The following is a 72089-nucleotide window of genomic DNA, read 5'->3' on the forward strand; positions in this document are numbered from 1 at the left end:
GAATGGGTCTACATATATCCCCTTGAATCCTTTGCAAGAATGATAGGGATTCACCTCCAATTTTGGAAGGGGATGGTCTTATTACTAATTTGCCTTGAGAACAGGCGATGCAGAATTGTTCATTGGATAATAAAATTTTATGATTTTGTAATGTATGTTCATGTGAATTTTCAATAATCCTACGCATTATTGTAGATCCTGGGTGGCCTAAACGATCATGCCAAAGCATAAATGCTTTTGGATCAACGAACTTTTGGTTCGATACTGCATAGGTTTCAATTACTTTTATGATTGTATAATACAATTCATATGATAAAACAGGTAATTTCTCTAGTATAAGCCTTCTTCCAAAGGCATTACTAGTTATACAAATGAATTTTACACTATTTTCACTCATGGTTTCAATATGATAACCATTATTTCTTATATCTTTAAAACTGAGTAGATTTCTTCTAGATCTACTTGAATATAATGCATCATTGATACTTAATTTGGTCTCATTGTTTAACATCATTGTAGCTCTTCCGGAGGCTTCAATCAGATTGATTGATCTTGATACATTATTTACTTTAGCCTCTATTGGTGATAAAGTTAAGAAAAATTTCTTTTCTTTTAATATAGTGTGGGTGGTTGCACTATTTACCAAAAATAGGTTTCCATCACCGGCTTTTGAAGTTAACGCTTCAAGTTTGGAGTCCATTTCCTTTCATTTTAAAATTTACATTAGTTATTACAAAATTTGAAAGGAAGAAACATATTGTAATAATTACACTATAATATACATAATTTCCTAATCTTGAAGAAATTCTGAAAGATCAAAGTTTGCCAGATCGACAGGGTCTGGATTTCAACACAATTTGATTCGATCTTCTGGTCTGCATTTTTAATAGATGCTTGGTATAAATCTACCATATGTCTTGGCATACGACAAGTACGCGACTAATGCCCTTTTGAACCACATTTATAACATTTACTTTCATGATTCTGTGGTTTACTCTGTATCATTTTTCTTTTATCCTGTTTTGCGTCATCTCTGGTTCTTTGAAGGTGGAAAGATTTTCTATTATGACCACCTCTAGATCGAAACTTATTTCGTCTAGGATCTCGTCTACACCCACGATAACTACTACTAGTAGTTGCGTTCACTTCAGGGAATGATGTAGTACCAGTGGTGATGTATATGTGGCTCCATTGTCATTTTTAGGTTCCAAGTCATCCTTAAGTCTCCATGCAACCTTTGAAGCCAAGAAGGATGAAGTTCCAGCAAATCCCAAGCCAAAGGAAGCATTGCACCTTCAATTTTGGCCCGAAACCACTTTTGGATATAGTCTTATTACATCCACCCAAGGTCCAAATGAATAGCTTGCTCCAATTGATCCAAAAGTGTAACATTTGAAGTCCATCAATGGTCCAAACGTCCAAGCATCATTTTGAGAAGCCCAAGTGAAGTTACAATCATCCATCACTCTATTTTGAAGCCTAAAAAAGTGTTCAAAGCTCATTTAGTTAGATTGCAACTAAAAAGGAAGCAAATAACTTTAGTTGGTGGACATAGTTCCACCTTTTAGGGAAAAGTTGTTCCCTTTTGTTGTTTTCTTTAATTAATATAGTATGACCTTAGTATTGAATGAATGGTTAAGCTTAAATGAAGGGAAAAGCTTTCATGTCAAATTAATGCCCAATTTTTGCCACCATGTGCTTTTGTATATGAAAGTGGATTTTCACTTGTAAAATGTTAGACTTCTTTGATAATGAAATATTCAAGTAAAGCTTTGTAGCTTTTCTTTAGTTGTTTTTTTCTTTATCCAATTCATCTTGGAGGAAGAATTGGTGGTGGAAGACTCCAAGGTTGGTGGAAATTTCCTTTATGCTTTGGTTAACTTTCTTGTTACCCTTGAAATCCAAAGTGTGAATGTGTGTTGTATGCCCGGATACTGTTCACAGTGTGTGATTTGGCCATTTTCAAATTTTGTCATCTAACTTTGAAACAAGTTTTGAATGCCTTGTTGGTTGAGTTGTGATTGCTATAATATACCATTAGAAAGCTCTTTGAATACCCTTTCCAATGATCTATACTTTGTATGTTTTGGAGGTCATTGGTTGGTTAAATTGGAAGACAAAGTGCTGTTGTGCCATATGAACATTAATTTCCAGATTTGAGTTTGTGAATTGTTGCATTGCCTTGATGGATATGCACCAAGTGGGGCGATCGATAACTACTACTAGTAGTTGCGTTCACTTCAGGAAACGGGTTGTACGTCTTGAGAAAATGAAATTGCTAGATACAAAGCCAGACTTGTAGCCCAAGGCGTTTCTCAAAGGCCCGGTATAGACTTTGATGAAACATATGCACCTGTGATGGATATAATCACATTCAGATATTTAATCAGTTTAACAGTCTCTAAAAGACTGGATATATATCTAATGGACGTTGTTACTGCTTATTTGTATAGAAATTTAGACACTGAAATTTATATGAAACTCCCCGAAGGATACAAATTGCCTGAAGCAAAAAGTATCAATTCAAGAGACATGTACTCAATTAAGTTACAACGATCATTGTACAAATTAAAACAATCCGAACTTATATGGTATAATCGCCTCAGTGAATATTTGAAAAAAGAAGGTTATGTGAATGAGTCTATATACCCATGTATTTTTATCAGAAGGTTAGAATCAGAATTTGCTATTATAGCAGCTTATATTGATGACATGAATTTAATTGGGACTCCTGAAGAGCTTTAAAAAACTGCTGAATATTTGAAAAAGAAATTTGAAATGAAGGATTTGGGGAAAACAAAATATTATCTCGGCCTACAAATCGAGCACAATTCAAATGGAATACTTATCCATCAATCAGCGTATATTGAAAAACTATTAAAACGCTTTAATATAGATAAAGCTTATCCTTTGAGCACCTCGATGGTTGTTCGGTCTCTTGATCTAAAAAAAAGACCAATTTCGTCGTAAAGAAGAAGATGAAAAGATGCTTGGTCCTGAAGTACCATATCTTAATGTTATTGGAGCCTTATTATATTTAGCTCCAGTAGAGTAAAAAAATTGATATCAAGTAAATAAGATCCAGTAAGAATCTTACAAATTTGTTCACTAAGACACTACCAACATCAACATTTGAGAAGTTAGTATATAACATCGGTATGCGGCGGCTCAACAAGCAACCAAGTTAATCCTACTACAAAGAGGGGGAGCATTCATCAGGGAAATTTTGGAGTTTATCAAAATTGGACAAAAGGTGCACTGTACTCTTTTTCCCTTCACTAGGTTTTGTCCCACTGGGTTTTCCTAGTAAGGTTTTTAATGAGGTAGTTTAAGCACATCCAACACCAACTTACAAGACATTTAATAATTATGTTTCTTTGCTTTGGTTTTTATCCCACTGGGTTTTTTCTTAGCAAAATTAATATAATTATCTGTAAGTGGTGGAAATCCAAGGGGGAGTGTTATGCATCTAGGTGGTTTTCCACCTCATCAAGTCAAAATAATGTCATGGGAAAGCATTTATGGAAGGGTGGTTTCATGATAATGGAATTGGAAAATTGAAGGAAGGCATTAAATGCCTTTCATATGAGCAAGCCGAATTTGTCAAGGGGAGTTGGTGAAAAATTTGTGTATAAATACCTCTCTTCTCTCTCTCAATTTATGCATATATTTTCTTCTCTTTTCTTCATCCGGACATCAAAGTTTCATAGCTTTGCTTTCTTCTCCTTTGCTATCTTCTCTTGTCTTCTTAATTCTTCCTTTAATTTCTTTATCTTCTATATTTGCTTAATTAATTATATAACACGTTATCAGCATGATTTGCGATGGGGGGGAGGGGGGTTTGTTGTGACCTGAAGTCCCACATCGCTCCCATGTAGTCCACTGAGCGTGTATATAGGCAGGGGCCAGAAGCCCTTGACTCAATAGACGCGCCTTAGTGGACAAATCCATGAGAGCTAATAGGCCCAAAGCGGACAATATCCTGTAGGCGGGCCTGAAGTCCCTTTACCTACACTAACACGTTTTAGGAACAAAATCGTGTGAGCCAGAAGCCCAAAACAGACAATATCTGTTAGGCTGTTTATAACAAGTATAATATTGTATGGTTTTTTTTTTCTGTAAATTTGTATAAAAAAGAAATATACAAATGCCTAAATCACTCATGCCCTACCTCAAGGCATGCCAAGGGTAAGGGTCCAAAAAATAATGACATCTAAGTTGATGCAACTCTATGTCATCCCTAACTCCTCTTGTTTGACTATCTATGAAGCATCTAATGAAGATAGGAAGCAAGAGAAGCAAACGTCACCTAGTACCAAAACAAATGCATAATTCATAAATAACAAGGAGATAGACTCTACGTATATGATGGTTGTCAAATACAACAAAAATTAATTACTTTATTTTAACTTCTTAGGAGATAATAGTTAAGGCAAATAGAGGCCGATCTCATAGAGAAGTGTAGTCAATTTTAATCCTGTTATTAACTTCTAAATTGACTAAAAACAGAGCCTTAAAATAAGGGGACTTGAATTTTAAATTGATCTAATAAAAACTTTGAACATTAAAGTTAAATCAAAACGAAATCAATATATTAAAATTTAGCTCTTAGTTTAATCTTGTCCTCACAACTCATGGATTAAATCAATAGCAACATTATTTTACCTTTTTCAGAAATTGTCAATCCTAGGCAATAACAAGCTCTATTATCCTAAAATTCCCCTTAATTCCTTTTCTAATGAACAAACTCTCATTAGAATCTAACCATTGGACAACTTAAAATAAGATATTTAGATTTAATAAACTGGTAGCAATAACAACTAGAGAATTGGATTGATTTAAGTAACAATCTCGGAAGTCCGGATGTTTAACCTAAATCATATTATTCATAGCAATAAAAAGAAAGTTTGCCCACAATCTTGTATCACTATTTGCCACCTAATGATTAAGAAAAAAAAAAAACCAATTACATAACCCCTTTCCTAATTCTAGGAATTGATGTTGATATAATTGATTCAACAAGCCTTATTCAAATCAAACAAACCAAATATCAAATATTATTAAAAAAAAATAACATGAATTACTTTTTTAAGAAGATTGAAGAAATAATGTTACTGAATTGATTGCATCATCAACTTGTGTTTTGGGTTTGAAATGCCTTTGAACTGAAGAGAAAAACTTAGCTAGACATGCTAGCCCTAAAAAAAAAAAACTAATTCTTTTTCTTATCCCTCCTCTCAATTTTTCAGAACATGAAAGCCTTAAAAAAAGCCTCTCTCTCGTGCACAACTCAACTCCCTAATTTGTAGGCATTCGAATCTCTTCTTTTTTTAGGGTGACAGATTTTCTGCTAAATTTTATGAGCAAATTTTGGATCTGATAGAACTGAATTTGAGTTTGGGTGCTTCACGAAAGTAGTAACCTTAGATGTGAAATTTTCAATGCATTTTGATCATCCCAATCAAACTTTTACAACTCACGTTATGACTTGATTACTGAACCATGTCACCTAAACAATGATGGGATTGGATCTTCTAACTCAGATCCAAAGTTTGACAACCCAAGTGAACTTGGATTTGAACATGTAAGACCAATTCAGAAAGCTCAAGAGATCTACTTCAAATGCTAAGGAGGCGTTTTGCTTATGCTAGAACTCAAAGGAGATCAAAACCTTTATTGAACCTCCAAAAGTAGAATTTGCTAAAGTCTGAAAATTGCACATTGTGTTCCACTTTCAATTTGATGCCCCCAATCCACTCCTAATTCACAAAATAAATTAATAAGCTCATTTAATCACAAAATATACCACAAAACTAAATATGGAGGAATAAAAAATATTAAATATTTAGTACCTATCATTATACATCTTGTCTAGGCGATATGACGAATCCAAAAAGAATACCCAAAAGAGTCCACCATGGGTAATCAAATTTCGAATCACCTTGAGATCCATCATCACATGTTTACCTTCAATCATCCAAGCAAGAAAAAAAATGCCCTAGGTTTAATGCAATCTTATCTAATTAGGCAGAAAATGCTTATGCCTTTGAGCGGATGTTAAGGAAAGTGCACTCCATGATCCATACGCTTATATTTATCTTTAACCATACAAGCATAGAATTGAAAACCAAGTATATGATGTAGGAACTCAGCTTTAAATACCAAGAGAAACACTCCACTGATTTCAAATAACATGCCCTAATTTGAATCAATGAACTTATGAAAAAGAAAAACCATTAGAAATAGTTGTCCCTCCACACTTCGTAGCCACTCCTTTCTAAACAACTCGCCAAACCTATACCCTAAGTCATCCATCTACCAAGTCATCCGTCAAACCAAAACCACTTATTCCTTGAAAATAAAAACAGTAAATTGTTACAGAGTGAATTTATTTAGCATGAAGTTCAGTTGTGTAGCTAGGAAGAAGCAATGCAGCAAATTTAAATTTTTTTCTCCTTTGTGTCTGGTTAATTCTACATTTTCTTTGTAATTTCTTGACGGGTTGCATAATTGGTATCAAAGCTCGACCTAGCAATGGCTGATGCAACGCGTATGCAAGAGATGCAACCATAGCAATGGCTCACATATGGTATCAAAATCTAAGAAACAACAATGAGAATTTGTAGAGCACTTGATCAATGAGATTCAAAAAATAATCGGAGGATTATGTTTCCAACAAACTAAGTTATGTCACAGTCGCAATCAGTTAATCGAAAGGACGAAAACAATAGTTCGAAAAGACTTCTAGAAGTGAGATTGTCATGGGAGAAGGTGATGTGACTCAAATTTTGGCAATTTAATAGTTATCATTTCAATAGCTGGATAACAAAGGTTGAATATTATTTTGATGTCAGTAGAACTCTAAATGAAGACAAAGTGAAGGTGGTCGCTCTACACTTAGAGAATCGTGCAAAGTGGCACCAAGGGTTTATGAAGTCCAGAAATGATGCCATAGAGACTTGGGAGGAATATATGATGATGATGCGTACAAGGTTTGACAACTATATGTATGATCAGTTCACTCTGTAACAAAAACCCCTAAATATTGGGTAACCTCTTATTTACTTGTGGATTCATTAACCTTAGTTAACTTCATATGATGTCAAGCAAATGTTGGATAGGTTGTGATCTTGTTCACTAAGAAGTAAGGATGTTGATATCATTCAACAAGATGAAGAGATAATAGGAATTAAATCCTAACTTTTGAAGCGATTCTTGAAGATACTTCAATTGTAATTTTTATTGATAATCAATTGAATTGAATAACATTAACTAAGACACATAAAGAAAACTATTAAAGAAAACTAACTCTACTATAATTAGAAAATTCTAATTTGACTAGGATTGAATCTCTAGGATACTTGTCTTTAAGGAAACTAACTTTAACACAACTTTCAAAACTCATTAGAACTCGTAAACATTTTCCCAACCAAATCAAAATCTTTAAATACATTAGGATTCTATGACAAAGTAGAAAAGTAACTCTATTAGGATTTTGACTTTGATTAAACTTAATTTTTTGGAATAAAATCATCTTTTAATTTTGACAAGGAATGTGAGAACTACTTTTTGAAAAAACTAAAATTATTCAAAACTTAATTTTAAAAGAAAACTAATCCTAATAAAAAAAAAATCCTAACAAAATATGAATATATTATTTGTCTTAATGAATGTCACCATCCATAATAATTTCTTACCAATATGACAACTTGGGTGTGCAAACTACGTAATGATTGATATATAGACATTCATTTGTCATGCACGACTATACTTCAGGCCAAAATAAAAAATTCAATTTCAGTTCTATTCTTATTCAATTTGGTTTTGAAAACAAGTTTAGTAAAATGACCATAATGCCCTTAAAGTGTATTGAAGGTGTTACAAGCGGGTTATTCAAAAGAGATATGAAGATGTTGCCCACTGAAATCCACCTTTTATGGATATACCCTTACCATTAATTATATACATAGCATTTTAAGTAATTGTATATGATATATGGATTTAATTAGATTAAGTATTCATCTTTATTAGAAATAAAATGCTAACTAGATAAAATTTTATATGGATGTAGTTATGGATATATGAAACCCTAGGTAATCTAAGAAAATTTATAGATTGTTTGAGATTCGATATGGTCCCCTTGCATGTTAAAATAGAGGATCGCTAACATTTCCAGCTTGGAAGATGAAAATGTCATTTTTGGGGCTTCATTGATATGTAATGAACAAATTATTTCATTTAATTTATATTAAATTTTGTGTTGTTTATAGTTATTGGAATATTTATAAATTTGTTAGGATGTTCTTACTCCAGTTTTGCTTCCCATGAATAAAAAGGGGGAAACTTTTTGGGGGCAAAGGACTATTTCCCACCTAATTTTTAGTTCAATCTAAAAAATATATCCATGATAGATGAAAATTTTAAACACCCACATATTTCTAAACTGTCATAAAATTTTCTGTTAAATACAAGAGTAAAACTATCATTTAATAATAATATTAAAAAATATATAATTTTATCTCATTTTTCTCTAGCATTTAACCTCCATACTTGAGCTTTAAAAAGTGACTTTCATACCCATGACAGATGAAAAATTCAAACATCCACCCATTTCTAAACTACTATAAATTTTTCTATTAAATACAAGGGTAAAACTGTTATTTAATAATAATATTAAAAAATATATATAATTTATCTCATTTTCCCCCAACATTTAACCTCTATACCTGAGCTTTAAAAAGTGACTTCCCTTTCCACCCCCCTCCCCAAATCCCTAATTTTTTCTTCACCCTAAACCTCTTTCGTCTAGTCAACAGTGACTGATATGGCTAGAGGTTAAACAAAGAGCATCATCTATTTTGGATGACCCTCGTTGTCCAAATTTAGACGACAATTGTCATCTAGAGGACGACCTCTAGATGAAGACTCCTTCACCATTGGTCGATTGTCACAAGAGAAAGTGGTTGGATTGTAGGGGGAAAAGTAAATTTTTTAAAACTTAATTCAGTAGTTTTTCAAATTAAGGGGAAAAATAAGATAAAATTTTAATTATTTTAATATTACTGTTAAAATGATGAATTTGCCTCTTAACCCTAACAGAAAACCTGTGGGTGTGTCTTAATAAAGTAAACTTTGAGTGGATATTTGAGTTTTTAATCTGCTATAAGTATATATTTGTCATTTCAACAAAACTTAGGTGGGAAATTGTCCTTTTCCCACTTTTTGGTTTATAGAAGTGTTGGAGTATATAGGATATAGAAATGCACTAAAGCCCTTTCCTCATTCTATTACCTCCCCTCAACTTGTCATGTGTTAGAGTAGTGGTTGTTGGGTTTTCGAGATCATCAAATACAAACAACGTAGTTGTATAAATGACAAAAGTCAGAGAAAAACCCAAAAACCCATTGAGGATCACCTTTTAGGATTATAATTTCATGAACATGACAAATACAATCAAAGGGTGTTTAGAAATCAATACCTATATACGACTCCTCCTCCAAATTTTTACATGGCTATTAGAACTTTTATCCAACCTACAGTAAGGTGGCGCCTTGGTTTTCATATGGAGCATGAACTTGAAGACGCTAAAAATAATCACTAGAGGTTGCTAGGCCTTTATGAATAAAGTATTTGTGTATAAGGAATTGCACTTGACAGTTAAGGTTTGTGAAGAACGCTGATTGAATTCTAAAATCACTCTCATATAAATAGTAAATGCCATGAAGGGTTGTTCATTAATCACATGAACAGTCATTCACCTTACTTATCATGAACGAGTGTTCATGATCCATGATTGATCGTTCATCTCATCCCATATACACTAAATTATTACTAAATAATCTTATGCCTCAAAGTCCGAATCAACTCTTATATGCTTATAACCTATAAGCTTTCTATCGAAATAGTAATGTCTGGATTGGGTCGAATTTGAACATAGACTAAGATTGACTTCTAGAAAGATATCATGGCCACTCAACTAATGAGTCTGAGCGAACTACTTTCAACTTTGTCAATTACATGGTTACATACAATTCAATCGTTTCATCAATCGTTATCTCTTGAGGTTGAGACAATCCCACTGTAGCCACATATTTTAATGATAATGATATTTTTAGTTTTCTCATGTGAGATATCACCTTCTATGTTCAATGAGTGGCAAATCATCTATTGATCCACCTTAGCCTTTATACAGATCTTGATATGGTTAGTCATTACCTTTATGAATCTTTCTACGAGACAGTCTAGTGACATCAAGTCTAAGAATCATGTGTACTTGTGAGTTAGACGATTATATGCTAAAATCGGGTCATTCTAATAAACACATCTACAATATGCACTCATATGTTACACTAATGTCAACTAATTGTTTCGACATATGAAAATTATCGTCACTTTTCGATGGAGTCACTCAATATTATGATAATATTATCTTATTTCTCGTGCCCTAGTCATAGTAATATTGAAATTACAGATGTTTCTAAAATGACTATCTAATGCATCTATAGGGTTATCATGATCAATTGTCTAATCCCTTTGTCATGATTCTACCATTCTAAAGACATATTATTTGTTCAAATATATGATGTTTAAAATTTAAAATGCATGAATAATAAAATACCCTTTATTAATAAATAAATAAATAAATAACATAGTTACACATGTACAAATTGATAGACTATAGGACATTACTTTAACAATCTTCTGCTTGCACAATAACCAATCTCTTATATGTTTAATATCATATACAGTTACATGTTTATCATGTTTCTATTGTAACAAAGGTTAGGCTAACAGGCCTGTCGAATTATCATTTGTATCCATGTTGAACAATCTCTCTAACAAGATGATATCATCTCAGTATATGTTTGGACTTTTGGTGAGACCTTCGTTCCTTTGTTTGGGAAATAACTCTATCATTGTCACAATATATCTTGATTGGCTTGACAATACTAGAAACCACTCAAAGTTCAATGATAAACTTTTTTATCCATACAACTTCCTTCGTCGTTTCGAAAAGGCAATATACTTGGACTCTATTGTAGAATCAACAACTATACTTTGCTTAAAGCTTTTCTAGCTAATTGCATCATTATTCAAATAAAACACAAATCCCTAACTGAGATTTAAAACCATCTCAACTAGTCTGAAAACTAGCACACTACATCCTCGTACAATAAGCTTAATCTCTCCTCTATAAACCAAAACAATTACCTTAGTCCTTTCCAAGTACTTGAGGATGTTCTTGACAACTATCCATTGTTTTTCACCTGGATTAGATTTATAGCTACTGCAAACACTTAAAGCGTATAAGACATCAATCCTCATACATAGCATGACGTATATGATAGATCTTATAACGAATACGTATGAGATCCAACTCATATTTTCCTTTTAGATTGTGTTTGAGGACATGTCTTTTGAAAGATAAACACCATGGGTCATGGATATGAATCATTTCATGGACTCTTCCATGTTAAATCTTGTTAGCATATTGTTTATCTACATGTTTTGATTTAACCCAAGCAACCTGTGGGATTTATCATGGTAGATCTTAATGTTAAGGATATAGGCTGTTTCTTTTAAATCTTTCATTAAGAAGCGTTTGGATAATCAACTCTTTATCAATTGCAAGTTCAGTACATCATTTCTAATAATCAATATGTCATTAACTTACAATATAATGCAATGATACTCCGATTGACATTCTTGTATACATATAGTTCATCTTCATTTTTTATGAAGTCAAACTAGCGTACAACTTGATCAAAACAAATGTTCTAATTTCTTAAAGTCTGTTTTAGTCCATAAATGAACTTTTACAGCTTATATACCTAGCCAGCCTATCCAACAAGAGTGTAACCATTAGGTTGTGTCATATATACATCCTCTACAAGGTTACTATTCAAGATGACAATCTTGGTATCTATCTATCAAATTTCATAGTCGTGACATGTAGTTATAGTAAGCATAATCTTGCTAGAATCAAGCATAACAACCGACAAAAAGGTTTTATTATAGTCAATGCCATGCTTTTGGGTGAAACCTTTAACTACTAGTCATGCTTTATAAGTATGTATGTTACCTTTTATATCGGTTTTCCTTTTGAAAATCTATTCTCATCATAAAGGTTTTACACTTTTAGGTGTATCCACCAAAGTCCATACTTTGTTCTAGTACATAGAATTTGTTTTAAATTTCATAGCTTTAAGCCATCTTTCGGAGTTTAGACTTGAAACATCACAAATAACCAATACGTTACCATACTAAGTCATGAGAAAATTGATTCTCTTTGGCTTGTGACATACTCGACTACACTTATGTAGTTTTTGTATATGTTACATTAGATCACTCGATTCCACCTAAGGTTGAATGACCTCTTTACTATGTTTAACTATTTATGATGGCACATCGTCCCATCTATCATTTGTGGTATCTTGTAGCTTTAGAACTTTATTAAATTCTACTTTCCCTTTGCTACTTCCTTTGAGAATAAATTATTTCTCAAGGAAAACACTAGTTTGAGCAACAAATATCTTTTGCTCTTCTGGGAAGTAAAAGTAGTATCTTTTAATTTCCTTCAGATACTCTACGAAGATACATTTTTCAGATTTCATAAACCCAAATCTTTAGGTAATCTAGATTAGGCTTTCGTCCAATCTATAACTCATAAAGAGTTTTGTCCACAAATTTATATGCGACATGGTTAAGTGTATGAATTGTTGTTTCTAAGGTATAACCCTAGAATGACAAGATAAATCTGTGAAACTCATCATAGACATGATCATTTCCCTCAATGTCCTATTCTTTTATTCACACATATGATTATTTTGTGGCGTATTAAGAAGAGTATGTTGATCGTATCTCTATCACATATTTCCATCAAGTTCTTTGTTTCATTTACTTATTCAAATTCGAGAATTATGTAAACTAAGCATATGAATAGATCACACATTTAAAAATTGCATCAAGATCAATAATCCAAGCAGAAAAATAATTTCCCACTTACTTGGATGCCAATCAATAAGGATTGCTCCTGGTTCTTTCTCAAACACTTGTTTTCTCCCTATTTCTATAAATGGGGTAAAATTAGGGTTTATTTGTGATAGGTGTGATCTTTATATATCACTCAAAACTTCTCCTCTCTAAAATAGGTCCTTTAATAGGATTTGTATAATAACATGATGTACAACTGTACATCTTCCCACTTTTTGCCAATGTAAACTGTTTGCATGGCAGTCAATGTACAAGCGTATATTCATTATGCATGGTGGTATATCAAGTCAAAATAAAAATTCTAATTTTAATTTCAACTTTACTCATTTTGGATTCGAAACAAAATCTAGAAAAATGACAAAAAAAACTCGTGAAACGCACCTGAGGGTGTTAAATAACATCCCTTGAGTTGTCATGTTCACTAGTCTCTAAAGAAATGGCCACCTTTATCACATTAGAAGTTTTCTTTAAGGTACCTGCCTCCTTTATTTCACCACCCTTGCTCATAGTTATTAGTATCCTACAATACAATCAATATAGGTGAAAAGAAATACTATCATGAAGTATACTGAATTAATACAATATAATAAATGTATTATACAATACGATACGTATCCTGTGATATGATATATATTACTAATATAGATCGGTACACTTTTTATAGAAAATGATAATATAATAGAGGTGTATATAAATTTTTGAAGATGTTTGTGATATTTTTGAAAATTATTACCTATCTATTTTATTTTTTTATTTTTTATTATTATTTTACTATTTTATTTTTTAAAAATTGTCATATTCCTAATAACTTATCTAATTACAACGTATTAACTGCTAATGCACCTTTCTTTTATCAAATCTCAGGGACATGGTCTAATCATGAGGGTAGTATTTTATCATATCATACAATACGATACGGTATAAAACTTAATATATAATACGAAAAATTAAGTTTTTGATACATGATACAATACGCGATTTGACTACCATGTCGTTAGTCCTCTTTTCAATATCCTTGCCAAAATTAGGCTCTACCTTTAATCCTAAGCTATCAAACTTTTGTTCTTCTAAAGAATCCCCTGAAATTGTGGAAAGAAGAATTGAACCTCTATCAACCTTATCCTTAAAAATACAAAATGCTATTCATGTTCTCCCTCAAAGATAAGGTTTGCACCGCCTTTTTTCCTCCTTTGATGCCTTTTGCATACTAAACCTCCTACCTTTCTCTTTAGTCACCTCTTACCACCTATCTTCAACACTTATAAATCTAGGTTATTCGACAGGGATACTCACTGTACAAAGGTTTTTTCCTTCAACAAGGGATGATAGGCAATTCATTCTCTTATGACTACAAGCTTTACACCAATAGCACATAATAGGCTTTAAATGATATTCCACCTTCACCATTATAGTCTCAACATTTGGCCAAATCAAAGTCATTCAAGAAACCATTCTTTGCATCAAATTCAATAAACACTTTAATGAAACCAATTCTACTCCCTTCTTACGTAATTTTATCCATATAAAGAGGTTTAACAAAAGCATTAGCAACATGGCTAAGACCCAAGGCCCATAATTTTGGTGGCACACCATAAAGTTTAACCCATAATAGGACTTTAAAAAGCGAACATTGAGTCAAGTTGAGAAAAGCACAAAACAATCGTTCCACTTGGCCACCCACCTATCTAGAAAATCACCCACCTAGAAAACTACCAAGGATAAACACGGCAAAACTTAAGAGAGAAAGCAACCACAAAGAAAGATAACCACCGGTCTTAAGCAAAAGTATACTAACCATAAAATAGAGGAGAAAGCCCAAAGGAAGCTAGAATAGGGGAGGAAGAGATAGGACATTGCATGCATACAATACTCCTAAAATAAAAGCCACCTGAAATTACTAAAAGTCCACTGAAGGAATATGACTTTGCCACGACGCCAAGAATAACTAGTGGAGAAACTGGCAAGTCGCTTAAAAGCAAAGAAATACAACACCATGCCATGTCACCCCACTTCCTTAAAACACAACACAAAAACCTTGCCATGACACCCAATTCAAAGCTAGAGGGAAACTTTTACTAGTCGAACAAGAAAACTCACACATAGGAACCAACAAAAGCCAAACAATAGGTAACACAATAAGCTTTAAGGCCACCCACCGCTCCTCACATACCACAACCAAGATAGCCCACAGAGAACCAACACAAACAACACCATCACTCAAATAGAAGAAGACAATTGACAACTTGCACCATTAGCCACAAGTACCACTTAGTTAAGACTTTTAAATCAAAATATATCTAACACATAATTTATTATATATATAATAAATAACAATTGATATTAAGATATTTTGGCCTTGTCTCCGTAAAAAATAAATTTGACATCATCCTCCCAAGATGTCTTTCATCTACCACCTCAACATTTGTAAACATATCGAGAATGACATGTGGTCCACCTTACTCGGCAAGGTGTTGAGTGTCTCGTATATAAACAACTATAATATAAATTTAAATGTGTTATTTACAAATTAATAATTAACATGAATTACTAGTTAATAAGATTATACAATATACTTATCAAGAAAGCTAAGAGGAACCCTATAGTACTATATTGTTGCATAGAGGATCTTTTTCATAATCATAATCAGTCTTTTTCATAGCCAACCAATGCAGTTGTATTGATCAGTACATCATCTATCATACACATACTCGTCATAAGTATACATTGAATCTATCCACGTGATCTGCTAAATAGAGGACCTCATTGAGGATCACTTTCTATTATCGACCCCCAATAAACTGAAATGAAGATGGTAAAGTAGCGTTGACTTCCCTACATCAGAGTTGTCATTCGCCCATAACTTCTAGTTGAAGACTCACAAGATATCAGCATATATTATCAATGTCTTGCGAACAAAGTATGTCTCTTGTATCCTATAGTTGATCACAATTGAAAGATACTGATGCATATCAAATCACCTGCTCAATTGTGAGCCTATCACCATGGCAAACTTATATAGGATGAATCAAATGTCAAACTTTATTAATCCTAAACCCAAACTCCTCACATGAGTTTGCCCTTACCACGTCTTGTAGAATAAAGTGTACCAATACTCCGTTGAATTGAATATCCTATAACTAGAAAAAAATGTCCAAAAGATGTTATCTTGAAAATTTCTTTCTATTGATTTGTCAAGGCTGACTAGATATTCACCATATTGTCTTGATGGCCTCATGGCATCATTTACACCTTAAAGTGGCACTTATTATTAAATTTAAGATGACTAAATGCTCGAATATCTACACTATAAACTTTTATACATAATGAGGAATTGCTTACTAACATTTTTATATCATTTTCATAGTTGGAAAATGAGTGAAATAGCCGAATCTTTGTTTCGATAAACAATGATGCATGGTGAGTGCGAATACATGGGGTGACAAAACGTGATTTCAAAGTTGAAAAAAAAAAAACAAATTAGAACTTGTTTATATATGTGCATTTTCATCAAAGTGTCATGACTTGATCATATATGTCTAACACTAAAAAAATTAGTTAATCACATTTAGATTAAGTCAATTGTGGTCAGTCCAACTGTCCTTTATTTTTTTAATATGAGATGAGTTGACTTAAATATTCATAGGTTATTTTAATAGTGTGTATTTGAAAAATCACAACCTGAAACCTAACATAAGTAGAGCGACGGCTAAAACAAAGATGGAATTTCAATTGATGAAAACCAATTAGACAAATAATACGAAATCACCAGCAATAGCTAGCCATGAAGGTGTATAACTACAACTGTTAGTAAACATACAAACCTTGACAGGATGCAAAAACATAAAACTTTAATTTACAGTATCTGGTGATATTTCACTGTACAACTACACTGTAGCACTAATTAAGATGAATGCTTATTGATTGACAGTTGAGGGTTCTCCTTCAGCAACAAAGATCTACACTGTAGCACTTATTAAGATGAATGCTTATTGATTCACAGTTGAGGGTTCTCCTTCAGTAACAAAGATCACTTGCCTTGTGTCATAATCGTTCAAAATCCTTCCCTTCTATGCAGATTTCCAGCTTATTAAAGCCCAAATCTTTGAGTCTGACCTGTACAAAGGTGGGTTGAACTTTCCGCCTGCCTTGTTCCTGTTCAGTTGTCCTACGCTGATTGCAATGTTACCTCCCCAGTCGCTGTTCTCTCATACTCAGCACAAGCCTCCGGTGTGTCTTCTTCACTAGGTGGAACCAACTGCCAGAACAGTGGGAGGTATGTGTCCCACTCCTTAAGAATTGTCTGACCTTTACCGCTGCCAGTTTTTTCCTTCACCAGAAGAGTATTAAGAGTAAGAAGAAATTGTTAAAAAGCTGTGATATTATGTCCATGCATGCATACTTACAACATGGGCTTCAATAAGGCTCTTTAACTGCATCTGTCCAACTGGAGCAGTCACTCTTTGAATCTTCACTATCTCCTTGTTGACCTGCTCAATGATTTACACGTTATACTTTGAAGTTCCTGAGTGAGAACAGATACATTAATTTAAAAGAAAAGAAAGCATAACATCAACAGGAAGTGATTTATTTTGATGAAAATTTTTTACAATGCACAAACAATCATAAATCTTTGTCGCATCAGTGAGAATACTCTCCATGCTATCAGGAACTAAGAGTACAACACAGGAAATTCAGATTTTGTCAGGTTTAATTTTGAATCAAGGCGTAGGTAACAGCTTGCTTACAACTCTGGCCAAAAGATGACAGCTAAATTGTTTAATACTGGAAAGCACACAAGTATACAATGTGCTTGAATTATGTATACATGTCAAGAATGCACAGTTCACTAGTAGTTATTTCCACTGCATAAACTTTATTAAAATAAGTAATGAAAAGAGAGGTATGGTGCAACAGAAATAACCTTGGGAATGAGAGTGTCGTCCTCATCAATAATGTATGCCAAACCTCCAGTCATTCCAGCAGCGACGTTTCTACCCACTCTGTTAAAATCAGCAGTGAAGTTACCCAAACATTAATTTCCTCTAAGTAAGATTTATGAAAAATATAAGTAACAGGCTTGTACTCACTTTCCAAGGACAACCACACATCCACCAGTCATGTATTCACAACAATGATCTCCAGTGCCTTCGACAACAGCTTCAGCAAGTGAGTTTCTCACAGCAAATCGCTCTCCAGCTTTCCCTCTTACAAAGATTTGACCACCTGTTGCTCCATACAGACATGTATTCCCTACTATAGTTGCATCCTCTGGGCAAAACCCAGTGCTCTCAACAGGAGTCACAACCAACTCACCTCCAGCCATACCCTTGTCAAATTTATATCACTCATTTCACATTTTACCAAGCATAAACAAATGTAAAAGTCATACCAATTCAATTAAAAAATTCAACATAAAGTTGAGAAATATTCTCCCATATTAATATGACTTAGAATGAAATAAGTTATTGATATTGCACAAGTTAACAATCTGAAAGCTCAAGAGAGTCATGCTCCACTAATACGCTGACAATTTTTTAAAACCTGTCAAGTCTAATTTTTGAACAATATAAACATCTACAAATTTTACTAGAATACCTTTCCCACATAATCATTAGCCTCTCCAATTAGCCGAATGTTCATCCCAGGAGTTAAAAAGCAAGCAAATGACTGGCCGGCACTCCCAGTAAAACTGTCAGGAAGAAAAGTATTTAGCCTCAATAGATTAAATAGATATCAAGATATGCATCTTTTAAACTGCATTATTAACATGCCCAGCACATCTTACGTTATATTTAGTTGCCCAGCAAAACCAGTGTCACCATATTTCTTTGCAACCACACCTGCTATTCGCCCACAAACGGCACGATCCACATTGTATATCTTAATTGTTTTCCGGACCACTTTCTCATTCTCTATTGCATCAAATATCTGGAATTATATTGTCCGTACAAGAGTTGCCATCAGGAACAATGCTTGACAGATCTTTGAAAAATTAGTACCATAAACTGATTATGATTTTGTAACATTTTTCACAATACCATCAAATTCAACAAATAATGCTTCACTAAAAAAATTTTCATTTTAAATTCTCAAAGGTAAAAGGTCCCTTTAAGGTATTGTAGCAAGTAAGGTCAGTTTTAGAATCTATGTTTCCTATCTTAACCACAGAGGAAGATGGATTGATAGATGATTCAGCCTATAAGATTTTCGTTTTTCTAATCTATTCAAGGCCCTGTTGGATTCCATAGTTTTTTATGAAGCTGATCACTCTTGTGCTCCCCTCAGAAAAGGTATTATCCTTCTTACTGCCAACACAAGTGGGAACACCAGAAATAAAAATACCATGTGCCTAAAATTATCGCAGCTAGTCACTGTTGCCCTAAGCACATGCTATTTGTATACTCAACTGAACAAAGATGTAATAAAAGACAGGACTTTGGGAACTTCTCATCTAGAACCTGATAAACTATGTTCAAATATCCTAGCCAAAGAACAAAATGTTCATTGGCATAGCCACATATAAGTTGAAATCATAACAGCTGGCAGAGCAATCCAAGCAAAACATGTATAAAGGAAGGAAGCAAAACACATAGCAGTGGATCAACATTATAAAATTCACGCAAACAACTTCAATGCAGACAAACACAAGCCAAGGGGCATTATAAATCAGTTATTTGTTACCTCTGGATCTGCAAGCAAAACGTCATCCAGAACAGCACCATTTGTATGAACATCCTGATTCCTGATTTCTGTACTGCTCCATTTTGGTAAACCAGCATTCTGAAAGAAGTAGGAATGATGTTACATGTAAGCAAATTAAATAGGTATGTCCACAATAGAATTACAGAGGATAGGAAAATAAGTGTAGTTTGTACATACTGAGAGAAAAAAACTGAGATCAAGATGCTGAGTTTTCACTAGTGAGATATCTCGTGGTCTCAATAAATCTGTTCTTCCAATTATATCATCTAGCTTCTCGTAACCCATCTGTGCCAACATACCTCTAACCTAGGCAAACATAATAGAGAAAGGCATTTGAGAAAATAGCAAACATGAACTACAGTGGTGCCTCAAATCATTAAGGTAATAGGACAGGAGCAAATGCACAGAAATTGAAAAGGAAAAGTTGGCCGCAAACATGGATACTAAAGTTGACATAAAAACTTAGGGAGAGAACATGAATGCAAAATCCCCAAAATCTTCTCGGAGATAGAATTACCTCCTCAGCTACATATAGAAAAAAGTTCACAAGATCCCCAGGAACACCAGGAAACCGCGCTCGCAGTTCTTCTCTCTGTAGAAAAATGAATTGGGAATCATTTAGAAGGTTCAAGAAAATGTGAATATTAAATAACAATGTGGTTTCGTTTCATACTTGACTGGCAACACCAACAGGACAATTGTTAGTGTGGCAAATGCGGGCCATAATGCATCCAGTAGCTATCATTGCCACAGAGCCAAACCCATATTCATCAGCACCCATTGCTGCTGCCATTAACACATCAACTCCACTTTTGAAGCCACCATCAACTCTGAGAATGACCCGTTCTCTAAGTCCATTTTCAATGAGAGTCTGCAAAAGAATTTTGTTAACCAATAGCTACTAGAGTGTATCAAAATCAGAAGAAATAGTGATGAAACAATTTGTAGGAATAACCACCTGGTGCGTTTCTGTAAGTCCAAGTTCCCAAGGACCACCAGCATGTTTTATAGAACTTATAGGGCTGGCTCCAGTTCCACCATCATGTCCTGATATCTGCAAAATTAGATATATTGTTCAATAACTTTGAGTTCTTCCTCAAGAGTGGAGTACATAAAATCACCGGAGCATCAAAAAGTAGACTGCTATGGTTGAAAGAACACAGTAATAAGAATCCTGGATAAATGAAGAGAAAGCCTTCCATGATTTATTTGCTTAAGGATTCACTAATTATATGCAGTAACATTATTGTCCAATTATTCATATGATTCAAAAGATTTGTAGCTAAATTTTCTGGCAAAAGTTGTTGCTTGAGAGGGGTGTAAACATTGACAAATAACGGAGAAAGTGTCACCAAATAGCCAAAAAGGTGATGATACTGCAACACCAGACATACATAAAACAAATTCATGTTTAAATACCTGTATGATATCAGCATTACCCTTTGAAACCCCAGAAGCAACTGTTCCGATACCTGCTTCAGCTACAAGCTTTACTGAGACCTTAGCTTTAGGATTGACCTATTTGTCAGACAGATGTCGGATGTCATTCTTATCAATATACTGGAAATACAGATAATATTTAAGGAGATTCCTGATGGAGCAGATGACTACCTGGTGAAGGTCAAAGATCAACTGGGCAAGATCCTCTATAGAATAAATGTCATGATGTGGTGGAGGAGATATAAGAGGAACACCCGGTTTAGAATTTCTCAACCTTGCAATGTATGCACTCACTTTCTTCCCAGGCAATTGACCACCTTCACCAGGCTTTGCACCTTGCGCAATTTTAATTTCTAACTGATCAGCATTGACCAAAAATGTTGGGGTTACACCAAACCGACCAGATGCAACCTGAAGAATGTGCATTGGAGTAGGAGTCTTTCAATAAAGCTTGCATCTAATAAATACATGAGCAGAGACCATGTCTCTATTACTTTTTTCTTATACTTTAAAAAAAAAAAAAACAACCCAGAGACTTCTTCCTGTTAATGGCCTCAATTTTTAGGCATTCACTTTCATGAGAGTAACAAGGACATTTTACAACAAGCAAATAGGTTCTGGTTCTTAGAGCTAAAGCAAAAGCCTATAAAGATCAATTAGGACACTAAATATACTCATTTCATAGAATAGCAGAGTAACATGACCTGCTTAATAGCACTTGTAGCAGTATCCCCATTTTGAAGACCTTTGAGATGTGGCAATGTTGGAGAATACCCATCAACAACATCTGTAAGTGGGTTCCAGCGAATAGGGTCCTGGATTCAAAGTAATATTAAAATCCAAGATTATATTGATTCACAATAAAAATTCTACAACTTTTGTATCACAAAAGAAAGATGGTTTAAAGATTGCTCTGCATCACAATTTACTAGAAAGTGAACACACTACCTCACCACCTTCTCCTGAATTAGACTTTCCTCCTAATCTATTCATGGCAATGGCAATTGCTTCATGAGTTTCTCTAGAAATTGCACCAAGTGACATGCCACCAGTGCAAAACCTTTCAACAATAGCTGTAGCAGGTTCAACCTTCCCAACCGGAATTGGAGCACGATCACTTTTAAACTCAAGAAGGTCGCGAAGAACCTATAGTTATCAGTTTAAAACAAAAAAATATGTATCAAAAAGGTCGCAAAGAACCTATAGTTAACAGTTTAAAACAAAAAAGAACAATGCAAATCACAAATGTTTTCATAGTTGATAATTAGATTGGCCAAATATAAAAGGATCAATGCATAATGTAACTTCAGAACTCACATTTACCGGCCGGTTAGCCAGATGCTGTTGATAAATTGAGAATGCACTTTCACTCTTTTGGCGAACAGCTTTGTGGAGCAACTTTGACATCTCTGGGTTGTTTCCATGATACTCACCTTCAAAGAACATTGAAAAACATATAAAAAAATGGAAAAACAAATGAAATGTTGCTCATAATGTTATGAAATAGGACAAAGTACCAAATAAACAGTTAAACCAAACATTGTTAACAGTAGAAGAAATTCAAACGTTCATTTGGATTATACACATTTTAGTTAAGCTATAGATAGTTTTCTTTTAAAACATTATTAATATATGAAACAGAAGAAAATTAAATCAATAAATAAAATACAGGAAAGTTAGACAAAACCAGAGGTCCATCGAAATAACAAAAATAAAGAGAAAATAAAGCCACTACAACTTTACAGTTTTCTCTGAATAGGCAAAAAATAAATAAATAAAATAACTTGAAATTATTTACACCCTCATGTTCACAAAGAAGCAAGAGTATAAGTTCGTACCAATAGTATCACGAATGCTGACCCAGTTTCTGTTTGATAAATTTTCCTAAAGTTTTTATCTTTTACAAGATATAATTCCCATTATTTTAGGAATTAACTCGTAAAAGCATCTAAACATAGTTATGTTATTGTAAGTTATAAGTGGCATAAAATGTACACATGTTAATAAAAAAAAAAAAATGAATACCTCCAGGTCTAAACTGTATAAACCCATAGTTTTCTAGTCTTTTAGCTGTATCCTCTGAAAAAGCCTTCACCCAGAAAGACAATGTTTCCCTTGCCAGCTGAAGGAAAGAAATATTTCAGAAAACAAAGTCAAAGAACAATGAAATCAAAAGAGTCAAGAGTTGTGACAACTTCAAGATTAAGATAAAATATTAGTTCAACAAACTTGGAAGTAACTTGTCTAAGCTAGGCTCATTACTATTCTGTTGATAAAATTAGCACAACAGTCCTAATGTTTACATAGTTTTTCCAACTATGAAGCAATTAAACATATTAATCACAAACTTTTCATGATATCTTAAATTAACCAGACATCAATGAGTTTATATGCAACAGCATAAGAAATTTCTACGTATGAAAGTTTGCATATCATGCATAATATCTTAGAAATTGTTCAACGTAGAGACAAAGATTGCTGATTCTGCTGTGCTCTAACCTCATCGAAAGTTAATCCGCCAATAGTTGATACACTCCCAGTAAATGCAAGATTGACAACCTCTTTCCCCAATCCATAAATCTCAAATATTTGTGCACCACAGTAACTAAACACAAAATGCAAGTAAATCAATATGTCAATGTAACTCACATGGCATACAAAACTTAGCAAATCATATTTAGTTTAAATTTACACCTGGAAAGCAATGAAATCCCCATCTTAGAAAGAATTTTGAGAAGACCAGATTTAACAGCCTGGAAGTATAACAAGAACAAATTTTAGTTACTTTAAATATATTGAATAATCAGCAAAAACATATTCAATTGAAGTAATGATAAGTTGCAGGTGAACTAGGCTTTGTACTTATCAAAGGAAAAAAAAAATAGGGACTACGCTTTGGAAAGAAAGCATAAAAGAACTGCCATTAGAGTGTGCATAATCCTTTTCACAAGTTTAACAATAACATTCTTATTCTTCTCAACATTTTCAATCGACCTCCTCTGCCCATTGATGTCATTTACACACTTCAGAATATTTTCAGACCACTTTTCTTATATTAACAGCGTTCAGTTGCATCTCAGTTATAGCATTGTGGCTTCAAATTGATTTTTAGAATCTTCAAGGGGAAAAAAAAGACAGTCAAATTGCTACCTTTCTAGAAGGCTGTTCATATGGTAATTGCATGGCTTAGAAAGGTAAGACCATAAGTAGTGAAGACCAAGGCATTTACAATATTAGAAAATAAATAAACTAAGACTGTATATTCCCTAGAAAAAGAAATAAATAAGCTAAAGATATACAGAGTAAATATTCCTTAACTGCAATTAATCAAAGACAATAAAACCACGAAAGGTCAATGTTGATAGCCAAAAATAAAGGGTTTCTATCACTGGCAAACTGACCTTGCAAAAGTTGGTTTGTGCCTGTTCAATAGTCACAGTAGGCATCTTTCCGTTCCGCATCAAATTCACTGTCTTAGTACTCAAACGCCATTGTCGGCAAGTCTCCAGTGCCAAGTATGGACATACAGCACTGGAGAGATGATTTCAGCAAATATAATCAATGCATATTTAGAATAACAAAGACGAGAACAATTTTAAAATGTATTAGAACTTGGGGTAGAAGAGGAAGCATCGTTATTTATGATCAGGAAACAATGAAAGAACATAGGCACAGTTTAGGCACTATGTCCTCCTAAGGCAATTCCATAGAGTAGCTTTGAACATGTTTGAAACTGATTAAAATATAGGCATACATGAAGCTCCACAACTTGCATAAAATGGCATTTCTTTTTGAAAAAAAAAAAAGGAGGTACAGTGATTCAAAAAGGATTTTCTCACCAACTCTTATATAAATGTAATCTACTCTAGGAAAAAATTCTGATCGAATTGGCAAGTTTATTCAAAATTCTGATCATGCATGTTAGAGGTTGCCAATTTATCTAGGTTTTAAGTTAATCATTTCACTTTTACATGTACCTCAAGCACGACTTTCTTTCCATAAAAAGGTTGCTAAATTATTGCATGGCCAAATATTTTTCCGTACCAACAGTTACATTGCTTTTATTTCTCTCTGATCTTAAAACATTAACAAGAAAAAAAATACATATTGTTTCCCATAAGGTTGGATTTGAGCAGATTTTGTTCAAGTTCGAACGAGTTCGGCTCAACCAAGTTCGAGTCCAATAGTTAAATATTTTCAAACTCGAACTTTAGGGATGTTCGACTCATCAAACTCGCTAGTCAGAAAAATTCGATACAAATAGCCTAAAACAATGTTATTTTAATCAATAAGTATTCAAATATAAAACGTTTCAGCACTGAGTCAAGCTTAAAACTCGATTCAAGCTTGAACTCAAGTTCGGTTCCTCTCAAATGAGTCAAGTTTAAACACTTTTAAGGCATGCTCGACTCGGTTCAAATCCAACCCTACTTTTCAACTCTCTTTCCTTATTTTTTTTATTGGTAAGATATTTATTACGTTCTCACAAACAACCAGTTAGCCTAGTCTAAGATCTTCTCTAAAGGAACAAACTGCAAGGTTATATTCAAACAATTCTTTGTTACTCACAAACAAACCTTGCACTCAACTAAGATAATGATATAAAATTACAAGAGAGGAAACTAAGAACAATAATCTAGCTAATTTGAGAGTGCTAGTACGCTCACAAAAAAGCAAAAGCCTTCTCCCAAAATATCCTTCACAATAATCCTTCTTTTTCCCTCCACACACTCTCTCCCTTTCATTCTCTCTTCCCTCTAACTATTTGCCATACTTCCCTAATAATCAAAAGCCATGTGGCCCTTCTAGGTGCTCATTAAAATCTTCCCGAATCATCTCCTTTCTATCACACTTTGTTGGTTAGATCCCTCTATTCCAAATCCTAATGATTAGGGTTCTATAGATACCCTCCCCATTCAGCTTCACCTTGTCCTCAAAGTGAAAAGAGGAGAATTATAGCAACTCATCAAACAACCATCCCACCATTCCATAAGTAAGTCATCTAATTTCAACTAAACCCCTAACAATAATTGGATATTTTGCATAACCAAAATTAAGAAAATTGAACTTAAAAAAATTAAATGGTTCAGAAAAGACTTCACTAGGTTTCATGCATCCAATATAAACATGAGGTTCAGCAATTGCAAAGAAAACATGGCTTCGAGGGCAACAATGTTAACATATACATCATCAATGACCTTAACATAAAACTCAGCATTCAAAATCTCCAAAGAATGCACATAGAAAGATTTTATCTTTCTTGGATGCATCTCTGGTGTCTCCACATGACCATCAAAAGCAATGAAGTCATTATGCTACCTCTTTTCATTGTCAATCTCCGTGTCTGAAATGTTTCCATAATTTGCACTGCTTCTATAACAAATCACACAATTATACCATTTTCATCCTTCAGCTTTTTTAAAGTTGCACCTTGCCAACTTTTGTCTTCCTCAAAGACAAGAATCTAAAATGGATAACATTCATGCTTAAAGTCACCCATAACAAGATTCGCCTTGATTTTGATTTAATCGATACAAACAAAGACCACCAACTTTTGAAAACTTTGGTTCAACCAAAACAACCTTGTGTGGAAGGATATTCTCTTTCCAAAAAGGGTAGAACTCATGAAATTCCAATCGGGAGCTCATATCCAAATGTGGGTGTTCAAAAAAACGAAGACATGGGCCATAATAAGTTGTCTCGTTACATGAGGAACTTATTATGGATATGTATGACTCCCGATCAGATGAAATTGTTACATGAGGCGATGACAATTTTGCCAATATGGATATGTATGACTCCCCAAAGTACAAGACCTTCAGCCATTGTGTGATGGCTTGTCAAGATTGTCATTAAGGTTACAATAAAATTTTGGGAACTATTATGATTGTTGTTGATAAGAAAATAGATGTTTGTTCAGGATAGTGTGATGGAGAGGAGTGGTGAGTTTACTGGATTTTGAGGATTTGAATGTGGACTTGACTGAAGTGGTAGAATGATGTGAGGGTTGCCTAAGTAGTGCAAAGAAAATCGGTTGATTTGGAGAAGGAAACGGATTGTACACAAAGGGATTTGTGTTAGGTAGCTAGGTAGAATTCGGCAACAGCTCTCCAAAATGATGAAGATTCTAATAAATGTATTGCAATCCCAAGATAATGTACACAAACTTTCTGCAACAAAGTTTTACTTTTAATATTGTATATCTTCTGCTATTGCATTATTCTTCCGTTCTCCACGACTCATTCAAACATTTCCAAGTTTAACTATGAATTAACAGTCAGTACATATCAACAAAACATATTACAAAAGTTACATCTTTACAAGTTCATACCACTGTAGAAGCTAATTGCAAAAGTTCAAATTCAACAATTGCACAGTAATATCCAAAACAGATAAAGCTATCGTACACCAAAACAACACAACTCACAGTAGCAGTTCCTAAGCTCTTAGAGAGGCCCTTTCTCTCCCTTCTAACCTGCTCTATTTTCTTCCAAAATTCACTTGACTCCTTATTCTACGTTTCCTCCTTTTTGTTGCTCTCAACTAACAAACCTCTCACAAAAGTGTCTTATTGCTTCACTATGGTTGGCTGCACTAATTCTTGTAAACTTGCCACCTATTTGAGTTTCAAGCTGCTAGGTTTACTCATTTCCTTGTCTCCCTTTTCGCTGTTCATTTAGGCCTTCCTCTTGCATGGAATATAAACCCGAGACCCAACAATTTGAGTTAAAATGATTTAAGGCGTTGGACTAGGTTGGATTAGAATTATTTGGATGATTTTGCTTGGTTTGTTTGAGCTTTGCCAAAAAAAAATTAGGGCTTCTGACTTTCTAGCTTTGATACCATGTGAAATATTGGTTTGAATAATTTTTGTATATTTTATAGTTAATAGAATACATCCTAATACACTGTTACAATAAGCTATAATTGGAAGCACAATAAACTAATTTCCTACTTTACAGATTCTAATCTTAGTATAGTTTGATTTTAATCCTTTTATAGTTGTATACAATTCAACAATAACTATATATAACTCAACAGTTTGGATAGGTAAACCTGAGTTTGAATCATTTTTGTAACTAGGTTATGTGAGATTCAAGGAATATGGGTTAGATTTGTTTATGGAATTGGCCTATGCAGGTTTGTGTGTGAATTAGGTTGAGTGAGTTTTATTTAATTGAATTTGAGTTAGGCTACTTTAGTTTGGAATGTTCAAAAAAAAAAAACATTGGGCTTAGAAACTCAAATTTGGGTTGGGTTGTTGGGTTAGGGTTCGTTTGAGTGGATTGGGTTGGATGAATGAATTATTTGGTTTGTGGGAAAATTGTTTGAAATAAAAAGGGTGTGTTTAGATGGACTAGGGTGTAAAAAAAAATTGCATTCCTAATTCTAATTGGGTCGAGTTTCGTAATCAAGTCGGGTCTCATAAATATTCCCATTTTTTCCTTCGGCTTCTATTGCACTCAATCCTAATTTAATTTTTTTTCTCATTTTTCTCACAACAAAAGAAACACACCAAGGTCCCCTCCAATGATCATCTCAATTTTCATCATTTGTGTTGACTGACTAATTTTTGGCAGTTCATTGTCACCAAATTCTATCAATTCACCCTTTTGGCGTACCAACTAATTTATAGAATCGTCAGAAGTTGTCGACTCATGGCCAATGTCCCCGTTTTGATCATCAAAATCTACTACGTTTTTGTCAAAAACTCCTATCCCAATTAAATATGTTCCCTTCTTGTCCACCAGAGTGGAGAGTGGAGGTGAAGTAGTGGAAGCTTGAGTATTGAACTAGTATTTCAGAATAATTGAACGAAGTGTGAGTTGGGTTTGACTTGAATTAAATTGAATTCGGGTCATATTAGGTAATAAGTGTTTGGGTTGGGCTTGGTTAGCTTGGTTGGAGTTAATTATGTAATGAGGTTGGGTTGAATTGTATGGGTTCAAGTTAGGATAGGTCTATTTAGGGATAAGGGGGATGGGTTGATATTGGTTTGGGTGGTTGTATGTGATATGTGGGTTGGTGTGAGTCAATTGGGTTTTGGTTCTAGCTCAGGCTTGAATTATTATTGTATGGGTTGATTTGATTGAATGTGGGTATTATTGGATTTAATTGAGTTTGGATTGTCTTGAATAGATGAGAAAGAGTGAGTTGGCAGTTGTTTAGATAGGGGCATAATATTTGTGGTGGGTTTAATTGTAATATATTTGGGTTTAATGAGTTAGGCTTGGAATTAGTTATATGGGTTTCTGAATCTTCTTCTTTCTCGTCTCATTCTCTTGTCCAGTATAGACCAATGTTCATTTTTGTCAATTAAATGTCAAACACATCTGATTTATTCTTCTCCTTGTCATCGAAATTTTCTATCTCAACCCTCTATTTCCTCTTTGAATACGATTAGGATGTCATTATCATCCAAATCATCTTTCTCCACCATAAGAACAATCTATGACTTCCATTCATAGTCATTGTTTGAGTCTTCCTTGCTTTCACAATCGTCGGACGAACCTCCACAATCTACGATCGTCCTTCATTATCGACTCTTTCCATCCTCAAAATCGTGAGCACTTTAATACCGATTTTTTAGGTTCTCACAAACAACCACTTAAACAGCAAGGAGACCTCCCCACAAAGCCATTAATAATATAAAATTTTCATCCTTAATAACACTGTTACTCCTATAATATATGCCAATACTTCTTATTTAATGAATTTAAGGAGAGGCTCCTTCCAATTTAAAAACTTTTGAATCTAATTAAAACTTTCCCCAACCTCACGGAAGGTCACATGAAATTACCCTAATACAAAATTTTGAGATATAAAGATCACACTGCATGATTTAAATGCTTGAGGTAATTTGAATAAAAACAAACAAAGAGAAACAAATGTTTAATTAGTTTTAGAATGAAGAAATAACCTTGCCCCATATCCGATCAAACAGGCAAACTGATGTGTGCTGAAGCACTGAGCAGTGTCTGCCACAATCGAAGCTGACATTCGCAGGCCATTCTGAATAAGATGCTGGTGGACAGCTCCTACGGCAAGAAGAATAGGGATTGCAGGTCGAGTTGGTTCCTGGCAGAGAAACAATATAAATAAGAAATAGCAGAGAAACAAGACGTTCATCCTCAAGAACATATGAGTACAAGAATTTAATTCAACAATCATCCACATGCTTCCAAGGAAGTAAAAAGGACAATTGTTTACTCCATCCTGTACAGGAAGAATTAAAGTATGCAGCCATCAATGCAACCAGAAGTGTAACAACAAGCCACTACTTGAGTGGAAATAAGAACTAAGCCAAACTATAACTTTCATTTGTAAGGCTTATATATTTACTGCAGCAGATTTAATTATACAATGATGCATGTTAACCACATTCAAAATAGTATAAAATTTAACATTTAAAAAATTTAACCAATTTAATTTGAATTTTTGGAGCAACATGCAAGAAAAGAACATAAAAGCAAAATCCTCAAATCTACTGACTAGAAATAAGACAGAAAAAAGCTTAATACAGCAAAATGATCGGGAAACAGAAATTTTGTTGTAATGAAAAATGCAGCAGCAAATGCTGAGACATTTTATGATTATGAAATAAAAAACTAGGCAACTTACTTTTCACAGTATTAGCGATTTCTAAATAGGTTTCAGTACTGAATGTCATAAAAAATCCACATGAATATATTGAGAAACTAAGAGGAAGCTTACCAACTCATCAGAACGGTCAGACAGAACAAGCAGTTGGGAACCGTTTCGAACAGCTTCATCAGCAGCTTCACAAAGCCTGTGGAGTGTCCTTACCAAAGAATTCTCAACTCCTTTTCGTATATCAAAAAATATAGGTAAGACTCGTGGTTTCAAGAAAGGATCCTTCAGCAACGACTCAAGCTCTCCTTCATTTAGCACGGGACTAGACAAACTAACCTGATTTGATTAAAGAAATACAACCATAAATATTACATAATTCCAACTATGACATTAATTGATTTCAATCAGAAGCATAATAAACAGAAAATGTGATTGAGAGGAAAAGGAAGATGCTATTGAACCTGGCAAACATTATCAGGTCCAACCTCCAAAATGTTTCCTCGTTTCCCAATATTAAATTCAAGAGACATAACTAATCCTTCTCGAAGCGGGTCAATGGCTGGATTTGTAACCTGAACACACATAGTGCATGGGCATTAAAAAAAAACAAGCCTATTCATAAAACAAAAGAAATAGCAAATAAAACAACCTAGTTTTCTCAAAGTATAACAACACCCAAATAACACAACCTAGTTTTCTGAAAGAATTCACTCATTAAGTCTTCTTGCTAATCAGCAGGTACACAAACAAATGCATATCCTGTTGGAAGAACATAAGGAAATCTAATTGTCCACTAATGCTAACACATAAGCAATCTTACTACATCCAACCTCCAATGCTTCACATATTTTATGTATCTCACATTGCTATTGGTCTTTCCAGATCATAGGATGCCAAGTGTATTGTATGCAATGATCTCATTACTGAATGACACTTAAGTGGAGCCTATCAAAGCAAATTTAGGAATGGGCTTCCAAGCAAGCAACTCATGAGTTGAAGAACAAAGTTTCACTTGCTAGGACAACTCGGTAGTGTCTATATTCTACATACTACCAATGATATTAAATTTAAGTTTGTTGACTTGCAAGGAATTGTCTATCAATATCATATAACACAATGCACGTCAATGTAAACTTTAGTCATTACAAACTATAATAACTAAAATAAGTAGTAAATAAATAATTACATATTAACATGTACACTCTGCAGACACATTATTTGTTAGGAGGCATTTTCAGTAAGAAAACTAGGAAAGGTTTAGGTACTATGACTTCCACAACCCTAGATCTTGCCATCATTTCACAGTAACTAACTATATCAGAGAGTAGTGAGTGCAGAAATCAAAGCAAGAAAAAAATGTCATGTAAGGTATTACAGGTAAAAGTTCAAAAAATGCGGAAATCAAGCACCCAGTAAAATCAAACAAAACTCAGATAATGCCACTTAAAACCAGGCCCAATATTATAACATCCACTAAAATTTCATTTAAGATAATATAATTTCAACAAACCTGTGCAAATCGTTGCTTAAAGTAATCGTAAAGCATATGTGGCCTCTGAGACAACACTGCCAATGGAATGTCATCTCCCATGCAAAATGTAGGCTCCTTCCCTTGGGAAGCCATAGTCTCTATAACCATTTGAACATCCTCACTAGAATAGCCAAAAGCCCTGATCCATCAATATTCCATACAATGAGAACCAAGATGTGATAGTTCAATAGAACAAAACCAAATTTGTACATCAAGGCAAAAATGAATGAAACACATCTCATGGTGGAAGTAATTATTCTTGGATATCATTTGAATGAGTTGATAAGAAAAAACAAACATGTTTTTAAAAGAAAAGGAGAGAGTTTGTTAGTGCTTGTAGAATAAATTTTGATTCGTGCATGTTAAGACTTCCATTGTCAAAAGGGTTGAAATTTAATTTCAAAACACTGAATTTTCTAGAGTATGTCTTAAAGAGTTTCAAGATACATCATTTTTCTTACTTCATCTGAACTGGGAATGGGTTGTTTCTTAAACTATAGGTCCAGACAGCTGCTTTTGCAGCAGTCAGAAAAGTGTTCTCATTATCAATCTACACAGAGTTACAGATTGTGTAGATTGATTTTCACATAAACAAGATACTGATCTTAATAAAAGTTTTTGCTTAAGATGTGGACACCAAAACTTATAACTTTTTCCTTCTTTCCTATTATGATTCATCTTTTCTACTGCTTATAAAAAAAATAAGTAAAAATTATAAAGAAAGAAACCATCCAGATTCACCAGTGCGCAGAACCCATTCAATTAAAATTCAATACAAATAAAAATACTTACTGTTGATGTCTTAAGATTGATTCATTGTCCAAAACTGTCATTGAAAGGAAGTTTACAGGCTTCAAGGATCGCATCTTTTCACTGAGCCACTTTCCATAGGGATTTAATGCAGCTACTCGCTTTTTAACCTCAGTATTCTCGTAAACCTTCATATAACAAGTTTTAGACATAAAATAAAAATTTAATGCAAGCGCAGGGGTGATTGCATCCTTTCTGAACTAAAGAACATCATTTTAAGAAAAGAAGTCAAGAAGAGAATTTAAATACAACAGAAAAAAGTCAAACAAAAGACCCCTAATATCACATGATCTGTTATTTGTATATTTCAGAAGGTAGAATTCGCATCAAAGGAGCATGTATAAATAATCACTTCCATCTTGTTTTCATCCTGAAAGCAGACAACAACCTCATAAACACAACAGGAATGTAAACGAAATATCATACCAATTAGACAAAAGATTGTTAATATTGACAATTTCAGATATAGTCAAGAGACCTTGTCTGAACTTCATAGAAAGGTAGTACATGTACAATACTTAAACACCACTGAAATTTGTTTCAAGCCAACAGAAAAAGGCCCACAAAGGTCAACTATCCTAATCAGCATTAAATTTGCATCAGAATGGTTAACGTTTTTAGAATTTTTGCAAACCAGCTAGTGAATAAAATGAGTAACTGATAGAAGACTGAGCAGATTGAAGGACAATCAAGAATCACAAGCCTCTTCACTTTGGTGGACCAATTATCCCTTATTAAGCTGAGAGAGGAAACAGTTTGAAAGCTCAACCCTTCTACAATGTTTTCATGTGAATCCTCCCTCAATCGGCTAGTCAGTGATGAGATTCTCAGCTTTTTCAACCAGCCCACATGATTTGGAACCCAGTGTGTTGTAAGTCAAGATTTTTACGACAAACCATCTCTCTTGTAAAAATGATTAAACGTGATGTTCAAAGGTTTCCTAATTGGTATCTGTCCCCTTCCGATTATGTTTTATGCAAAAGGAATATGGCATCTTCTGATTTGACTCTTTTTGCATTGTATCCTTTTCTTAAATATTACAAGTAAAACTTCTCCAGGCAGAAAATTTTAAGTCAGTCATTCCAGCCTCTAGTAGTGATTTTCTTTCGTAACACACTTTTACTTTCATAAGGAGATACGGCCAAAGTCTTGTGGAATTGTGTTATTTTAGCTACTTTTTGGCTGCTTTGGCAAGAAAATAACAAAACAATCTTTGAAGATGGATGTGTAAATAACAAAATTATTTTGTGGGATAAAATTGCCATACTTCCTTTTGGGCATCAGTCTCAAAAAACTTTCAAGATACTTCTTTTTTCTTTATACACTTAGACTAGAAAGGGTTTTGGGTTAATTTCATACTACAGGCATTAATGTTCAAGTTGATCAATCTATACAATACAGAATTTTAAGTAATTTGTGTTTCCTTTAGATGGCTCTTTACTTCTGTTGACAACTTGTTCACTCTTTCGTAATTAATTCAGTCAATGATATAGTATGTTTCTACTTTAAAAAAATGAAATATGTAAATGAAGAAAATATTATTCATAACAACACAGAGGAACTCTCTGTCATGATTAATGGTAACAATTTATTCCTATATGATATGTATTTATAATTTTAAGATAAATGATAATAGGTAAATGATATATTAATGGTTGAAAATTAATGAATATAAAATATTTTCCCAGAAGAGTATGCACTTAGTTACACCAAGAGAAATAGCTGCACAAACCTGACCACTCTGTAAATCAACAGCTATCATCATTCCAGGACCTAGCCGGCCTTTCATGGTAACTTTTGCATCATCAACCGGTACAACACCAACCTAGATAGCACAAGAAATTACTGTTAGATAATGCAAAACAAACATAGAACAGCAACAGCTTCAAGATGTTCAAGACAGGACATGAATACAGAAACCTCATCAACCACATTAAATAAAGAAATAATCCATTAGGAGATTAAAAAAATACTACTAACATAAAAATTTACTAGAATTGTACAGAACAAACAATGCAAAACCCAAAACCTAAAGATCACTAATTTTTTTACCCATAGGAAATAAGAACATATCAAAATGTTAAATTTTAATCAGATCATCAAAACTAAACAATAAACATATTAGATCTAGAACCTACCCCCAAAAAAAAAAAAAATATCAAATCTAGTCATTTTCTTTTATTCAGATTTTAAACCGTCCAATTATCTTCAAATTTCAATAAATTAACATATAGTAAATGCAACCTAAGTCTCCCACCTGTAGACAGACAGACTCTCTTTAGACACTCCAATATTTTCTCAACTCTACCCACAACCAGATTTGAATAGTTCCATAGTCCATTTCCCACTTAAAGTAGACCCAAAAGCTTATTATTTATCTATCTAATTATTTTAATTTTTTATTTAAGGTTCCTACTTATTTGAATTGGATCATTACCACTTTAGAAGACATTTAGATTCCCAACTATTACTTTTCTTATTTTAATGAGATTTTTGCTTATTTGAAGGGGACTTTATTCCCTTTTTGTTCAGGACTTGAACACTAAAAAAGGGTGTCTCTTTTGCCGTTGGAGAATATATTGCCCACTGAAATGACATGATGTTTGAACAATTTTCTTCTCAATCTCTCTCTAGCTGCTTCCTTTTTCTTCTAATTATTTCCTATCTAATTTATGTTCTTGTCTCTTTCAAACTTCTCTTCTTCCCTTCTGTTTCTCCGCATTTCTCTACTTTAATGCTTTAGTATTGAATTAACAAGCCGGGGTAATTTGCTGATTTGGCTTTGTTTCACAAGAAATTTTTTTCCTCTTATGATTGAAGCTATTAAAATTATAACTTAAATAATTTAAAATTTACCGTAGTGAAGCTTATCGTGCTGTCCTGGGACTCTCCTATTAATATTTGATTGTTCCTGTAGTGTATACCATAAATATGTAATTACTTGACCTTTAATTGAACAAGCTTATGGGATTTGATCCATCTGATCTGTTCATATATGATAATTTTTTGTTCTCCATCTCTAAGTAGTCAACCAAATTTCATGTTTTCAGATAGTCTGAGGATACAATTCTGCATTTTTTCCAATGAGATTTTCAGCTATTAGCCCAAAAGTGTCAGGGAAAAAAAGTTCACTTAGTCAATTAATTAGTTATAATATGCTTGGGAAAGTTGTGCATCAACTATTCAAAACCCTATGCTGATTTTTTAAAGATGAGTTACAACAAATAGTTAAAGATAAATAACACACCTCAGATGCAACATACACAACATTGTCAATCGTTCGCCAATATCTTGCAGGGCGAAGTCCATTTCTATCGAGACAAGCACCAACAGTTTTTCCATCACTGTGCAGATGAATTAAAGACAAGTATCAGAAGAAAGGATATCAATTGAAAAGGATTGGAGTAACAAGGATTCAAAGAAAACAATAATCAGAACAGGGAGAAAAGAAAAGAAACAGACAGACAAAAATATGAAATAGAAATGCTTTTATGAATGAACTGCTTTCCAGATTATTTGTAACATAAAATGTACTTTTAAATTCTTAAAGGCAGCCCAAAGCATGCTACAATTTTCCACAAATTCAATTTCACTTCACATGGATGTGAAGATAACACCACACCAGGAGGAGTTCATCATAAAGTTATTTTGTTGTTTCATCATATTGCCTTTTTTACTAGTTAAATTAAATAAACAAAAGCAAACAATATTTATTTTAATTTCAATCAGCCATCTTAAACTAAGAGCCAGTATCATGATCAGTCAAACGCTAAAATAGTTTTATTATTTAAAAAAAAAAAAGCCAATACTTAATTCCAAAAAGTCTCACTTTGCAACTAAAGTACATTCAATAAATTTAGTTACTAATCAAAGCAGACAATAACTACATTGCTCTTAAACCACTGACTAATCCTGATGGCACCTTTCACCACAAGTTCCAAATTTTCCAGCTCTTCTCAACCAAAAATTGTAATTGCAATTAGGGCCAGTTTTGTTTCCTTTTTCTCAACAAATATGACTTTTTACCAAAAAAGATGACAAAATTCCCATCCTTGTCACAGATTTTGGTATTCTGCAATTTTATAATATCAGAAAAAAACTATTAGTATGCTACTGATATTGTTACCTGAATAAAAGTAAGGCAGGCCCATCCCAAGATTCCATCTGACCCTTGTAATAGTCATAAAAATCAACTACCTAATTGAAAAAAAAAAAACAATTTCAGTATTGGCCACACAATGATCAATTAAATTAAATAAATCTAGGTACAACCTGTTCATAAAATGACAGAAGATGAACACAAGTTTCATTTTGATAAATTTAGGGATATTTAGCCTTCATTTACTGTCAACTTTAACAGAAAATAACAAAAATACTTCAAAACCCAAAGTTATTGATTTGGTTTTTATCTTCAAATTTTCAAAAAAAAAAAAAAAACTTAAGGAAAATCACAAAAGATTGGAGAAACAAAAAGAAAAAAAAAGTTAGAAATTAAGAAAACTTGTTTGATTTCAATGTTTATATATTAAAAATAACAATAAAAACAAAAATAACCATAAAATAATACAATAAAATAAAAATAGAAAACCACTTTTAAAATTGTTAAAAAATACAAAAAATTGCATATTTAAAATAGAGAAAGGACAACCATTTTTATTAAATAAATTTAAAAACATTCAAATCAAATAAATAGAAATAAAAAGAGAAAAGATGTCAGCTTTTCAATTTTTTTTTTTTTAGTAATTTTGTTTTTTATCTTTTAGTTTTCAAAATATTGATTTTATCAATTATTAATTAGGATGTTTCTCTATTTTTTAAAAATACATATCAGCATATTTTGCTTTTATTTTTTTATAACATATATAATGCATAATACCAATTTGTCTATAAAGCATAATTGCAAGTTCCTACTTAATATCTCCAAACTGAACAAAAATTAGACTTGTGTTCTTTTTTTTTAACATTTCATGACTAAGTTGTACCTTAATTTACAATCTATCAAATAAATTCATTAAAAGTAACAAGTGGAAGAGTGTTGATCATATACATTGAATGGTGCACATTAATTATAAGTTAAAAGAACTATATGGAAACAAAAAGTAGGAAAGCAAACAAAGAAAATCATGGATTGAAAGCAACAACACAAATACAATGGCCTATGCTGTAAAAGAATTTAAGACCCAAAAAGTGCATAGAGCCAGAAGACTTTAGTTGACTGAAACCAAAATCAGTATGCTGACTTCAACCAGTTTATTTTTAATTTTTGTTTTTTCAAGGATGAAGCAACAAAGAGATATGAAATGAACCAGAATCATTTGTAATCACCATAATTAGTCACTTCTAAAAATAAGAAGAGAGAATCAATATATCTTGATAAATGGAAGGAGAAAGTAATATGCAAAATAGAAAATTTTCAAACAAAAATCTTAGAAGCTCCTCACAACAAAATTGTTAACACAGAATACCTCAGGATATTTAATCATCAAAGTGGGGTGGTTTTTGTATGCCTCTGGGACAAGAATCATTAGAGCCTCCTCTGGAGTTCGGCCACTTCTTAGTAACAACTGGACAAAGTAAGGAAGAAAATTAATCAAATTATCTGAACAATCTATTGATTGAAAAGTGACCAAGTGAACCGATGAATCATGGAAACATTTCTGGTAGAGGATTCACTTAAAGGACATAAAGAAAAGAATAACTCATGAAAAAAAACAGACTGCAATTAAAGTCATCCACCAACAAGCATAATGTGGTAACTACGATATCCACCACATAGCAATTTCCACTGTCCAAGTGCCCCTATAAGAACATTTATTATTTTCAAGTAGAAAAATAAATTCCTTATTATGTTTGACTTTGATTTCACTGAATTGTAAACTGAAAAAGGATTAAAATTGGAGTAGAGAGTCCTCTTGTCCAAACAGTTTGTTTACTCTGTCAATAAAAGTGTCCTGCTCTAAGATGCAAGAAACTTTTCAAATCTTGCGGGGACAAGATCTTACAAAGTTTCAACTTACAACACAAGGAAAACCTAAAGTTCATGACACTTTCAACCAGATCAGCTACCTTACCAACTACCATGGTAGCACTCTCTCAAATTCTCTTACAACTTTATAACACTTCAACTTATCTCTCTTGGTCCAAACAAAAAAGAAATTTAAAAAAAAGGAGATATACCAGCCTCCCCAAAGAAAAATAAGAAAACTAATTTATAAGCTAATATGAATGCAAAACTGATCAGATAGCAAAAACCTTGATAGTCTTCAAGACAAGAAACAAAATGAAATTAGACAGCAAATCTACCTATCTCAAGCCAAGAATTTATTAAACAGCCAACTAAGAGCTGTATTATAGAGAAAAAAGTAAGTGGCAAAAGAGTTGCAATACTCCTCCATAAACAAAAGAGAAATGGAAGTATTGCTTCATAAAAAAATTTAATTCAGGGTCTAAATTCACAATATGATGTATTCTTTTCAAAAAGATGTCTAGATAAACTTGTTTTTACATCCAACCCAGCCAATTGATTTAAATCTTTAAAACTTCCGCATATTAATCATAAGCAAATAAAACATAAAACAGCAATAGAACACTCAAACTATGATGTATTCAAATTAAACTAAAAGGCTATAAATTCCTATTTCACCATTATCACAAAACCTCTCAAATATTCTATATGAAAACATCCCATCCAAGAGCTTTGTCCCTAATGAGCTTGGTGCTTTGAAGAAAGGTTCTTGAAAATGTACAAAAGAATTTATTTAACAAGGCCACAACAATGTTTTGCAGTCCTCAAGCGAGTCCTCAAAAGGGGAAATTTCTAAAACAGGCGATAAGAGAGTTGGATGCAGATAAAGACAAAAACAATCTTTCTAAGACACATACATATGCATGCATAGGAATAAAGATCAACTATAAAACAAGACAAAGAACTAAAACATCAGGACAGCAGCAAGAACATAGTTGCCATCAAAGCTCTCTGAAAGCTTGCTGAATCATCTTTTTTAAGAAAATTGCAAATCTCCGATAGTACTCATAAAAAAGTCATACAAGTCAAAACAACCATTGCCAACGTCATTCACAGATATAAATAGGGTTAACTTTTTTGTTGTGTTTTTATAAGAAATAATTTACAAATGTGGCATTAATATAGCAACAAGAACGCAATTAAGACTCCAGCCAAGAAAGATTTCAAATCATTAAGGATTTCAATTTTTTTTTCCTTTTGCTTTCCTGTGATACATTTCAAATGCATCATCTGTAAAAATGAAATTATTAATAATAAAAATAGACTCCTGCTAAAAACACAATGGAAACCATGTAAATATTGAAAGTGAGACATACTTCTGCTGCACTATCAAGATTTGCAGAGTCTGACACCTTTGGGTTTCCAAAAGGACGAATTTCATTTTCACGACCTTGCCAAACAGCAGACTTCAATGAGGCCTCCCGAGATCGCATCCAGTTCAAGTTCCCCTGCATAAATATTTCAGCAACTGGTACATATTGATTACATGCAACTAAATGCAAAGAACATCATATCAATACAGACAAGTTACTTTATACAAATAATACCTGTATGGTATTTATCTCTCCATTATGACCAAGTAACCGCATAGGTTGAGCAAGAGGCCATCTGGGGCTAGTATTTGTGCTATACCTTCGGTGATAAATAGCAAAAGGGGTTTTATAAAAGTCACTCTGAAGGTCAGTATAAAATAACCCCAGAACTTCTGAACGAAGCATGCCCTTGTAAACAATTGTTTGATTTGACAGAGAACAAAAATAGAGCTCATTTCCCCAATTTTCCAATGTTGCTGCTCTTTCTATCAATTTACGACAGATGTACAGTTCCCGCTCAATATCTTCAATATTCTCTTCTTTAATGACTTTAACAAACACCTGTTCTATGTTTGGCATGGTTTCTTTTGCATAGTAACCAACTACAGACATATTTACAGGAACTGATCTCCATCCAAGCACCTCAAGACCCTCTTGTTTAAAAGTATTTAAAATGACTATGGAAAAAAAGAACTAATGGTCAAAAGAGAGGTTTAATATAAAAAGAACATAATAGATCACAGTGGGATTAACCTAATGTATTGCATAAGAGTAAATAAAAGCACAAGGATAAGATAAAGATCTATGCTTTTAAGATACAGGCTTCCCTGTCTACAATTAGTATCATAAAGAGAAACTCTCTGGAAAATTATTTTTAGATAAGCTACAAGATAGCAGCCACTAGTTTCTGAACAGGTTCAATATCCTAAAGACAAGAAAGAAAGAGCAACCTTAACCAAACAAAAATAAAGGATTTACAATAACAAAATGACTGAAGAATAATGGTACAAGTTTCCAACACAACACAGCACACGAAAAAAAAAAGAGCTACAAGCAACTTCAGTCATACAAAGTAAACCATGCATCAGAAAACAATTTACATCATCAATTGTTTCAGCACTGGACAATACATCATTATACTGAAGTAGTGGCACTAATATGGTTGCAGAAAACCAGAACAAATAGTTGAGGAGCTCCAACCATCTGCTCCTAGCTAAAGTATATCCTACTGAGTGTTGGCCCAATATCAGACAAAAGGTTTTAGCACATCACTGAATTTACTAAAGTCCAGCTAAAAGGTTGTAGGGTTGTCATGCTGACTGTTACTTTAATTCCATAAGAATGAGAAATTCACTACAAAAGGCTTTGGGAACAACTTCATCCAGATGGATTTGTGTGTTCACCATTTTTCTGTATTCCTGGCAACAGTAGAACCAAACTGGAACTTAGATGTCTTTTTCTTAGCTATTCTCCTACCGAAAAGGTTATAAATTACCACCAGCCCACTAAAAATTAATGTCCATTGGATTTCACATTGTTAGGATTCCATGTGCAAAGTATGGGATTTGGATCCCGCATTATAAAGTATGGGCAACTAGTATAGGGTTTATATGGTCTTGTGCTCTCCTATCTCAATAGCTAACTTTTAAAGTGTGATTTTTTCAAGGTTTATATCATTTGATATCAGAGTCTCCATCACATCTTTCAGTCGCAATCATGCAACGTAGGTGATGATGTTGATATTGCAGTGTTAACCTAGGGCTAGTAGAGAGCTAGTGTACAGCCAACTCGCATGGATGCCGGGACTGCGGAGCATGGTGGAATGTTAAGATTTCAAGTGTAAGGTATAGAACTTGGATCCTACATTAGAAAGTATGGGCAACTAGTGTGAGGTTTATATAGTCTTGGGTTCTCCTATCTCAATAACTAGCTTTTGAGGTGTAGTTCTCCTAAGGTTCGCATCACACATTCCTTAAACATCATCTATATTTCTTTTACCTAGCTTCAAGAGATGATTTTAGAGTGAGGACAGAAGTAGGATTTCCCAAGTCCTTCCACAACTCACCAATGATGTTGATTAACCAATTTGAACCCAAACCTAATCCAGTGACTGAATTAATCACACATAAGCCACAACATTAATTTAGAAACTAAATCTGGTGAACAGGATCTAAAATTACTCAAGCTATATTAAAAAATAAGACAACCTGTTAAAGACACAAAAACTGAACCAAGTAAACACTTTTTTGTAGAATTCTACTTCTCCTATAGATCTCATTTTGCACTTGCTCTTAAGAATATGCGTTAGCCAACACCCAGATTCAAGTTTATCTCTCACAGAAATCTATGACCTACATAAAGCTTTACCTAATTATGTATCATCTTTCACTCATGGAATACAATATTTCATTAGTTTCTCCATCAAGGGACTATGACCTTTAGGTCCTACATCTCTTTGCTTCAACCCCATTCAACTTTATTAAAATTTCAACCCCAAGGTAAAATGATAGAGCCAGATCTTCGGAATTCTGACACTAAGGTCAGCTCTGGAGCAACATTGATTATCTTGACACAAACAAATGAAAATTACCTATACAAGATTACCCCTTACTTAAACTGTGCCTCCACAGGTTGCAACTTCTGACACCAATAGTTGCTTAACATTTCATCAATCTTAGAACTACTGCTTGCTTATCATGCAAAAAGTACCAAACACTGGATATTTAAATCAACTTTAAACCAATGTCATTATGATACTTATGCTAACATCCTATAAATAATAAACCATGCATAAACTAGGTTAATAGAAAATGCACATATCAAAATAAGCTCATGTCAACCAGAATATATAAACCATCAAGTAAAACTTGATAATAATACAAATTGAGGAGTCAAATAACCCTTCACACATGCATTCTCTGATCATCGCAAATGCAAAGCAACAATGTTGAAATGAATTGAAAGAAAGAACCATGAGTAATCACCTTCTTTGGCTTTTTTCACAAGGTCATCACCTCTGGGGAGAAAAACCATTCCAACACCAGTGTGCAACCTATCAAAGGAAGCAATCCCTTGCTCTTCAGCCCAATTATTAAACAGATCCCATGGAATTGAAGTCATCAATCCTGAACCATCACCAGAATCATTATCTGCTCCACAGCCACCACGATGTTCCATGCAGCCAAGAGCTGAAAGAGCATCCTTAACAATTTCATGAGATGCTTTATTTTCCAAATTGGCAATGAATCCAACTCCACATGCTCCTCTTTCAGAAATTATATCCTCCAAGTTAGCAACCTGCTAAGCATTAAATTCAAATGAAAAGACCATTCTATAAATCATTTCACATTTATAATAAATTCACTGATAATGAATTTAAATGACAAGATGTCATAGTTCCAACGCAGATGGGAGAAAGGGGATACCAATGATATGCAATTGAGACTACAAGATTTTTTTTATTGCAAAAACAAAAATACGGAACTGTCACCCAGCAGAACAGGTCACAATGTTACATCAACTAAAAAGATTTGTCAAGGATTAATTCGCAAAAAACCACAAGTAACAGCATAGATCAGCTATCAAGCTATCAAGCTATCAAGCTTCACATTGGCATACATTAGTTAAGATTAGTTCAACTTTACGTGCAAAACATCAGAGATTCTTGTAGGCAACTTTTTTATCTTTCAGATCTGATAAGTAACAATGTACCTAGAATTATGTCAAAAATGTAGAGGAACAACAGCAGTTTTAAAAATTGTTTAAAGAGAAACACACATAAAAGCCCAACGCAAGAAAAAGACAATACAGTCAAAGCCAATAATAGAAAAATTCAATGATATTCATGATCCAAGAATATAAAGGAGTAAAAAGCATCCAAGAAAATCATGTCCTCAAGAAATATTTATATAAATTTGTTTCACACCTTCAAATGCTATCTTCTTTTCTCTCCTCCAAACAAATAACACATAATAGCAATGTAAATTCTCATCCCACATAAATCCTATGTACAACTTGCCAACACATCTAAAGCAAGAATCAAAAAAACAAATTTGACTTTTAAAAAAGGAAAAATTAAATAGTAAGATGTCCTTGGAGTTAGCTACTGTGGCAAATAACAACCAGAATTCCACCTAATCTTCTCTGCAACAAATATAACACCATTACACAACAAAATGTTTTCTTCTTCAACCATCTTTTACCAATTACATCATTTTTTTTAAATAGAAAAATTAATAAATTGTATTAATTAAAAAAATAATAATGCAGTTAGTGCAACCAAGAGTTCAGGATAAGAAAACCAGGTCACCCCTACTTCCAAATCCTTCTGAATAAAGAAAAATGCAATGCTTCTCAGTAACCCATACAGAAAGAAAAATTATTAAAGGTCAATCAATCAACACTGATGAAAGGAAATGGACCATTATTTCTCAAATTATCTGATTTAATTCTAGATAAAAATTTGATTAAAGGTCAATCAATCAAAGCTAGTGAAACATTATCCACTAGAAAAATTATACTATGAAAGAACAAATTTCTAATCTACTTTTTATAAAATAAATTTTTGAATTAAGGTTACATACCCATAGCCATTTTTAAAATACAACGAAGAGAGAGTGCAAGGATTCAAAATATGATTTACAATGGGCAAAAATGGCAAGACCTTGGATGACAATTTCCACAGTGAATTTGTTGGGTAGCAAATCTACAGTGTAGCAAGGGGCATAACTCATGTAAAGAAAACAAATACAAAAGAAGCCACCTCACACCCAAAAAGAAAGAAACAAAAAAGCATAAAATGCAAGTCATTGATAATATATTTATTAGCTTCTAGTTCTAAAACCAATCATTCTAACTTTGAACTTCCTTTTATTTCCTTTGATCCACAAAACACCAAAAAGAACAATGAACCAACTACCCAAAGTGACTTACAAAAAACAGTTTGTTCCTAGATTCTTCATTCCATTAACATACAAATCAAACAATTAACTGTTTTTATTTTGTGTTTAGAATGTTAATTCTCAATTCCCTCGTTTCAATCAGCCCATGGTTATCTTCGTATGCTTTTTTTCTTTTCAAACAGGAAGAGAATTTATAATTAATTTATACGATAAATTATACTAAGTTGTCTTCTGATAATTTATAATTAATTTACTAGTCAAGAATTCTGACTGCCACTTCAAGGAAAAAAGGAGTAGACATAAATTGAAAAAAAAAAAGAAACGTAATCTTATTTGAACTGAAACCTTGTTTGCCGCTAATAGCTAAAATTACTTGAATTTGATCTCCTTCATTAGCCTACTTCTTTACTACATGAGCCATCAAGCCATCTTTTAAAATGAAAAGAACGTTAACAAAACAGTGGCTTAGTGTATTCGAAAAATAAAAAAAATGTCACAAGTCAGAATGCAGCTGAAATTTAAAACACCCGAAAGAGTAGACGAGTTTTCAAAATACGACACCAAAAACTCTTCAATTACACTGAAATCGCCATAACTGTGACGGAGAAGGAACGAAATTACAAAAGTCAAAGACTACAAAATCAAATAAATAAAAAGAAAGAAAAGAAAAAAGACCTGCTGGATTTGTTGAGGAGGAAATGATTGGTGAAAACGATGACGTTGAAGATCGAGCACAGCTTTAACAACTGAGGAGTTGGTTGGAGAAATTATAGTTTGTTTAGAGGAAACGCCTATTCTTCGTCTGACTCTCTTAGATTTACAATACAATCCCACGAAATCAAGAAAAAAAGGGTTTCTACTGGAGGAAAGGAGAGAGGTAGGCTTATGTTTTATATTAGTGGTGAGATGAGGAATGGGAGAAAATGAAGATTGTAAAGAAGCCATTAGAAGAGAAGGAGAAAGAGAAGAGATTGTGAATTTAGGGAGAAAGGAAAGAAGAAGGAAAGATGTGAGGATGAAAGAAAATGTGGATTTGAAAGAAGATAAAATGGGAAGGGTGGAAAGGACCGGTAGCGCCAACACAAAACCTCAGCCACCCGCGCCTCTTCTCTTCTCTTGTTTCATTTTCTCCCCTCTACCGTCACTACCACCACTCACGTCTTCGCTAATTTTTTTATTATTATTATTAATTTTGACTGAGGTAATGCAATCGGTCACTACAGGAGAAACTAGAAAGTCTCCAGTCACTACGTTTGTCTTATACACAGCCTACCAAAGCCAGTCCAATTCTGAAACGCCGTCATCCTCTCATGCATATTCAATACTCCCTAATCTACAATATACGATATCAACATCCATTAATATATCCCTCAATGACTGTATCTCATCGTTGATTTTGTCGTTGGCTTAATTTCGTAGGCCAGCAAGAAAAGCTAATTCTGCAAGGATAAATGATTAAAAAATTCATAAATAAAAAGAAAAACCATAAGTAGACCTAGTAAAACTAACGGGTGACTTATATTATTTGCGGGTATCCATCTATAAATTGGGTATGGTATGGGTAATAGATTTTTGAACTTATAACCTTATAATATTGTTTTTTATAAGTGGGTCAGGTAGACTTGCGGATACCTACAGGTTCATTCAGAAAAAATAAAAAAAAATTGTTGAAGTTTAAAGTTTCAACCTGGTAATTAAGAAGTTTAGAAAAAAAAAATGTAAAGGGTTTCAATTGCTAGATAAGAAAAGTCTTATCTTGTCGTTATACTATTTATATTATTTTATTTTAAGAAAATTAAAATTTTTAGTCTTATTTTAATCTGTGTATACATATATGTCACTCATTTTAAAATTTAAACAAATATACCATAACAGTAATCTACTTTCTCATATAGAGATTCTCTATAATTTTTTCTCTCTTCTTTCTTAGCTTTCAAGTAAGGACTTATGCAGAGAGGTCCTCTTTTCTTTTCTCTGCAACTTTGGAACTGTACTCTAAAAAATAGAACAAGTGCTCTAAAATGGAGTCAGTGCTTTAAAAACAAAATAAAGAAGGAAAAAAGTGAAAAGTGAAATAAATTTCAGATTAAGAATTCTTCGAAGTAAGGATATAAAATAAAAAGAGCAACCCACTAAAACTCGACCACATCTATTTCACATTTTAAATTAGACCCCAGCTATTAGGATGATAAAAAAAGATCATTTAATAGGGTTTTAACTGGAAGAAATGAAGGACTGACGTTTAATTAGAAAAAAAAAATACTAGTTATTAAAAAAAAAGGTTGGCATCACTAAAAAAAAAGTTACTGGAAAAAACGTCAACTTTTATTGTAAATAAAAAAGGTTGGGGACCCTAACCCTTTTTACATGGAAATTGGTGCCAAGGGTTGGCGTCACGCCACGCCACGCCAACCCTTATTGTAAATAAAAAGGGTTAGGAACGCCAACCTTTTTTATATGGAAAAGGGTTGGCGTCTTTTAAAATTTTTTTTTTTTTTAAAGTCTAAACACCCACCCTTTTTTAATATTTTTTAAATTAAATTTTAATTTAGTCTGAAATTAAATTAATTTGATTTGATTTGATTTGATTAATTTGAAATTTAGTGCAAATTTAAATTAATGCAATAAAAAACAGAAGAAAATGGCAGTGATAATTTTGTAATTTTTTATGTAACTCTCTGTCAAGACAAGGAAAACAATACACACACGAACACCAGATTAGAATATGTAAACATAAAAGATATAGGAATTGAGTGCAATGAAAGAAAACAAAAAAAAAAATTCATTGGGGCCCGGGGGGTTGGCGTTAACACTAAGGGTTGGCAGAAACGCCAATGGTTAGCGTTAACGCTAAGGGTTGGTGACCCTTAGTGTTAACACCAATCTGCTCTTCGTTTGAAATTTTTCTTGGTCTGCATTTTGGTATTTAATAACCATTACTATAACATTAAACAATATTATAACAACTTTAAACAATAAAAACAATATAAAATAATAACATTAAACAATCTAACAATATGAAATCACAATAAAATTAAATTTTTGTCTCTCCCTCCCTTGTGTCCAAGTTGAATCTTTTATAATGTTTTCTCACAGGTTTTATTATTCAATCACGTGTCTTCTTCCATTGATAATTTATTTTTTTCATGCTGCAAGAATTCTTTCCTCACTTGAAAGCTGAGAAAAAAAAGAGAAAAAGTTGTAGAGAAAAAAAGAGAATTTTTGCATGAGTCATTTTAAGAAGGGTATTTTGGAAAAATAGATTACTATTATGGTATATTTGTTTAAGTTTTGAAATGAATTACATGTATATATACATGGATTAATATAAGACTAAAAATTTCAATTTCCCTAAAGCAAGTCACAAAGTCAACTCTCATCTCACAACATTTTTTTTGTTTCGCATTTTCAATTTTCAAATCACATTCCACTTTACTAACTATTTCTCTCTTCATGTAACTCTATTTGCAACTTAACCTCCAACTCTTAATTTAACTTTAATTTAGAGTAAAATAAATATGTATTTAACAATTATTTTTATGTATATTTTTCTTTTTTCTACAAGTAAATCTCTACTACTTAAAGTATTAGCAATTATTAAAGGTGAATAGTGACAACAAGAAAATCAAATTTGTTTTTGTGTTGGTTGTGTGTGCTATAAAAACAATCATTTTCCAGAAAAATTATTCTATTTTACAAAACACATAATAAAACTAATAAAATCTTTAAATAAACACTTATTTATTTATTATTAAAAATTACGAAAATACTCATATTAAGACACGTGTTAAAACATACAAAAGATGTCTCAAACGTAAAACATAATATAAAATTCATAATAAGTGTAGCCAAATATATAAAAATCAACAAAAGTATAAAAACTGATAGAAATGTAAAATGACATAAGTGCCCTCACAACTCTATATCCTTTTATTACCTCTCATCTTGCAACCATCACACAGTCATTTCACCCCACACGCGATTGTGCTACAAAAGTATAAAATGACCGTTGTCATCCGCACTACTTCTCAGAGGCATTCTACCAATTTCACCCTATACACAGTAGTGCTAAAACTATACATGGGTAGACCACATGTTTTAGTTGACTCTCATCAGTAAATGACATCCAACAATTGTTGAAACACTAAAGAAACCTATTCCAATTTATAGGTTTTATGTACACAAGCATGTCTCATACCATTGAAACCAAGACAACATAATCAACCTAATTCACATCATAACATGGTATGTACGCATTTCTAGTCCTTCTCAACCATTTTTAAGGGTATCTAATAATAATAAGGTCTCCTTAAACACAACTTTTGATCCAATCAACATGTTAATCAAATGTTTTCATCATGTTTCGCATAAGTCCAAAGTTCATCAATCAACCAAACAAGGCCTAATATTGAACTATGGTGAACTATTCATACTCGTAAGCATTTAGTTTCCTAATCAATGATCCTTTAGTATATACAAATAGGTATTAATCAACAAATCAGACTATGATTTACTCCCATTATCTCAGCCAATGGTAATAGCATACAACAATCAATATTCATACACTTACACAAACATGATCAATACCCATACACAATCATCATGTTTTGTTTTCACTAACAAACATCCTCATATGATAATATAATAATTAGAATTGCCTTAATAGAAATGATGACGAAAAGCATGTCTTACTTACCTTAGTGAAAATGCAGACTTGGGGGTTGATTGACATACCTCTTTCTCTCTACTCTCTTGATCACCATGCCACCAAAACTTGGTTACCGGAGCTACCACAATGTAGTCAATAGGTCAAACTCTAATTCCTACTTTCTCACAAGGAAATATGTGTGCATTTGGATAGGGATTAGAATCCCTAAAACACATTTTATATGTCTTTTTTAAACTAAATTCGAGTAACGTCATACATGGGCGTGTATCAAACATACATGGTAACATATCACTCAATTTAAATTCACATGGAAAACACCTTATTTGGCTAACATGGCAACGACACATAGACATGACCTTCTCATACACATGTGTCCCTCATAATACAAATTTTAACTTTAAATTCACTTGACATCATTCGTAAACATATAAAATGACTATTGTGCCCTTAGCACGTACATTTAAGTGTTATAGATAACGTGTTATGAATGTATTTGTATAACTAAAGTTTGGAAAAATAAATGTAAAATATAAATATGATGAGTTTCTTTAAGCTTATGAAATAGAAGAGTAGAGGTAGAATTTCACAAATGAAAGCTACCTGAAATTTTAATAGATGAAGAAGGTGTGTCCAAAATGTACAAGAGAAAGGGATGTATATATAGGGCCTTTCATCGCCCACCTTGTCTGAAGAAAAAGGATCAATCCAAGGGCATGAACTCAACGAAGTTATAAAGATCATTATACAAATTGAAATAATTCAAAAGAATGTGGTATAACTGTCTCAGTGAATACTTGATAAAAAAAAGGCTATGTGAATGACCTTATATGACTATATGTCTTTATAAAAAGGTTAGAATTAGGATTTTTATTTTAGCAATATATGTCTATGATACAAATTTAATTAGAACTCCTAAAGAGCTCTTAAAAACTGTTGAATACTTGAAAAAAGAATTTGAGATGAAGAAGTTGGGGAAAACAAAATATTGTCGTGGCCTGCAAATCAAGCACAATTTAAATGGAATACTTATCCATTAATTAACGCATTTTAAAAAATTACTAAAACGTTTTAATATGGATAAAGTTTATCCTTTGATCACCCCAATTGTTATTTAGTCTCTTGATTCGAAAATGGACCCAATTCATCCTAAAGAAAAAGATGAAAATATACCTGATTCTAAAGTACCATATTTTAATGTTATTGGTGTTCTATTATGTTTGGTCCAAGGCACTAGATCATATATATCTTTCACAAAAAATTTATTAGTCTGATTTAGCTCTGTACCAACCCATTGACACTAAAATGGAATCAAACATATACTTCATAACCTATGTGAAACTAGAGATATAAAATTATTTTATTTTTTAAATCCCCTAAAAATCATAGTTTACTTAGATATGTATATATGTTGGTAATCTTTCTAACCTTCATAAGGTCTACTAATAAACGAGATATATCTTTACTTATAATGACACATCAATGTCATGGAGTTCCACCAAACAAATTTGGTTGCAACATCTTTAAATCACTGAGAAATTCTAGCCTTCCATGAAGTAAGTCAACAATGCATCTTGTTACGGTTTGTCATCCATCATATTTGAAATATATGTAGTTTTCCTTCTATAACAGACATTCTTTCTATATTATATGAAGATAATACAATCTGTATTATTCAAATTAGAGGTAGATACATCAAAGGAGACAAAACTAAATATATCTTACTGAGTTCTTTTATACTTATGAGCTCCCACAAAAGTCGAAAGATTGATATTAAACAATTACAATCTAATGATAAGCTTACAAACTTATTTACAAAGACACTACCTATATCAAAATTTGAAAAGTTAATGTATAAAATCAGTATGCGATAGTTCAACAAGAAACCAAATTAATTTATATCATTTTACTACAAAGATGAGAAGCATTCATCAAGGATGCAAAATTTTTAAATGTGTTACATATTGGACAAAATATGCATTGTAATCTTTTTTCCTTCACTTGATTTTATCCCATTGAATTTTTCTATTAAGGTTTTTAATGAGAAAACTTAAACATATCTAACCTTATTTTGTAGGACATTAAATGACTACATTTCTCTACTTGGGTTTTTCATCACACTGAGTTTTTTCTTAGCAAAAACAATGTAATCATTTGTAAGTTATGTAAATCTAAGGAGTTTTGCGTAAGTTTAGATTTCCCACCCCATTAAGTAATATGGGTGGTGCATTAAATTTAGATTTCCCACCTCTCTCCTTCCTACATTTTGTATAAACACCTTCATTTGATAAAATTTTAGGTCTTATGTTTCATAAGCTTAAAGAAACATATTATATTTATATTGTACATTTGTTTTCTCAAACTTTAGTTATACAAATACATTCACAACATAAATTATAATCATTGTAATGGAAATAATGTCAAAATGTGCCATTCTATTATATATAACATTAGAAAAAAAATTAAAATTTTGTTATAAATAAAATGAATATAACATTAGAAAATTTTTAACTAAATGGCTAATTAAAGAAATTTAATTTTTCTTTTTATAAATAGCATAATTATTGTAATATGATAATGTTAAAGCCATTAATGAAGAAATTGTTTGGGTTAAAATATTAAAGTAGTAACACAATTTAGTAAATGAAAGAATAGGTGTTACTAAATTTAAAAAAACAATAGGTGTTACTAAATGTAGCAACCTTAAGTACATTCAGGGGTAATTTAGTCATTTGGCATGACCTAAGTCTTCTAAAAGGTTTGACTGTGTTGAATTTTCAAAGCAACAAAAAAGTCAAACCTGTGGGACACCTATCCCTGTTTGTGGGATGCTTATCCCTATGAGCTAAAAATTTCAATCATATTCGTATGATTTTTGTAATGTGAATCTTGGGAACACCCGTCCCACTCAAAGGGACGATTATCCCAGACATGTTTTTCAGTGGTTATAAAACTCCTTGTAGTGTTGTGTTTAAAGTTACGCATTCTAACCCTACACTTACCTTTCACAGAAGGAGTTATCGTTGGAGGAGAGATAGGCGAATCTTTCTTATTTTCACATATTTGATGCCTTGTTTTATTCCTATTATGCATTAATCTATGTTTAGAAGAGCTAGGTTTTGATGGTTTTCAAGAATACACATATATGCATTATTTGCCTTATTTTTTGCTACGAGTTGCAGTGATCAGGGTGTTTATGGGTGTCTTTGGAGTGGTCTTGCTAAAAGGGAGTATTTAGGGGAATTTTAAAATGATTTTAGGTAATTGGGTTGTTAAATCACTGATGGAAACAATGCGGTTTCACAAGTTACAATGGTAGAGGATACCCGTTCCAGTAAGAGTGGGACGACCAACCTACACTGATTTGGGCAAAGTAGTTTAGTATTACACGAAGTGGTTGTATTAAGGCATGCGTAGCTTAGGTCAGAAGAGGAATGACTATTCCCCAATCTAGAGCAGTTGTCCCTCACAACAGGTGGAACGATCGTTCCACTATTTGGAATGATTGTTCCCATTATAAAAAGTGTGCTCGTGCCCATCAAGGAAGGATTATGCCTTACCAAAGGTTGTTATGGGCACCGAGGGCTTAAGAAATGATGTTTTACCCTATGTGCATGGTTAAAGCATGTAAGATAGATCCAAGACAACCATTCCAATTAGGTTAAGAATAAAAGGCATCAAAGACATCCATTGTAAGGATATACAAACTATAAAAGGCATTCAAGATGTCTGATTCATTGGCATATGGGTTATAAAAGGTGTTTAGGATGTTATACTTGGGAGTATTATGACCAGTGAGTTCTTGATGGTAAAAGAAATATGGGATGACCATTTAACAAGAGTTTGGGATGCTAGATGATACAACGACAAGAAGCGTCTAAGATGCCCATTTGACAAGTGTCTAGGATGCTAGATTATGTAAACATAGAGACAACTGAGCTGTCAAGGGATATTCCAAGAACACTTGATTAACTGTGTGCTTACTAGGTGTATTGTCACTTATACGTTTCTTGTATGGTTACTGGTAGATGTGAGGGCAAGACAGGTAAGGAGGTTAATGGATTAAGTTATTAACAGCTCGACCACCATAGTAGGCACTTCATTCATTCATTAAGTTAATCTATTTTAGGATTGTTTTACATATTATATTATAGGTTTCAGTTGGGTATTTGGTATTTTGTGGAATATTTGGAGAATCATTTTATTTTAATAAAGTTACCGATGTATTTTATGAAATTGTTTTCTTTAAATGCATGTTTAAGAATCTTTATGGCTTATGTGATACATCATCCTGATAAATGACTTGATGTGGATTCGGCCCATGATCAACAATTAAGCTCTAACACTTCAAGCTCCACCAACTCAATCAAAGCCTAATGAAGTTTCTTGTTTATTTGATTATACTTTAGTTAATCTTAGAGTAGATTAATCAAGTGCTTTGCTATGCAAATCTTATTAGTTTTGTACTAGTTCAACATAGGGAAGCTCAAATCAAGTCAAATGAAGCAATTAATGGTAAAGGCTAAAAAGACAAGTGGGTGCTCAAGAATTACCCAAATCAACAAAGACAAGGATGACACCATGGTTTTAGTTGGGTATTTGCTTAACTTTATTTTGAATTTAAAAGTTATGTTAGATTAATATTTAGTTTGAATTCCAAGATGTATAAGTTTAATGTATTTTGTGCCTATATAAAGGCTTAGCAATCTCCATGTAAGAAAGAGTCTGGTTAGTGAAAAAAATTGTGCTTGTTGATAAAGAACCCGTCAGGTGACTTGCCTTAGGAACCCTTGAATCAACCCCGTTATGCACACCCTAGAAAAGCTAAAAAACAAGTTGGATCAATTAGATTAGAACCCTAAGGAAACTAAGTCCTTAAAACCCTGATCTTAAGACGTCACAAAGGTTGATCACTCCTTTGATAAGTCAAGATGATGTATTCTTCCAAGAACACAAGGAAACAAAACAAAGTTTACTGAAAATACCTCAAAATTATTAATGATATTCCTATTTTTGTTTTTCATAGTTGTAGCCTTTATATAAGCATGTAATCATCATAATCCTAAGCATAAAAGTCAAAGTAAAAACCCTAACTAATATATCAAGACATGAGCCAACCTATAAGCCCAAATAAACCTAAGAAGCTAAGTCTTTTACATCTATATTTAGCCTTAACTTAAAATCTAACAACCCAAAACAACTAATCATTTTATTTAAGCTTTTCTTTAGCTTAGGCCATACGGCCCAGAATTATATCATGGACTCCAAGCTTTATTCTTCAAGTTCTAAGCCTTGTCCATTGTCTTGCATATAAAGATAAGTGATTATCCTTGGTGTAGCATTGGAAACTTCTAGAATAACCTCTTTGTCATGCATCTTCATGATTAAGCCTTGTAAAGCCTCTTTCATCTTTTTTGTCCTTGTTCTAGTCATTGGACCACCCATTTCTTACAAAAGATCTTGGGAATACTTGTTTTGTTGCATTTGATCAACACTATGATCTTCATCATTCTCCCTTTTCTTGAAAGGATTCGTCCTCGAATCAACTACATCAAACAAAGATAAGTCAATAACATTAAAAGTAGTACTAACATTACCATAAGTGCTTGGCAAATCTAGTTTGTAGGCATTGTCATTAATCATTTCCAAGACTTGAAAAGGTCCATCTCCTATAGGCTACAATTTGGACTTTCTTTGTAGTGGAAAACGTTCCTTCCTCATAGGCACCCACATCCAATCACCATGTTTAAAGACAACCTTCACATGCCCCTTATTAGTTTGTATTACATTTTGCTCATTCTTCCTTTCAATGTTAGCACGAACCTTGGCATGTAAATCCTTCACAAAGTCTGCCTTTTTCTTACCATCAATATTAGCACGTTTAGTAATAGGTAAAGGTAAAATATCCAAAAAAGTTAAAGGATTAAAGTCATAAACAACTTCAAAAGGTGAAAATAAAGTAGTAGAATGAACAGATCTATTATAAGCAAATTCAACATGTGGTAAACACTTCTCCCATTGCCTTAAGTTCTTTTGAATGATAATATGCAACAAAGTAGTGAGTGTCTTATTAACTACTTCAGTTTGTCCATCCATTTAAGGATGTGTAACAGTAGAAAATAAGAGTTTAGTTCCTAATTTATTCTATAAAGTATGCTAAAAATGACTTAAAAACTTAACATCTCTGTCACTAACAATGGTTCTTGGCAGACCATGCAAGCGAACCACTTCCTTAATGAACAAATCAGCAATATGTGTTGCATTATTGGTTTTAGAACATGCAATAAAATGAACCATTTTACTAAACCTATCAATAACTACAAATATGTTGTCCTTACCACTTTGAAACCTTGGTAATCCTAAGACAAAATCCATAGAAATATCAGTCCAAGGTTGGCTAAGTATGGGTAAAAGGGTATACAAGTCATACAGTTTGACCTTAGATTTTACTTGCTTATATGTAATGCACTTATCACAAATAGATTGCACATCATGCTTCATATTAGGCCAATAAAAATGCTCATGCGATATATCTAGAGTTTTTTGCACACCAAAGTGACCCATCAATCCACTCTTGTGAGTTTCCCTAACAAGCAACTCACGAATAGAACATATAGGCACACATAATTTATCTCTCCTAAATAGAAATCCTTCATGCCTATAAAAATCACCAAAGCACACTTATCACATGCATTCCATACTTGGCCAAAATTAAAATCATTAGTATATAAGTCCTTAATTAATTCAAAACCAAGTAACTTAGTTTGCAAAGAAGTAAGTTATGTGTACCTTCTAGACAATGCATCGACAACAATGTTTTCCTTTTCATGTTTGTATTTGATCACATAAGGAAACGTTTCGATGAACTCCAACCACTTAGCATGTCTTTTATTAAGCTTACCTTGGGATTTCAAGAACTTTAAGCTTTTATGATCAGAATGAATGATGAATTCCCTTGGCCACAAATAATGTTGCCATGTTTGAAGAGTTCTTACTAATGCATAAAGTTCCTTGTCATAAGTGGGATAATTCAAGGTTGCCCCACTTAGCTTTTCACTAAAGTAAGCAATTAGTTTGGAATCTTGTATAAAAAAAGCCCTTATTGCTATTCTAGATGCGTCACATTCTACCTCAAATGTTTTTATCAAAGTTAGGTAAACATAACAAAGGTGCATTAATAAGCTTTCCTTTGAAGGTATTGAAAATCTGATCATGCACATCTTCCCACTTAAAAATAACATTCTTTTTAACAAGTTCATTCAAATGTGCAATAATAAAACTAAAATTCTTAACGAACCTTCGATAAAAACTTGCTAAACCATGAAAACTTTTTACCTCGTTCTTAAGTGTAGGCCAGTCCCTTATCACCTTTACCTTCTCTTCATCCACACTAATACCTTGCGAACTAACAACATAAGTAAGAAATACAACGGATTCTATGCAAAATGTACACTTTTTGAGACTAGCATACAATCGGTTCTCTATTAACACACTAAAAACAACATGCAATGTTTCACATGTTCACCCAAATTCTTGCTATAAACTAAAATATCATCAAAATAAACTACTATAAATTTACCTATAAAAGCATGCAAAACATGATTCATTAACCTCATGAATGTACTAGGTGCATTAGTTAAACCAAAAGGCATTACTAACCACTTATACAATCCATATTTAGTTTTAAATGTGATCTTCCATTCATCTCTCTCTTTCATACGAATTTGATAGTAGCCACTTTTTAAATCAACTTTTGAAAACACACATGAACCATGCAACTCATCAAGCATATCATCTAATTTAGGGATAGGATGTCTATACTTTATTGTGATCTTACTGATGACTCGACAATCTACACACATGCACTATGTTCCATCTTTCTTTGGGACTAGAATGATAGGAATTAAGCATGGCTAAGACTCTCTCTGACAAATCCCTTTTTCACCAACTCATCTACTTGCCTTTGTATCTCTTTTGTCTTCTTAGGATTAGTTCTATAGGTAGGTCGATTTGGCATGATAGCCCTAAGTATAAAGTCAATTTGATACTCAATACCTCTTAAAGGAGGTAATCCATAGGGAATCTCTTTGGGAAACAAGTTTTCAAACTCCTGCAATAATAAAACAACCTCATTAGGCAAAGAGAGGTTAAGGTCATTAGTAGGAAAATAAACATCCTTGTACATAAGTACAAGTAGTTGCCACATTGCGATTATAGCACTTTTAACCTCACTTTTTTTGGCAAACACACTCGCTCTCTTACTTTTCTCTCCTTTTTGCACACCTTTCTCTTTAACTTTTCTCTCGGCCTCACTTTTTTCACTTGAATTTTTCCGCTTGACCTTACTTCCTCTCTTTTCTTTCGACCTCTCACTCTCTTTCTTTTTCTTTTCCTTTTATTCTCTCATTTGTTCTTCTCTCATTTTGCACTCTCTTGCTATCTTAATCTGATCCTCATATGCTTTAAAAGGTTTTAGAAGAGTTAATATAACAATATGATTATTAAATTCAAAAAAGTATTTATTCTTGTAGCCATCATGAGTAACCTTTTTATCAAATTGCCATGGTCGGCCAAGAAGCATATGACCGACTTGTATTGGTGCCATATCACAAAAAGCCTCATCCTTGTACTTGTCGATAGAAAAGGTAGCTAAAACTTGCTTGGTTACTCTAATTTCTCCACACTCATTCAACCATTACAACTTATATGGCTTATGATGCTAAAAGGTTTCTAGATTGAGCTTATCTACCAACAAAGTACTAGCAACATTAGTACAACTTCCATTATCAATAATCATGCTATATACCTTGTCTTTAACGTGGCATCTTGTATTGAAAATGTGCTCACGTTGCTCTTCATCATTATTATCCTTAGGTTGAATATTTAATCCGTGCCTTGCAACCAATGTATCTCTGTGAACAGGTTCTTCAACATCAACATTAGAACAATCCTCCAATGGTGGCATGTCATTATCACTTGAACTAACACTTTCTATGTCATTATTCTCCAACACAATCATAACTCTTTTATTTGGACATTAAGATGCAATATGTCTATGCCCTTGACACCTAAAACACTTAATATCACGAGATTTAGAAGAAGATTTGGTTTTGGTTTTACCTTTAGAAATAGTAACCGAATCCTTTGGCTTTGCATCTTCTTTTGGCCGTGAGGCTGATTTGGTGTCTTTCCAAGTTTTCTTCTATATAGAATTAAGGTCGAACCAGATTTAGACCCTTTGGTCTTGATTTGTTTCTCTACCTTGATAGCCTTGTGCAATAGCTCTTTTATCTCCAAATAGTATTACAAATCCACCACATCGACAATCTCCTTGTTCAAGCCACCAATAAACCTTGCCATGGTAGCCTCTCGTTCTTCCTCTATATTAGCTCTAATCACAGCTATCTTTATCTCTTTGTAATAGTCCTTTACACTCATAGACCATTGAACTAGCCTTTGCAACTTCCTATGTGAGTCTCTGTAGTAGTGGCTAAGTATAAATCTCTTACGCATTACCAACTTCATCTTTTCCCATGAATGAATTGACCTCTCACCATTCCTCTTCCTATTTATCACTAATTGGTCCCACTAAATACTTGCATAATTAGTGAATTCCATAGCTGCCAGCTTTACTTTCTTTTCCTCAAAATAATTATAGCAATCGAATACATGCTCAACCTTTCTTTCCTACTCCAAATAAAGCTCAAGATCATTATTCCCTTGAAATGCTAGAATTTTCATTTTTACGCTGCCCAAATTGCTGTCTCTTTTGGAAATAGCCTTCTTGCCTTTCTTGAGCCTAATTCTTTATAATCTGATTCTTCCTCTTCCTCTTCTTCAATCACACGTCTCCTAGAAGATTTGGATTTGCTAGGTGATTACAAATCATCTAGCCTTGCATTTATTAGCTTAAATTGCTCGGTGATAGCCTTTATCCAAAACTTCATGTTCGTATTTGTTGTTCTCTTTCACTACTCATGTTTACAGCCTGCAAAGCACATTAGTAATTAAAAGAAATTTGTCCCTCACACACTCCCTCACGTGTTTGCACTCAAACTAGATTGTTATCGCTCGTGTTTCACTCTGTTCTCGATGATGATCTCACCACTTTTTTTTTTCACTTAAGCCAACCCTTTTTATGTTCTTAAAAGAATTAAGATCAACAAATCATAATGAGCAATCAGTTAGATGGTGGCAAGTCTTAAAATTAGAACTTTAAAAACTTAGTTAAGGTAAACGGTAAATAAAATAAAAAATTAATTAATGGAGCCAAGAAAATAAGAAAACTTCAAAAGGAAGTAAAAGACATGTAAAGGAAATCACTAAAATGCAAGGACTTAAGGAGTAGAGCAAAATTAAGCAAAAATAATTTTATATATGCATAATTGAATCAGAATAGGCTAAGTAGAATATGGAGCACGAAATTGAAATAATTGAGACACAAGAATTCCTTATTTGATGAGGATTAGGACTAATTAATGTAGTAGGACAGTTGTTATATAATTCAGGAAAAGAATTCCTAACCAAAAGGAATATACAGTTTGCTTTGAATTAGTCAACTAGCCAAATCCAAAAAAAAAGAAAGAAAGAAGATCTTCTTATGAATAATTCAAATGGGAATATGAAACTTATAATGTTAAGATATCCTTTTGATGCTTGAAAAGAATTAAAGTCAGAGTGCAATTGTACCAATAGATGGCAAGAATCAAGATGCATTGCTTAACTCAAACTTAGCTTTTTCTTTTTTTTTGTTTCTTTTTCTTTTTTTTTGGTTCTCTTTTTTTATTCTTATTTTTTTAATATCTAATCAAATCAAATACAAACAGAATTAATACGACTTTAAGATCAAGAAGTTGATTAGCATGGACAAAAAGAACTAAGCAAAAAGAAACATAAGGAACAAATAAGGCATGAAGAAAAGTACTAAAAAAAGATAGATAAAAGAGACATAAACCTATTTCTAGAACCAAGGCCTTGATACCAAATGATAAAGAATCCGCTAGGTGACCTGCGCTAGGAACCCTTGAATCAATTCGTTATGCACACCCCAGAAAAGCTAGAAAACAAGTAGGATTAATTAGATTAGAACCTCAAGGAAACTAAGTCTTTAAAACCCCAATCTTAAGACGCCACAAAGGTTGATCACTCCTTTGATAAGTCAAGATGATGTATTCTTCCAAGAACACAAGGGAACAAAACAAAGTTTGCTGAAAATACCTCAAAATTATTAATGATATGTCTATTTTCATTTTTCATAGTTGTAGCCTTTATATAGGCATGTAATCATCATAATCCTAGGCATAAAAGTCAAAGTAAAAACCTTAGCTAATATATCAAGACATGGGCCAACCTACAAGCCCAAATAAACCCAAGAAGTTAAGTCTTTTACATGTATATTTAGCCTTAACTTAAAATCTAACAACCCAAAACACCTAATCATTTTATTTAAGCCTTTCTTTAGCTTAGGCCATGTGGCTCAGAATTATATCATAGACTCCAAGCATTATTTTTCAAGTTCTAAGCCTTGTCCATTGTCTTGCACATAAAGATAAGTGATTATCCTTGGTGTAGCATTGGAAACTTCTAGAACAACCTTTTTGTCATGCATCTCCATGATTAAGCCTTGTAAAGCCTCTTTCATCTTTTATGTCCTTGCTCTAGTTATTAGACCACCGATTCCTTGTAAAGGATCTTGGGAATACTTGCTTTGTTGCACTTGATCAATACCTTGATCTCTATCATTTGTTCATTAAGCAACTTGTTTCCTATATCCTTTCTCCTTTGGCCAGAGATTGGTAGTAAATTTGCCCTTAGTCGATGGTTCTCCTTTAAGCCATGGGTGTGTTTTTAGTCAATTATTTTTTTTCTCTTTTATCCTTTGTCTCTTGTTCGAAGTTAGGTGGTGGAATCCCTCGCCCAGTAGTGTTCCCTTAAGTTTTGGGTTGTTTCTTGGTCATTTATCTCCTTTAACCTTTCTCTCTTAACTAGATTTAGGTAGAGGAATCCCTTGGTCGATAGTGTGTCCTTTAAGCCTTGTGTTGTTTCTTGGTCAAATATAAATATCAAACTTGTTTTTTTGTTTAAATTATAAGTCTTTAAGTCATCTTGAAATTAATTAATACATGCACAAGATTTGCATCAACTGGCATTAGGGCCTTGGTTACTTAAGGGTGAGTTATTTTCTTTCTTTTACTTGTATGTTGTTAGATGAATTGGAGGGAGTTTTAGCAACCATCAATGTGGAAAACATGTCACCATATTGAGAAGATGAGAACCTCCCATATTTAAGGACAAATCCTCCTCCACTCGGGGATGATGATTTGGATTCAGCCCATGATCAACAATGAAGCTCTAACACTTCAAGTTTCACCAACTCAATCCAAGCCCAATTAAGTTACTTGTTTATTTGATTATGCTTTAGTTAATCTTGTAATAGATTTATCATATGCTTTGTTATGTAAACTTTATTAGTTTTTTAACATGAGAAAACTCAAATCAAGTTAAATAAAGTAATTAATAGTGGAAGCCAAGGAAGCAAGTGAGCTACTAAAGAATTTCCCATAAGAAGGATACCATGGATGACTTCTTATCCCTTACCTCTTTGGGAATTTCTGATAAACTAATATTTAGCTTTATTTTGAATTTAAAAGTTGTATTATATTAATATTTAGTTTGAATTCCAAGATGTATTAATTTAATGTATTTTGTGCCTACATAAAGGCTTAGTAATCTCCATGCAAGAAAGAGCTTGGTTAGTGAAAATCATGATGCTTGTTCATCAAGCAACCTGTTTGTTTCCTTTATCCTTTCTCTTTTGGTCAGAGATTGGTAGTGGATTTGCCCTTGCCTAATGGTTCTCCTTTAAGCCATAGGTGTGTTTTTGGTCAATTATTTTTTCTCCTTTATCCTTTCTCTCTTGACTAGAGTTAGGTGGTGGAATCTTTTGGCTGGTAGTGTTTCTTCAAGTCTTGGGTTGTTTCTTGGTCATTTATTTCCTTTATCCTTTCTCTTTTAACTAGAGATTAGCAGTGGGAATCCTTTTGCCAGTGGTATATCATTTAAGCCTTAGGTTATTTATCGGTCATTTATCTTCTTACGTTATCATTTATTACTTGTGTGTTTGTATCTTTGGTTGAACTTGACTACATATTTGCTTTAAATGTGTACTTATTAAACCTACTCTTAATTTAATCAACATATGGTACTTGGTTACATATCATTACCCCTAGGGGTATGATCTAGAGATAGGGTGTTACATTTTTTGTATCAAAGTATGATTTTGGGATCTTAAATATGTAAATGGTTTTAAAAAAAAACTTTAGGTGCATGAGTGTAGTGGTCTATGCAATGTTGATCTTTTCTGTGACCTAACTACTGTGAGTATTATACTTGCTTTTATGATTATTGTTAGGGCCAAATGACTTATTCCCATCCAAACTATCCTGTTTTTCCAAGTTCCCACTCTTTAACTTTGAAAATCTTATTTATCTACTTATGGGCAATTAAAATTAATGAAACATTAACCTCTTAAAATTTTATCTCCTTTTCTCTCTTAAATCCTAAAAACTAACCATTTTACCCTTAAACTAAGTTTTAAAAAATGGCATTTCCCCTTCTAGGATTTAGTTTTCAAACTTTGATGTTATCTCTGACACTATTATCGGTGACCTATCTATCCTAATTCTTCCTCTCCTTTCAACGATTTCTTTTCTCTTACCTAGATCTCTAATAGATGCATTTGAAGTTGAGAAGACAAAGCTCTTGATTTTTTATTCTTAAAATGCATCGGTCGAAGGTTCAAGTGAGAGGAAAAAGATTATTAGAGGGAGAGGCTATCGATAATGGCACAAAAATAGCACCAAAGTTTTAAAATTAAACCCTAGGAGAGAAATGTTATTTTTTAAAACTTAGTCTAAGGGAGAAATGGTTAGTTTTTTGAGTTTATGTAGGGAAAGGAAATAAAATTTAAGTTTATTTTTAAAATTACATATGAAATGATAATTTTTCCCTTAAAACTAATAAACATAACTATTTATGGATGGGTAAATAAAAATTTCAAAATTAAAAGGTAAGAATTTAAGAAAATAGAATAATTTTGGTAGGAATAAGTCTTTTGGCCTTATTATTATTCTGTTGAGCCTTGGAATGATTTTATAGAAAGAAAAGGAAAAAAATAAGGCCTTACTATTATTCTTTTATTTAAGCAAGGAAATATGTCAATCCGAGAATTTTTATCCTATTTCAATACCCTTGTTGTGTATGCCCCTAGAGTGATTGGCATGGTTTATGGCATGATGGAGATGTTCGTGCAGGGGCTCTAAGTTAACCTAGCTAAAGATTTGTTGGTGAGAGATCATACTCCTACTACTTATTTTAAGGCCTTAATTAGGGCAAAAGGCAGATATGATGTTGGATAGAATGGAGAAAGAACGAGGTTTAAGTTTATAGGATGTATACCAGGGAGTTGACCATAGATTAATTCAAAGAGATGCTACTGGTCGAGGACCTAGTCAGGACCAGAAAGCGAAAATGACCTTTAAGTTGAGTGAACTAAGAAGAGCAGGCAAAGATAAAAAACCTCATTAAGAGGACTTTCTAGTGTGTTATAGGTGCGATTGTCAACATTTTAGAGAATGTTAAATAAGACTGAGAGTGTGCTTTAAATATAATCAGTCAAGACACTTCACCAAAGAATTCTCTAACAGAGTTGATCTAGCACCAACACTTTTACCTGCACCAGTTAAATGACAAAGAGGTGGTAGACAAACCTGAGTCTATATAATGGTTGAGGCATAGACAAAGACCAATCCCACTACAGTGATGAGTTAGTTACTTTTTTATACTATTTCTATTTATGCTCTAATTGATTTAGGTGCTTCTTATAATTTCATAGCTTAAGGACTAGTATAGAGACTTGGGTTAGAGCCTAAGGTAATTAATCCTATTAGCATTGAAATGTTGGATAGTGATAAGATACTAAGTGATACTATATTACTAGGACAAATGGTGACTTTGAGGGGTCGAAAGCTGCTAGTAAACCTGATCTTATTTAAGATGCCTAACTTTGATATGATCTTAGGAATGGACTTCATTAGTAAGTATAGGGTTGAAATTGATTGTAGGAAGAAAAAAGTCAGATTCAGCTTGGATAGTAGAGATAAGTTCACATTTGGTGAAGGCTAAGTACTTAGCATAATGATCAGTAGTGTTAAGGCCCAAAAGGTGTTAAACAAATATTAGATTCTTGGTGTATATGAGCAGTAAAGCTGAGGCAAAATTAACTTCAAGTGTGGATAACACGCTAATGATCTATAAGTTCCTAGATTACTTACTAGGGTTAACATTAGAGAGGCAGGTAGAATTCAATATCGAATTGGCTTCAAGGATAACCCTAATACCTAGAGCACCCTACTACATGGCTTTACTAGAATTACAGGAATTGAAGAAACAGTTACAAGAACTACTCGATAGTGGGTTTATCCAACTAAGCCATTTATCATGAGGCGTACTAATCCTCTTTGTTAAAAAGAAAAATGGATCAATACGTATATGTATTAACTATAAGGAGTTAAACAAAGTGATAATAAAGAATAGATATCCATTATCAAGGATTAATGATCTATTTGATCAGCTGAAAGGTGTTTTGGTTGTCTTGAAAATATATATAAGGTCAGGATATCATTAAGTATGAGTAACCAAGAGAGATACACTAAAGACTGCATTCAAAACTCGATACGAGTATTACAGTGTTCATGGATCTTAGGAATAGGGTATTCCAAGAATTATTGGATAGTTTCAATAGGGTGTTCATCGACAACATACTAATGTACTCTTGAAATTGAAAGGATTATGAGTAGCATCTGAGATTAGTATTACAAAGGTTGAGGGACAAACAACTGTATGCCAAGTTTTCCAAGTATGAATTCTAATTAGATTATGTAACCTTTTTGAGACATGTGATGTTAGTTAAAGACATAATAATAGATTTGAGTAAGATAAGGTTGTGATGGCATGATAGAGATCGAGGTCAACAAAAGAGGTTCAAAGTTTCCTTAGATTGGTTGGTTATTATCAATAGTTTATAGAGGATTTTTCTAAATTGGTCCAACCATTGATCGAGTCGACTCATTAGGATGTGTCATTTCAACGGTCCCAAAAGTGTAAGGATAACTTCTAGATATTGAAAAAAAGGTTGCCCATAACTTTGATTTTGACTTTATCTAGTAATAACGAGGAGTATAATTTGTATACAATGCGTTGCATCAAGGACTAGGGCTTTTATGATGCAACAAGGTAAAATAATTACATATGCCTTTTATTCGTTGAAGAATATAAGATCAAGTATCAGACCCATAATTTTGAATTGGTTTCGGTGGTTTTTGCTCTTAAGATCTAGTGCCACTACTTGCATAGGGTGAAGACAAATGTGTACACTAACCATAAGAGTTTAAAGTATTTCTTTACTTAGCAAAAATTGAATATGAGACAATATCGATGCCTAGAGTTGGTTAAGCATTATGATATGGATATTAAGTACCACCTGGGTAGATCTAGTATTGTGGTTGATGCATTGAGTTAGAAAAGTGGTATTGTCCTAGGTGACTACATCTCTTAAGTTATAGTAGGACATCTTACATGAGCAGATTGAGGTGGTTACAAGATTGTTCGCTTGGTTGGATATCAGGTTGACTTTACTTGATGAGATTTGAGCTAGACAAGCCACTAATGAGTGGTGTACACAAATGATACATTGTATTATTGATGGATTAGAGCCCGATTTTAGAATGTTGGATAAGGTTTTAAAATTCTAAGATAGGGTCTATATTCCTCAAGATGACGATCTGAGGACTCAAATTTTGATCGAGGTATATAATGTGCTTTGCATGACCACCCTGGGAGTGAAGAAATGTATTAAGACCTGAGAAAATCTTTTTGGTAGTCTGACATGAAAAAAGTAGTAATGGATTTCGTGTCAAGATGCATGGTCTATTAATAGGTCAAGACGGAGCATCAGTGATCGTCTAAGTTATTACAACCTTTGACTATTCTTAAATGGAAATGAGAGGAAGTCCTTATGAATTTTGTAGTAAGACTGTCAAGGCTTAGAGGTGGATACAATGCCTTATGAGACATAATAGATCGGTTGGCCAAATCGATATACTTCATACTGGTAAAAGATAATATAGATACTGATCGATTGGGTAGGTTTATGTTAGAGAAGTTATGAGACTTCATAGGTACTGGAAAGGATTGTGTTAGACAAAGACATTTGATTGGTTTCAACTTTCTAGTAGGGCCTATAAAAGACATTGGGTACTTGCCTATCTTTTAATACTACCTATCACCCCTAGATAGATGGTTAGACAAAAAAGATTAATTAGATAATTGAGGATATGTTGAGGGCATGTTGCTTAGATCAGAGGGTAAATTGGATATATGTTTTACCTTTGATAGAGTTCGCATGCAATAATAACTATCAAATAACTATTCAGATAGCTCTTTATGAGACACTCTATAGGAGAAGATATCGATCCCAACTGCATTGAGATGAATAAGAGAGAGAGATGAGTTAACAAGGGCTTTGAGACCCATGATGGCCCAACAGATGATTAACTAGGTCAGGCTAATTTGAGAGAGGATGAGACAGGCCTAAAATCGACAAAAGAGTTTGCAGATTAGAGGAGATGTGATTTGAAGTCCAAGGTGGGTGACCACGTCTTTGTAAAAATTACACTGCATTGCTATGTAAGGCAAAAGGGGAAGTTAACACCTTATTACATTAGATCGTATGAGATAGTGAAAAGGATTAGCAAGGTAGTTTATAAACTTACATCACCAGTAAGCATAGGGCGAATTCACAATGTGTTCTATATATCATTACTACACAAGTGTTTAGGTGACCTATCCTAGGTAGTTCTATTTGAGGTTATAGAGCTTAAAGATAACTTAGTTTATAAGAGTGCCCGATATGGATTGTGGATAGACAAATTAAAACACTTAGCCAATGACAGATTCCTTTGGTAAAAGTATAATGGCAAAACCATCGAATCAAAGAGGCTACATAAGAGATTGATGAAGATATGAGACAAAAATACCCCCAATTGTTTGAGTAAATTTTGAGGACGAAATTCTTTTAAGGGTGAAGGAAATGTAACAACCTCAGGTATAGTCAGGGATAATTTAATCATTTGACGTGACCTAGGTCTTTCAGAAGGTTTGAGTACATTGAATTTTCAAAGTAAAAAAAAGTCAAACTTATGGGACATCTATCCCTATGAGTTGACAATTTCAAATCATGCTTGTGCAATTTTCATAGTGTGAATCATGGGAATGCCCATCCCACTCAAAGGGATGACTATCCCAAACATGTTTTTCAACAGTTACAAAACTCTTCTTAGTGCAGTGTTTAGGGTTACACATTCTAACCCTAAACTCACTTTTCACAGAGGGAGCAGTAAGGATTGAGAGCTTTAGAGAGTGACTGAAGTAGATGAACATTGTCGAATTCTTGCCACGTGAAGACTAAGCATCGTCAGAGGAAAGGTAAGCGAATCTTTCTTATTTTCACATGTTTTATTCTTGTTGTGCGTTAATCTATATTTAAGTGAGTTAGGTTTCGATGGTTGCCAAGAGTATAATTATGATGATGGATATGATGATTTAGGGTGTCAATATATATACATATATATATAGAGAGAGAAAGAGAGAGAGAGAGCCTTATGTTTTGCTATGAGTTATGATAATCAGGGTGTTTATGGGTGTCTTTAGAGTGGTCTTGGTGAAAAGAGTCTTAGAATGATTTTGGGTAATTAGGTTGGTAAACCGCCACTAGAGATGACGTGGTTTCATAGGTTGTAGTAGGAGGGATGCCAGTTCTAGTAAGAGTGAGATGATCATCCTATCGTTATAAGGAAGATGACATACACTAGTATGGGCAAGGTAGTTTAGTACTACATGTGGTGGTTATATTAAGGTATGTGTAGCTTAGGTCAAAGGAGGAATAGTCATTCCCTAATATGTAATGGTCGTCCCTTACAATAGATGGAATAGTTATTCCACTATTTGGAATGACTGTCCCTATATTAAGGTGCATGCTTGTGCTTATCAAGGAATAGTCGTGCCTCACCAAAGGTTGTCATGGGCACCGAGGGCCTAGGAAATGATGTTTTGCCCTCTGTGCATGATTAAGGTATGTAAGAAAATCCAAGACTTCCATTCCGACTGGGTTAAGAAAAAGAGGCATCCAAACGTCCATTGCAAGGATATACAAACTATAAGAGGTGTTTAGGACATTCGTTTCATTGGCATACGAATTGTAAAATATGTCTAGGACTTCCTACCTGGGAGCAGTTCGAGTAATGAGTTCTTGATGGCAAGAGGAATCTAGGACATCAACTTAACAAGCGTCCGAGATGTTAGATGATATAAATGGTAAGAGGCATCTAAGACGCCTACTTGGCAAGTGTCGGGACGGTAAATTATGTAAACACAAAGACAAGTTGTCAAGGGATATTCCAATTAATTACGTGCTTACTGGGTGTATTGTCACCATGTGTTTCTTGTGTTGTTGTAGGTATGGGCATGAAGGTGAGGCAGACGGGGGGTTAGCACTTCATTCATTTAGTTAATTTATTTTGGCATTGTTTTACACATTATATTATGAGTTTCAGTTGGGTAATTGGTATTTTGTGGCATATTTGAAGAATAATTTTATTTTAATAAATTTATTGAGGTATTTCATGAAATTGTTTCTTTAAATACACGTTTGATAATCTTTATGGCTTATATGACATGTTATCCTGATTAATTAATCTTAGGGGGCGTTTGGTTGGAGTTTTTTAAAATTACCTTGGTAATCTATCTTTTATTCTTTTGTTTGGTTTGTCAGTAATAAAATATTACAGTAATCTTCTATTACCAATGCTGACGTAGCAGGTAATATAGATAGTAATCTGATTACCACCTTCACATAAGTTATTTAAAGATTACTGAGGTAATCTTGAGTTTATTATAATTATATTATTATTTATTAATTTTTTGAGATAAAAATAAATTTATTTTTAATTAATATGACAAATAATATAAAAATATTTAAAAATAATTATATTCAAAGGTATTTAAGTAAAATAATTTACTAGTAATCTTTTATTACTTTTAACCAAATACAATAATTATTTATATCTATCAAATTTTATCAAACATAGTAATCATTTATATCCAGTAATCTTCTAAGTAATCTATTTTCAAAGTAATCTTTTTATTTTGGTAATAAAATATTACCTAAACCAAACGCTCCCTTAGGGTGTGATCTAGAGAGATAAGGTGTTACACTAATTTTTTTTTTTTTAAAAATAGGTAAAAGGCAAAGAGAGTTTGAGACTTGAGATAAGAGGATTCTGATTTGAATTGAATGAAATGGGTTCCATCCTTGAATGAATCTAAGCTTTTCTTATTCCTAAAAATTGGTTTTCCTTGGTAAGTTTTGTTAAATATATATACAACAACCATTTTGACAAGGTAAAATAGTTCGGTAAATATAGTGTGTTTAGATTCATAAGATAAAATTACGTGTAAATTTAATGGATGATCAAAGCAACTATTTAAAATCAATTATTTTTCCCAATTAAATTCTAATTAATTTTTCGTGAAAGTGATTAAATTATTTATCTTGGAGGGATTATCAGACCTCAAACGTAATGCTTTACGTGACTATTTGTTTGATTTCAATTAGTATGCTATATTTTTTGTAAATTATATTTCTTGATTATGTTAATACTAGGCAAATAAATTTTTTCAACCAAAGTAATAGTTGTTAAAATAACATCTTAGTTAGTTACCACATATTTCCCTCTCACAAAAACACAAGAGTGGATGATTTTTATTTTTTTGAGGGTGGATGAATCTTAGGTCTATTTAACAAGTAAACATTTAATTTCTAAAGCAAAATTATTTGTACTTAAAAAATTGATTATAAAAATTAATTTTAGTACCTTATTATTCTTTTTTAATGGGAAAATGTGGCACCAAAAAATTGTAATTGATTTGAGGGATTAAATTCAATTTAATTGTTGCACATAAGTTTTTATAACTATTTTTTTAATTAATAATAGAGTAATTAATTATGATTTCTGTATTTTCTTGTAGGGAAATTATAAAAAATGACCAAAATACCCCCCATTAAGCAAAAACACCCAAGTTCCTAAGCAAAAATGCCCATAGCTTTTTCTAAAATACCAAAATTACCCTTCCTCTCATCTCATTTATATAAACTCTCTCACTCTCACTCTTACTCTCATTATATATATTTCTTATATCACTTCAATACTTACTTTCACTCATATTTTTATTTAATATCAATTACTACGGGTTCGTTCGGAAAGAAGAAATTCATATTTCTGAATTCGAATAAAAAAATCAATTCGTGAAAACTATATTAAAAATAACATATTATGAATAAATAGATATATTAAAATACCCTAAATTATCAATAATAAAAAAATTACTCGAAAATCTAAAAAAACATATCTGAATTTTGAAAACTACATGTTCAAATAACTTATGAACGAGAAAACAAAAAAATTGATCAAAAATTTCATAATTACATCGTAAAACATGTCTAAAAAAGCACATTATAATTACAAATATCAAATTTGAAAATTACATATAAAAAAATTCTAGCCCCGTCACAAACAAACTCAAAATCATAAAAACCGAAAATCATAAATTTGATAAAATAAAAAAATTGCATAATACACATTGAAATAGTTTTATTTTGGCCTCCAGATTCGATGCAACTAGCAGAGTTAGTTGTTGTTATAGAGCTCGAAACGAGCTTCGCATTGATATATTACAGGCCTCGTAACTCCTCTCGGATTAAAAGTTATGGTCGTTCAAAGTCTGTCTCATATAAACGCTATAGTTTTAAAAAAAGTTAATTTCCCCCCAACCCACCGTATACACAGCAACAACCCACTGTCATGTGGCAAATTTCAAAAAAGCCCACAGTGGGATGAGGACTCTCACAAAGCTCCCTAATATTTTGAAAACACTATTAAGCCCCCTAACCCACTGTCGACAGTGGGAAACACTGTTCCCACTGTCAACTGCCTATCAC

The 72089-nt window shown here is 33.0% G+C and overlaps 1 protein-coding gene across 1 annotated transcript; it reads right to left on the reverse strand.

Moving 5' to 3' along the window:
- Nucleotides 1-16700: 16700 nt before the first annotated feature.
- Nucleotides 16701-46457, reverse strand: LOC123197667 (ferredoxin-dependent glutamate synthase, chloroplastic-like). The gene is made up of 33 exons (XM_044612011.1): nt 45985-46457; nt 43393-43705; nt 40643-41085; nt 40412-40543; nt 38536-38634; nt 37197-37267; nt 36318-36414; nt 34803-34895; nt 33053-33198; nt 32240-32399; nt 31191-31301; nt 30850-31065; nt 30056-30213; nt 24537-24666; nt 23830-23888; nt 23635-23740; nt 23161-23257; nt 22453-22568; nt 22084-22281; nt 21840-21950; nt 21307-21546; nt 21115-21213; nt 20654-20749; nt 20369-20566; nt 20213-20287; nt 19873-20001; nt 19675-19773; nt 18779-18921; nt 18589-18682; nt 18081-18319; nt 17915-17993; nt 17397-17480; nt 16701-17320 (listed from the first exon to the last, which is right to left on the reverse strand). The coding sequence occupies exons 1-33, from the start codon at nt 46252-46254 to the stop codon at nt 17159-17161; spliced, it is 4863 nt and encodes a 1620-aa protein (XP_044467946.1). The 5' UTR covers nt 46255-46457; the 3' UTR covers nt 16701-17158.
- Between the last annotated feature and the right edge of the window lie 25632 nt (nt 46458-72089).

Source organism: Mangifera indica, chromosome 15 (genome assembly GCF_011075055.1).
Source record: "Mangifera indica cultivar Alphonso chromosome 15, CATAS_Mindica_2.1, whole genome shotgun sequence".
NCBI lineage: Eukaryota > Viridiplantae > Streptophyta > Magnoliopsida > Sapindales > Anacardiaceae > Mangifera > Mangifera indica.

Excerpts from the sequence above, each read along its gene's own strand:
- LOC123197667 (XM_044612011.1), bottom strand. The coding sequence starts at position 46,254 with ATGGCTTCTTTACAATCTTCATTTTCTCCCATTCCTCATCTCACCACT. Across the intron at positions 40,544-40,642 it reads GAGAGATAAATACCATACAG|GGGAACTTGAACTGGATGCG; the intron begins GTATTATTTGTA and ends ATATTTATGCAG. Across the intron at positions 18,683-18,778 it reads GCTGGGCAACTAAATATAAC|TTTTACTGGGAGTGCCGGCC; the intron begins GTAAGATGTGCT and ends TCTTCCTGACAG.